The sequence below is a fragment of the Sphaerodactylus townsendi genome, unplaced genomic scaffold (genome assembly GCF_021028975.2).
Source record: "Sphaerodactylus townsendi isolate TG3544 unplaced genomic scaffold, MPM_Stown_v2.3 scaffold_18, whole genome shotgun sequence".
Lineage (NCBI taxonomy): Eukaryota > Metazoa > Chordata > Lepidosauria > Squamata > Sphaerodactylidae > Sphaerodactylus > Sphaerodactylus townsendi.
In genome coordinates, this window is record NW_025950341.1 from 3812345 (window position 1) to 3882346 (window position 70002).

The 70002-nt window shown below is 43.9% G+C and overlaps 2 protein-coding genes across 3 annotated transcripts; both read left to right on the forward strand.

Moving 5' to 3' along the window:
* The first annotated feature begins 5423 nt into the window (after positions 1-5423).
* RGS16 (regulator of G protein signaling 16) lies at positions 5424-17949 on the forward strand. Its single transcript, XM_048482513.1, has 5 exons — positions 5424-5650; positions 9958-10050; positions 10596-10657; positions 11600-11766; positions 13972-17949. The coding sequence occupies exons 1-5, from the start codon at positions 5607-5609 to the stop codon at positions 14170-14172; spliced, it is 567 nt and encodes a 188-aa protein (XP_048338470.1). The 5' UTR covers positions 5424-5606; the 3' UTR covers positions 14173-17949.
* A 6135-nt stretch (positions 17950-24084) lies between these two features.
* On the forward strand, positions 24085-42397 carry RNASEL (ribonuclease L). 2 transcript variants are annotated; one of them, XM_048482471.1, is made up of 6 exons: positions 24085-25809; positions 28056-28153; positions 31862-32064; positions 33199-33301; positions 37460-37587; positions 40366-42397. In XM_048482471.1, the coding sequence occupies exons 1-6, from the start codon at positions 24393-24395 to the stop codon at positions 40502-40504; spliced, it is 2088 nt and encodes a 695-aa protein (XP_048338428.1). In that variant the 5' UTR covers positions 24085-24392; the 3' UTR covers positions 40505-42397. The 2 variants fall into 2 exon arrangements, with proteins under 2 accessions (XP_048338428.1, XP_048338429.1); XM_048482472.1 differs by lacking the exon at positions 40366-42397 and adding an exon at positions 37680-37770.
* Positions 42398-70002: the final 27605 nt, after the last annotated feature.

The window sequence follows — 70002 nt, forward strand, 5'->3', positions numbered from 1 at the left end:
GCAATCCCAGCCAAGCAACAGAAATGTGTTTTCCGGGCTCTGAGTAGCTTACCATACAGTTGCTGGTAGGTCATATGGAGTTCAAAACTTGTGCAAGCCCCATTCCCTTGAAATGGCAAGCTTTCCTTGAGATAAATTATTGCTGAATTATGTTGTTCCATTTGTCTCTTTTAAAAATTCCTCACCTCATGGTGCATGTTGAATGGGGAATTGTGCATGGCAATGGATGTTAACAATTCTGAGAAGGATTGATAGGGTCCCTTTCTACACCACTCTGCCCTCAGGATCAAGAAGTGCAGATGAGTTGATATACCTCTGACTCAATGGTATCACTTCAGACTGCATTTAAAAGATCACATAATAGAATGCGGGGAAATATATTCCTGTACATAGAAAACTATCGTGACAGGCTACGTTTACATCCTTTTCCTTGACATGCTAGTTTTCTCCATGAAGGGCTATTCTGTGCAGGTGTGTCCTGCCATTGCAGTTTGAAGTGACAAAATCTAGATACCACAGGTTTACCATCTCATCTGTTCTTTGTGAGAACAAGGCCTCTGGTAATAGCTGAATCCATGAGCTCACACAGTAATGCTGACAATTCAGTTACTTCCCTCACTGGTATCCCTGGGAATGTGCTGGATTTAATTATTATCAAAAAGTACATGAAGTGTCCAGACAGAGAAAGGATATTAAGAAAAAGGGAAAGTAGAATAAATATGGATGGAATTTATTAAAAAATCCTTCAATGCATTTTGAGTAAATGGTCCTTCATCAGTAGGAATCAAAATAAGCATTAAAAAGATTTACAGGGTGTATCCAGCCATCTGTGAACTTTGTACAGTGGAAATTTCCTGTTTTCCACTCCAGCTGAGATCCACTGAGCCTCTGAAATTTCATTCTTAGGGGTCAGCAGGCCTTCAAAAACAGCATCAGCAATAAAGTGGTATCTGCAGTGGGAAGGGGTAAACAGTGGAAATTGCAGATGTCTCTTCTACAAAGTGCCATTAAGTCTGTGAAACTGCATGGCTAAATTCATGTCACCACTAAAAACATTTCAGTACAAAGGTAGCTCATGCAGTTAGGATGCATTGAAGCAAGCGCATTAGAAAAAGTGCTGGTAATTTAACATGATACACAGATCACAGACGACACGCCTCACTCCTAAAATATAACCCTTGCCTCAAGTGTAGATCTTACTGCAATGTGGGGCGCCAGCAGCTTAGAGAATAGCAGAGTGAGGAGCATCAGACCCAGGTGTGCTTTTGGACAGAATCCAGAAGCAGAAGATCAACTTTCAAAGAAAAGAGAGGAGATCAGGGCTAATGGTTACTTAGATAATGTCCAAACCTGGCTCTGGAGTTCTTTTTAGGCGTACCAGTTCATAGACACCCAGTGGGAAGCCTGGTGGGAAGCTAGCTTAGAAAGTCAACATAGCTATGGAGGATAATCTGCAGCCATTTCTAGTTCTGGCAGCTTCTGCTAAGACAGTAAACCAACCCATAGCAAAATGAGGTGATCTTATACGTGTAGTGTAAGGTTTATGTCAATGGTTGTCAGATCTGGGTCCAAAAAAACTGGAGGTTTGAAGGGTGGAGCCTGGGAGGGAGAAATTGGGGGGGGGGGGGGAGAACTGAGCAAATAGTTCAAGAACCCAAGAGTGGGAGGGAAAAAACCTTAAATAAACAGCCAATGGAAATGAATCATGGTCTTAGATTTCTCTGCACTAATGCACTGAGAATGGGCAATAAACAACATGAGCTTGAACACTTGACAAATATGATACAATAGGCATCACTGAAACCTGATGGGATGAGTCTCATGATTGGCATGTAATCATTGATGAGTATAACCTATTTCAGAGAAATAGACATGCCAGGAAAGGAGGAAGAACAGCATTATACCAGACTGAGGACTTGGATGATGCCTTCCTGGAACAGATGACCAAACTTTCATAAAGGAGAGAAGTAGTAGTAACAGACATTTCAATTTTCCTGATATTTGTTGGAAGTCAAACTCTGCCAAAACTATAAGGTCCAACAAATTCCTCACTTGCCTACCAGACAATTTCATGGTCCAGAAAGTAGAAGAGGTAAAAAGGGATAGGCTATTCCAGATCTGCTCCTAACCAACAATGATGACCTGGTTAATGGGGTGGAAGTGGTAGGATCCTCAGGTGGGAGTGACCATGTTCTCCTGGAGTTTGTTATACAGTGGGAGGGGGTTGCCAAACGTAATCAAACAAGCATTCTAGACTTTAAGAAATCTGATTTCAGTAAACTTAGGAAACTACTGGGGGTGATCCCATGGTTAAGAATATTAAAAGAGAAGGGGGTGCAATATGATGGAGTGACAAGCTTGGTAGAAGAAGGGAATGCTGTGGCTATCGCATACCTTGATTTTAGTAAGGCCTTTGACAAGGTGCCCCATGATATTCTTGCAAGCAAGCTAGCAAAACGTGGGCTAGACAGTGCTACTGTTAAAAGGATTTGACATTGGTTGACTGACTGAACCCAAAGGGTTCTCACCAATGGCTCATCTTCATTGTGGAGAGAATTGACTAGAGGGATGTCACAAGGTTTGGTCCTGGGCTCAATGCTATTCAATATTTTTAATCAAGGATTGGAATAGATGGAATAGATGGCATAGCACGCTAATGAAATTTGCAGATGACACCAAATTAGGAGGGGTAGCTAATGCCCCAGAGGACAGGGTCAGAATTCAAAAGGACATGGACAGATTACAGAGCTGGGCAAAAACTAACAAAATGAATTTCAACAGCGATAAATGTAAGATACTATACTTGGGCAGAAAAAACGAAATGAACAGATATAGGATAGATATAGGACAGTAATGGCAAACCTTTTCGAGACGGAGTGCCCAAACTGCAACCCAAACCTCACTTATTTATCGCAAAGTGCCAACACGACAATTTAACCAGAATACTGAGGTTTTAGTTTAGAAAAAACACCACAAACATTACCATCTTTTGTCTTAGAAGGCATTGTGCTCTGCCACACACTCGGACTGCGACGTAGGTGGTGGGGGAAGGCGCTCTCTCTGTGGATCTGACATGGTGCCCAAGCGAGCTTGGGGTTACTGGGCCTGCTGCCTGGTCTGGTAATGAGGTGGGGGAGAGGGAGTTGTTGTGGGACAACAGATGGTACTTACAGCAAATCAGGTTGACTCAAGAGGACCTCCCTGAACCTCAGCACCAGCCGACAACAGCCTCTGGTGGGATGGGGAGAGGTGGGAAGGGGGAGGCTATGAGTCTGTACTGCGGTGAAGGCACGCTTGCCCACAGAGAGGGCTCTGAGTGCCACCTCTGGCACCCGTGCCATAGGTTCGTCACCACTGATATAGGATCTGGCATGACAACAGTACAGGTGAAAACAATCTGGGAGCCTTAATCTGTCACAAACTAACCATAAGTCAGCAGTGTGATGTGTGATGCCCTACAAGGAGAGACTTAGGGAGTGAGGTATGTTTAGTCTGGAGAAGAGCAGGTTAAGGGGTGACATGATTGTCATGCTTAAATATTTGAAGGGATGTCATGTGGAAGAGGGAGCAAGCTTGTTTTCTGCTGCTCTAGAGACAAGGACAAGTAGTAATGGATTCAAGGAGCAGGAAAAGAGATTCCATCTAAACATGAGGTAGAACTTCCTGGCAGTAAGGACTGTTCGACTGTGGAATACACTGTCTTGGAGTGTAGTGGAGTCTCTTCCATTGGAGGTTTTTAAACAGAGGCTTGATGACTATCTGTCAAGAGTGCTTTGATTATGTGTTCTGCATGGCAGAGGATTGGACTGGATGACCCTTGTTGTCTCTTCCAACTCTATGATTCTATTATTAGAGTGTCAGACTAGGATCTGAGAGACCCAAGTTCAAATCCCCAGTTTGCTATGAAGCTTGAAGTCAGTTGTAGAAATACAGGCAACATCCTTTCTGTACATGAGCTGTTTTTCCTCACTGAAATGAGGGTTGTCTCTACCTATATACAGGCCACCATACATCCTCCAACATGCTTCTTCTGGTAGTGCCCACCGTCAGGCAGGTGGGGCTTCCTCTTTGAGGACAAGAGCTTTTGGACTGCAGGTCCACCCTTTGGATCATGTACCCTTGGGACTGTATTCCAAACTGCACTCTATATAAGGCCCATTTGGTTTTTGGTAACAATATATCGCTGTGCTTTCTCAGTGAGCCTCCAGAGAAACTGGAATGGCTTCAGACTGATGGTTATAATCTGAGGTTTTACATCTTTTTAAAATTTCATCTTAAAGTGATGCCTTTTTCATAATTATTCTAGTATTAGCTGCCTCAGATATGCGGAGTGGTGTAGTGAATAGAGTCTATACTACAGAATATAGTGAACATACAATCTGGAAGACCCGCATTTAAATCCCCCAACTCTGCCGTGGCAACTGGCTGGGTCTCCTTGGACTAGTCACACACTCTCAGCCTAAACTTCCTCACAAGACTGTTGTTATGAACATGAGAACATAAGAAAGAGCCTGCTGGAACAAACCAGAGTCCATCTAGTCCAGCATTCTGCTACTCACAGTGGCCCACCAAGTGCCTTTGGGAGCTCACATGCAGATGTGAAAACAATGGCCTTCTGCTGCTGCTGCTCCTGAGCACCTGGTCTGCTAAGGCATTTGCAACCTCAGATCAAGGAGGATCAAGATTGGTAGCCATAGATCGACTTCTCCTCCATAAATCTGTCCAAGCCCCTTTTAAAGAAGATCAGCAAAGAATGGAGCAAGCCACTCTAAGTCCCCATTGGGGAGGGGGGAGAGTATAAATATCTAAATGCGCATATCCTTAATTAAAAAAGGACCTGCAACCAGAACGAATGAGAATTCTTGCTCTCTTCATCCTTTTGTTTCCTTTTCATCTAACTTGTCAGCTCCTTTGCCCACAAACCTTGCATTTCATAAAGTCATGCCCATAATAACAACTGCCTCTGTGAAACCACATCTGTTTTCTTTATAATTTTTGAAAACAGAGTTTTAAATTCGAAGCCAAAAGGGAGGCAGACACATGGAGCCAGAGCACGTTTAGTCCCAAGTCAGAATTTTAAAATCAAATGCAAAATGGAGCAAGGCACTTTAGGTCCACCTGTGGCCAAAGCACGTTGAGTGAGAACATCCAGCTAAGCCTGCTTTCAAAACAAATGATGCCGCAGGCACCACCATACAACACGACCATCTGGTGGGCACTCCAGTGTCGTTTCTGTGGGCACAGGGGCCAAAGGCATTGCCGGCGCCTGGTGTTCTCCGAGTCCGTTCACCCCAAGAAGGCGCCGGGCTGCGTTGGCGCCCTTCCCTTGGAAGGGCACGGGCGGGGGTCAACCTGTCTGGGAAGCGTGATGCGTCAGTGCGATCGCCAAGCCTTCTCGGACGCGCCACCCTCTCCCACCCAGCCGCCGCCACCCCAGCTCGCGCCAAGACCCGGGCTGGTTCCATTCACACGCACGCGCCCCCTCCCACTTCCCGCGAGCTATAAAAGCGCCGCTCGCAGCATCCCGGCTCCAGCAGGCACCGGGAAACCATTGCAGGAACTAATTGCCAGCGCGAGGGAAGGGTCGCACCACTTGCAAGCTCAACATGTGTCGGGGTTTATCTGGACTCCCATCCAGCTGCTTGGAAAGGTAGGATGCTGGGGGGCGGGAGGTCTTAGGAGGCTTTTAGCAAAGCTGACAGGAGGGCACTTGTTGGCTTGGCCGTGCCCCGGAGCAACTGTGGGTTCGACAGTAACGCACATACTGGGAACCCAGCTTTTGCAAGACTGGCTGGTTGTTGTTTTTCTGCGCAAGATCTGAGAAAGAGGGGCAAGGGAGAAAAGTTGGCTGGGTTACCGGCAAGCAAATGTTACTGCCGGTGCGGAAGACCGTTACAAACCATGCGTAAAGTGCAACTTTGCGGTCCTTGTTTCTGCATTTAGTAGGGAAGCTTCAGATAAAAGACCCACTGATAAAATGCAAGATCTATTAAAATACTATCAAGCACTTTAGTCTTCGACAAAGATCGTCCCGAACTTCTGCCACTTCCCCATCCAACCCATTTTCTTTGCCGCAGTGTAAATATCGCCTCTTGCAGGGCCACCCAGGGTACAGTTCCTCCACGCTGATCGTCAGGGTGCACAGAGTGGAGTAACTCTGAAAGCCCCTTCTATTGCACTGTTAAATTTCCTGCAAACATCCAGGTGGTGAATTCATTACACTTTCTCAGTATGCCACCAAACATCAACACGATATATGCTTGTTGCATTAGCAAGGTGTTGCATTCTTCGCCTTCCAAGAAAAGCTTGTTTTTGGTACGACGCACAGAGTTGTGTTCGTGTTTTGCATTATAATTTTAAAGGGCACCTCCGCAAGCAGCAGTGTGCGCGCACGTGGGGGGAGGGGGGACACACACACCCACTTGGCGGGTCGTGGGCTAAGAATAGAAAGTGGCGCGCGCCAGCCAGACTCCGCCGCATTGTCGCAGCTATGCGCCAAGCAGGGAGGCTCCTCTGCACGGCTGCGGAAGCATCGCGGCATGCGGCTGGCGCGGCGCTCACCTAAGCGTTCATTGCGCACAGCATATTTATAACGAGTTGCAGTCGCTATAAATGAACTCGTTTTCCCTTTTGATAAATGGGAAATTAATTCGTTCATAACGATTGCAACGCGTTATAAATATGCTGTGCGGAATGAGCCAGAGAGTGTGGGCAAGCGCTGGTAGAAAATAAAATCCTCAGTAGGTCTCCGGGGAGGGAGCTGGTTCAGGGGAAGTTGAGGAGGCAACTAAGAAATGGCGGGAATTCAGCTCTGTACGCAGCTTCGAAGTACTTCGTGGGAACATTCGATTGTGGTTGATTGCTGTAGCTGAATATAAAGGAACATAAACAAAGCAAGGTTGCCTGTAGGCCTGAAGGGGGGAAAATGGCCCATCCCTTTCATAGAGTTTAAAAAATGTGGAAATGGCCCGTTAAAGCTTTTTATGGCATAGAACTAAATGACATCCCCTGGTAAATAACACCCAAATAATTGCTTTTGAAAGGAGGCGCATTTTTCTCTGGGCCTTCTGGCAACCCTACCAGTGCCCTGGGGAACTGAGAATCAGTTTCACCTCAGGGTAATGGGTGGAAAGACAGCCCCATTCAAACACACTTGAAGCTTTGTTTCAGGTGTAGAGAGTATTGTTCATTACATCTTTAGCCTGCTCTTTCCACAAGGTGTTCAGGGCAGTGTGTATGATTCCTGCTTCCCCCCCCCCATTTTTGCCTCACAACAATTCTGTGAGATGGGTTAGGATGAAAGAGTGTTTCAATTTTCATGGCAGGTAGGGATTTAGAGAGACAGCCTGGTTTAGTGGTTAGGATGAGGTGTCAGACTAGGAGTGGACAAATCCCCCTTTCAGGCCATGGTAGCTTGCTGGGTGACCTTGGGCCCATTACACATTCTCAGTCCTGACCCTGGCTAGTATTTGGAATACCAGGGTCATAACATGGAGGCAGGCAGTGGCAAAATGGATTATTATAGCCTGTGGCTGTTTTATTCGCCATCAGTGGATCTAATGCTGAGGTTTTAGTATTTTAAATTTTATATGCTTTTATCGTATTGATGTTTTAAAAATTTATATATATATATATAAAATGATTCCTGCTATATATATATATCCTTGAAAATCCTATGGGGGTGTCATTAAGTCATTAATGACTTGATGGAAAAAAGGGAAGGCTTAAGCCTGGATTTTACAGGTCTAGGCTGACACTCCAACCCAGTTGTGCCAACTTTTGTTCTACTGCTGCCTACCGGGTAATGAACATTAAATGCCCTTTTTACATTGTACATGTAAAAAAATCAGGACATAGGAACAGCACTTCAGACAATTTGTTTAGGTATGAGTGTGTGTAAATCATACATTCAATGAGGCTGTTGTGCTAGATGACTGCTTAATTATTTGGTGTGTTTTTTGTGTGTTTTGAGTTTAAGGAACATGTTGGAAAAATGTAGGCTCGGGGATAGTATAAAGCAGCTCTCCTTCACAGGCTATCAAAAGCCATTACAGGGTGGGAAATAGAATGCTTAAAATTACAAATGCCTTTGTGAGCCTCCAAAAAGGGTACAATGATCTCCAGAATCTGTAATTCACATGGGAGGTTGGGGGGGGGGGGGGCACAATAGAGACATCAGTTAAGAATTGCTGCCTTAACCACTCCACCCAGTGGCTATGTGGGGTATTTTACTGGGTGGATGCGGGCATCCAGTAAAATACCCCACATAGCCACTGGGTGAGCAATTTTGAGTGTAAAAGAAGAAGAGTTTGGATTGATACCCTGCTTTTCTCAACCATAAGGAGTCTCAAAGCTCCTTGGGGCAGAGACCTGCTTTGTTTATGCCACAATAAGCCATGAACACTAGAAACAAAATATACATAAAATAAAGAATAAACATTTAAAAAAAAGCTCAGAGTACTGGTTTCTGCCAAGACCCATTTCTTTCCCAACCTCATAATTTTCAAGGAGCAAAGGAGCAGTACCACTTGCTGCTTAAAGGACCCTCTTAAAGAGAGGGTTGAATGGGACTTGGAAGATATGCACCTCAGCTTGTGCACCTAACACTAGATCTTACCCCCCAGGCCATGCATACTTCAGGCCTCCAATGACCAAGAACTGCCTCTGCTTTGTCTGTTGGAAATGTTGTCTAATGGTCTGTGTCTGTTTGGGGAAGGAGGGAAGCAACTGTTGCTCTACTTTGTACATTTGTCAACAACAATAACAAAAAAACAGTTACAGAAGAGATGGCTCATCATTTGAGTGGGAGAACCACGCAGAGCTAGCTTGGAGTGAGACATCAGAGAGGAGGAAGTGCTCAAGGGATACCAGATGCTCCACAGTGGGGAAGAAAGAAACTGGTCTCCTAAATAGAAACAGTTAACAGATGCACAGCTTTGTGTCCTTTGCTGGTCTGTTTGCATCTGAAAAGCAGATCCCACGGTGCAGATGTTTTGCTTTTATTTTTAAAAAAGAATTACAGATTTCAAACATGAAATGACCTAATATTTAAAGCAATGAGATGTACATGTTAAAATGCAACCTCTTTAAAACTCAGGGAATAGAGCAATTTGATTTGGTTGGGTCAATTACCTTGATAGGTATTCTGTAACAATACACCTTCCCATGGGTCCTCTGGGACAGAGGCCAAGGGATCACAGCTGCCAAGGATGAAATAAGCTGGCAATTTTATTAATCAAATGGGCACAGCCATATTGTACAAATGGGGGGGGGGGGAGTGGTGAGCCAGTTCAGACATAAACAGTTACATTTCATTAAATAGATCCCCTGTCAAGATTGGAGGTGACTTGGATGAGATATGTAGTTATGGATGTACAATAAAACAATAATGGACAGATTTAAATAGAAAAGTAGGTGACTGCATTAGAAATGTTTACGTCTCTAGCTATCTTTGGAAGCTCAAGCTTTTTAAAAAAGTTGGCCAATCATTCTTAGGGGCTTCCCAGTGCAGTTCTAAGCAGAATTACACTCATCGAAGCCCATTGGTTTCAGTGGTCTTAGAATGGTGTAACTCTTCTTAGGATGTCACTGTAAGATGCTTGTACTTAAAAACCCAATCTTGTCTTATGTATATATGAGGATTAGATGCCTAAGAATTTTGTGCAACTGAGAAGCTTGCTTGTTTGCACACAGTAGAAGATCTGTTAGAAAGATATTCCTGCATTTGTTTTGTATTTCTTGTGGTCTGTGAAAGTATGAAACACTTGTCAGTCTGTTTATGATATGCACATAAAATTTGCCAAACCAGTCAGGTCAGCAGTGACGTGATACAGAGGCTAGCTATGTTTCTCAGGCTGCAGCCTGCCCTTGCTTTTCAGGATTGCACAACACTGCCCCCAAGTGGCATTTTATTTTATTTTTGGTATTCATTCCACTATTCTTTTCCTATTTTTTCAGAGCCAAGGAATTCAAAACCCGTTTAGGGATCCTGCTTCATAAACCAGATCTGGGACATAAGATTGGAAATTGGAGCCACAACACAAAACAGAGGTAAGCAAGGCATTACATCAGCCCTGAATAATGAATTTACTATACAGAGAGCATCCAGCTACAGGAGGAATGGATTAGAAGGAATACAGAGCAAGGCATGAGAAAAATTGGTTCCTAAGGAGGAGTCACAACTAAGAATTCAGATCAGTTACAGCAGAAAAATGGCATTTGTGCTGTGGCTGCTCTTCAGCCCTGAGCTGTTCACTGCTAATTCACTGTTTTAGGCTGATTTTATTGAAATAGATATATTTGATGTACACCGCCCTGAACCCTTTGGGGGAAGGCGGTCTAAAAATGTAATAAATAAATAAATAAACTGACATGCACAAACTAGAAGGAAAAACCACCCAATGAAATGGGTCTATTGAATTTCTAAGCAGTATTTATCACCCATTTTTCTGATAATCTCTTTGGTCATTTCTTAGTTCACAATTTCTGGATGTCTTCCCTGTTTTCTGCCTTTATCCTTCAACCCAAAAATACTTTGCTTATGCAACTTTCCAGTCACCCAGGAATATAATCTGAACATTTCTTCTGTTCTCCAGATATGCCTTGGAAGAAGTGCTCGGATGGAAGGAATCTTTTGACCATTTATTGAAAAGTAAACGTGAGTATGGCTTTCTTGGAGAACATAATGTTCTAGCAGAAGAATATACTGAAGAGTAGCAGAGATAGGTGAACACGTGATTGAACATCTGCAACTAAGTCCCCTCATCTTAATAATAATTAAGTGTCATCAAGTTGCAACTGCCTTACAGCAACCTCTCAAAGGATTTTCAAGGCCAGAAAGAAGAGGTTGTTTGCCACTGCCTTCCTTCACATAGCAGTGCCAGTCTTCCTCAGTGGACTCCCGTTCAAATAGTAACTATGACCAACCTTGCTTCATTTCCAAGCTCTGACAGTATCAGGCTATAGTCAAGTCTATTCAAGCTGCTCCCCTAATCTTAAAAGGTAAAGGTGATATCAACCATGAGGTGATATCACATCACAATGTTTACTAGGCAGACCATGTTTACAAGGCAGTTTGCCGTTGCCTTCCCCAGTCCTACATTTTACCCCCAGCAAGCTTTGTATTCGCATTACAAGACTGAGTCAACCTTGAACCAGATTCTGAACAAGAATTCTCCTTCTTTCTGGATTAGACCACCTTCAATGACCCTAATGGCTTTAAATGATCCCATAATGCCAGAGAATGACCTCTGCTGTGGTTTAAACAATTTCTACCGGAGTAGCTCAGTCTGTTTATGTGTTTTAAATTTGTTGACTTGAGTATATCTATGAAATAATTTAATTTTCAGAAAGGCATTCTTGCACATTCTGACATTAGTTAATATGAGGCTTTGATTTTCTCCTTTAAAATGATAGGAGATTAGGGTTTACAGTTCAGACCTGAATAGAGATATATCTTTCTAAATCCATTACATTTAGTTAGGTAAATCCGCTTAGATTCATATCAGTAGTGCATTTTCTTGGTACAAAACCAGCTTTGTGCTGTTTTTTCTCCCCACTGTCTGCTAAACAGGATATTCTCTGTCCTCTCTGTTCACAGATGGAATGGCAGCATTCCAAGGGTTCCTTAAAACAGAATTCAGTGAAGAAAATCTGGAGTTTTGGCTGGCCTGCAAGGAGTACAGGAAAATCCATTCAAAGACAAAACTGGTTGCCAGAGCTAACAGAATCTTTGAGGAGTTTGTTCAGAATGAGGCCCCTCGAGAGGTGAGTAAGTAGTCTCCTGAGTGACAGCTGTGCTAAATCAAACCCCTGGCTCATCTAGGCCAGAATTCTGTTTCACATAGTAACCAACAAGATGCCCTTGGAAGACCTACATGCAGGACCAAATGCATAGTCCTCTCTTATTCCCCTGGCATGAATATTTGGTGGTACTACGACGGAAGAAGGTTCTGTTTCTAACTGCTGTACCTGTAACCTGCTCTAAAAGTGTTCTACAGGTGTTCTAAACTATGTCCCAGCTATGACTGAATGTTCGACACAATTGTTTATGAACCCAGGTGGCAAGAGGGGCTGGTTTGCACACCTGCCTGAGTTTTAGCCCCCTAGGAGCCAGAGGGTATGATTATCCTTATCTCTCCATTCCCCTGGGCCTCTTTAAAAGCACATGTTAGTTCGGGAACTCTCTCAACATTCCTTCTTTGGACAAGACTTTGGATGCCATTTTAAGTTGGCTGTTGTCAGGGTAACCAAGATAGTGACTGGACTCTTCCAAGAGGGAGTGATCTCATCAGAGTTGTGGAAGCCACATAGAGCCTCATTCTTAAAGTGAGCTGGACCAGTGGATAGCTAAGTTACAAATCTCCTCTGGCTCTTGGGTGGGGGCAATGGCAGCAGCAAATGAGGGGTGAGCACAGAGGTAGAATGGCACAGCACTTTCAAACACCACTTTTCTCCCCTTTCCATATATGTGTATATTTAGGCACCTTAGTATTTGTGTAGCTTGCTACTGAACACCTTTTCTAGAAAGAATGCCTAAAGGAGCATGCTCATCTAAATGGCAAATTGCTACTTGTTGTCATAAAACAAATTAATTGCAGCATCATTAGAGTCATTCAGCAAATAGGAAGAAATGAAGCAAGAAAGTGGTTCCTTCAGTACTGTACATTGTAACTGGTAGAAAGGAAACCTTGATTTCTGATGCTGCTATTCACTGATCTCTCTACTGAACTGTGATGCTTATCTAAATAGGACCACTGGCTAATGGTAGGATCACATTCACATTTCCCCCCGATTTTAGCCATTATTTTGAGTGGTTCACCTTTTCAAGTTCACACTCAATGATGATCCCCCCGGGGATTGGGCGGTTTATAAATTCAAATAATAGATAGATAGATAGATAGATAGATAGATAGATAGATAGATAGATAGATAGATAGATAGATAGATAGATAGATAGATAGATAGATAGATAGATAGATAGATAGATAGATAGATAGATAGATAGATAGATAGATAGATAGATAGATAGATAGATAGATAGATAATGGCTTTTCAAGTTTGAATTATCTGGTTGACCTTGTCAATTACATACCACTACACAAAAGCTTCCAAGGCAGAAGTTGCAATGGAGAGCTCCAGCATCCTTGACCCCCTCCCCCCACTTCTCTCTAGTTCATTTATCCCCCCACCCCCACTTGAAACCTTTCCATGATCCTTTATTTCTCCTCAGAATCACCTCCAGCATACTTGGCTTTTTCTTTCCCTTCAACCATTCCTATTAATGGCAGCCATTTCTCTTACACAATGGTGTACAAATAGGTTGAGGGGCTAAGCCTGTTCACTACTCTTGACACCTTAGGCTGACCTGGGGAGGGTAAAGGCCACATCTGGATTCCTGAGAAATGTCCCTTCCACATACCTGGGAAAGGCAAGTGTGAAGAACTGGTATTTGTGGCAGTAAGAATTGACCAGCAGTCCCTTATGAGGGGAGGGAGCTGAGGTCCTGGTTTACCATCCCCGTATTCCTTTGCCATTGGTGCATCTGGCAAAACTAACTGTTGTCTAAGAGGTTTAATGTGGACAGGCAAAAATGGACTTCTGTCTTTTTAAAAAAGAACGGACATTTCCAACATAGAGAGCTTCTTATTCATATCATTTGTCTACAGTGATGAATACCCTAAACTGGAATCCCTACTTAACAAGTTCCTTCCTTGTACATCTCTGCAACTCTCATGAGACTGACAGATCATTAAGGCCCTCCTTATGTGTTTTGCATAGGTTTGATTGTTGAAATGTGTTGGCTATGGTTTCTAACAGGAATTACTCATTAAAGTCCAGTGGTAACAAGCCTTTTTCTGATACTGAGTGTTTTCCGGTCTCAAATATTGTATTGGAATGTACATGGTTGTTTTTACACTCATCACATTAGGGAATGCAAAATAATCAGACTGTTCTGTCCCTTCTTTACAGGTGAATCTGGACCATGAAACTAGAGAGGTGACCAGGAAGAATCTCACAGTGGTCACTCCTGCTTGCTTCGAAGAAGCCCAAGCCAAAACCTATACCTTGATGGAGAAGGACTCCTATGCCCGATTTTTAAAATCAGCCTACTACCGAGACCTGGTAGAACAAGCAACAAGCCACAGAACCGGCAAGGCCACTCATACCTGAGTCAGCCCAAAGTCACTACAAGGAACTGTGTCGAGGGAACAGAGACATAGAATGGAAAAGAAGAGGCAGAAACCTAAGAGGGAGGTGCTAAGAGCGTTTGAGCTGTGGAGTTTTGGCTGGGGCTGTATCCTCACCAGAATACCCAAGAGCTCAAATGCTTCTGCTTGCCCAGAAGTTGAACTGGAGAAAGAAAAAAGAACCTCCTTATCTGATAAGAAATCAGAAGTTTGTGTTTTTAAAAAACTTTGGAGAAAACTTGTGGAGGGAGGCATGTGCTGTCCAGGCAAGATAAGAAAAGTGGAGGGGGAAGTAAGAATTGCATACCGGATAACCGGAAAGGTTGAATTCCTGTTTAAAACTGTCTGCCACCTGCTGAGGACCATTATGTCTGTGCATCCATTTACCTGCACCAGCAAAAGCTGCTGTCTGCTCCTAGAAGCCCGTTTCTGCTATACCGACAAATACAGACAACAACCTGTAAATATAATGCACAAGAGCTTGCAGTTTCCACCCTGCAGACATCCCCAGAAATATCAGCCCTCTGCATGATGGTGCACCAACCAGTCTCAGACATGGGATTGGATTGCAAGGCTTAGCATCTTAACAGTGTTGGCATTCCTTGTATTTGCACTGAGATGAATTCACCCTCTGGTTTGTTCCAGTTTCATCCATACATTTCTTGTCCTCTGCCCCATGCATGTGAGTGGGCAAGGCCTCCTTCCATGAATAACTGCAGAAGGTGCGTGTTTGCAGAAGGTGCATATGATTTATGTATAGTGCCTCTATGAACTCTACATGCAACCCGGGGCTAATATGCTCTTTTAAAAATGAATTATTTTTATTTATTTATTGTTAGTATTATTGCTATTTATTCAGCCAGGGCATTCAGCGAGCACTTTAGAACTAGATTTTCCAGATGAGTCCTTTCAGCCATGATCCTAGAGTTGCACTTGGAATTTTGGCCATTACTTGTTAAAAAATGTTGACAAACAGCAGAAAGAGAGAGGTCAGCAACAAGAGGATGATAGAACAGCCTTGCAGCAGCCCACTAAAAAGTTACTAGTCTACAAACTCTTTTACTAGCCCTCTTGTGTATATAACACATGTCATTCATTTGTGACACATTTAAACAGATTGGGGAAGGTGAAGCTCTCTTCCAATGTACAAGCACTTTATTCATACCTGTAATCAGGTGAAGGGGTGTTCTAAGTCACGGGTTAGAAGCAGTCCCAAAGAAAAATGCACTGGGATGTAACTTGGAAGTTTCATAGCAAATAGCCTCTCAGAAACACTCATGATTAGTCAAGGACCATTATAGCATGAATCACTCGTAACCTGCTGCCCTAGAGAACTTTCCACAGTGAGTATCTCTAAAGCCAGCCCCCGCTGAAATTAATAGCAGTGCATTTCTCTGTGGTCATTCTTTCAACAGGGATAGGCACAAGAGAGATTTTCAATGAATGGTGATTGTAATCATTCAATTGGTTCCAAGGAAGGACATTTCGGAAAATGGGTGGGTGAAAAATGACAGAAGTGGGCAAGCATGCTTTTTATGAGGATATCTGGGTGAAGTTAGACTAGTGAGATAGACTGCACTGGGGCTTTTTTGGTGCAAATTACTTGCTTCCAAGGGGAAGGAACACGGCTGAAAAGCATAAACATTTTCTTAGGTTTTTAAATCTTAAGAGGAATCAGACACCCCTGTTGATTACGCTCAGAGTAAATTCAATTAGAGTACATTTCTACTGCAGCCATACCTACTTTAGTCCAGGAATGCCTATAATCTTGGCTATCACCTAGGCAGCCTAAGGTGGGATATTATCACAGGTACCTCTGCCCAAATGGAAGGGTGCATGTGCAGCTAATTCTTATTGCATAATTCTGTATGCATGACAGCTAATTCTTATTGCTGCCTTAAAATTATTACTGCCACTGGATGAAAGTATGGTTTTGCCTTCCGGGGGTAGTTACCATGAACACCTACAGCTGCCAGATTTTTGGTCCTAAATCAGTCTTGCCTATTCAGAGTGGCAGTAGCTCCCTACCATCCAAGGCTGAGGTCTTTCACATCACCTACTACTTGATCTTTAACTGGGGATGCTAGGGATTCACCCTGGGACCTTCTGACATCTAAGCAGAGACTCCACCTCTGAGCCACAGCCCTTCCCATGAGAATGCTTGTCACCCTTTCAATTTGGATCTTCCATAATGGATATTATCTTGGAAGTAAAGTGGGATCAGGCAGTAGGTGCAGACCCACCATCTTTACCCCTTCTATAAACACTGCCAATTTATACTTGTGTGCATTCCCATAATGTATGCCAGCTTGGATTGGTTTGGGTCTCTGGCAATAAACAGTAGTGCTGGCAATGAAGAGTGTGCCAATTATAATTGAATGATCCAACTGCAGATAGCTTGTGAATCACATCATCAGCCCATCACAAAAAGGCTACAAAATGCCAAGCAGCTTTTATAGAGCTGTTCCAGTCACCAAAAGTGAGAGGAAGGAACTATAGAACCCACCATTACAGGGTGATTTGAAGCATAGTAAGATTAAGAAAATGTTTTGTCACTCATGGATAGTAGGATCAAATGATGGGTGAATGAACCATCACAGATGACACATTTATGTTACTCAGTATGGAGGTGACTTACACCTTTGACTGAAAGCCACTCAGTAATCCTGTGGGATGAGATCATCTGCATGTGTGAACCAGCCCTTGGATTCAATTTCAAAGGGTTTCCAGCACAGAGCTGTTCTCTAGAAACATACACAGCTTTGAAACTGGGCAACGTGTAGTTCAAAGTCACAAGACCATTTGTTGCCTGTTTTCCAGCAATGGAACTGATGCAGCACTGGTATTAGGTAATGAATGTCAGGTTTGGCTTTTTATTTTTCCTGCAATGAGTTACAGAAAATAAAAGTTCCGTCTGCATGCCAGCAGCATGTATCCTGAGCCCATAGCCAAATTCCAATTTGCATGCTGCAGTGTATTTGACAAGTACCGTATCCTGACGCTCTTATTGTGTTTGGTTAACCCTTTTTTAGACAATCTTTTGGTTGCTATGCAGAGATGTCTGAAAAAAGGAGCCAGGATCCACTTACCATTCTGAAGTCAGTGGTTAAGAACCTCCCTCCATTGACTTCACAGGTGAAGGATTGCTATCTTGAGTTAAATCTTAGACTATATTCACACAACTTAAAAAAAATCTTTGCTCCTTTTCGAGCTAACGTTGAAGTTACATGTGATGCATGTATGTGTAGCTTCACTATGGCATGAAAAAAAGGATGGCTATCCTGTGATCTTTTGGAACAAGAGAGTATGAAGGAAAAGAAAAAAAATGCATGTTCTATTTCCCACAGTTTCCAGTACTATGCTTTAATGGTGGTTTTCTTGGGCTTTTCCTCAGATGAAATTTCTCCCTATTGAGCAGAAATTGATAGGATTTAACAGCAAAGCAAACTGATGAAATGAGGGCAAGGGTAATTTCAGGGGTTCCACCAGTAAACCACCATTAAAGAGACAGTGTTGGAAAGTCCAGTTTAAGACCTCAGGATTATTTGTACTATCCGCTTACTGCAGGGACCCTAGCCTAAATCCTACCGAGATACACCTTAGGCCAAAGTTGCTGTAATATTTATTTACATCTGGAGCCTGTTCCAAATGTCATTTTTTCCCCAATGTGAATGGTGCACTTCTAATACTGTGTTGTGGAGCCAAGAATGTTATAATATCACCGTTTTAATATTTGCAAAATAAAACGTTACTGAAAACAGCGCAATAGAAATTTGTCCTCTAGTCTGTTGAATTCTGTTTGTACTTCACAGCAGGCTAAAAGCTGGTCCTAAAGAGCAGAGGCGTAGATGCAGTGGGGACATCTGAGACTGCTTGCCCCAGGCGCTGTCATTGCAGTCACATGTTGGGGTGGGGCATTTTGGGGGTAGGGCATGTCAGGGGTGGGAAGGGGCATGCAGGCAGTTTATGCCCCGGGCACAGTCCCCCCTCCCTTCGTCTAAAGAGCACTGGAGTTGAATCCCCAAAGAGTACTGAGTAGCTGTCATTCTGCCGGATTTGGATGAAGAGAGGCCCTAGGCTATTCAACTTGTGAGACCCCTCCCAGTCCCCTACCCTCCCAACTAGAGGAAGATGGAAGAGTCTTTTTAAACAAAATTGAGTAAAGCTGAGGATGATGACAGATGTTTAAAACTCCACAATTCACAATCAATACAGAAATCAATGCCAGTGTCAAGTTATTGGCTTAAGATAGTATTATTCTGAAATGGAGTGCAAAGACAATTAAAAACATAAGAACAAGCCAGCTGGATCAGACCAGAGTCCATCTAGTCCAGCTCTCTGCTACTCGCAGTGGCCCACCAGGTGCCTTTGGGAGCTCACATGCAGGATGTGAAAGCAATGGCCTTCTGCGGCTGTTGCTCCCGAGCACCTGGACTGTTAAGGCATTTGCAATCTCAGATCAAAGAGGATCAAGATTGGTAGCCATAAATCGACTTCTCCTCCATAAATCTGTCCAAGCCCCTTTTAAAGTTATCCAGGTTAGTGGCCATCACCACCTCCTGTGGCAGCATATTCCAACCACCAATCACATGTTGCATGAAGAAGTGTTTCCTTCTATTAGTCCTAATTCTTCCCCCCCACCATTTTCAATGTATGCCCCCTGGTTCTAGTGTGAGAAAGAGAGAAAAATTTCTCTCTGTCAACATTTTCTATCCCATGCATAATTTTATAGACTTCAATCATATCCCCCCTCAGACATCTCCTCTCCAAACTAAAGAGTCCCACTCATAAGGAAGGTACTCCAGTCCCTCAATCATCCTCGTTGCCCCTCTCTGCACTTTTTCTATCTCTTCAATATCATTTTTGAGATGTGGCGACCAGAACTGAACAATTAATGAACTGAATTAATGAAGAGTTGTTTATTGACTACAGTGCATTACAACAGCATGTGTAAGAAAGGCCTATGACAGTGACAAAAATATTGTACACCTTGGTTGGAGGCCCCCTAGATTTTGAGACCCTAGGCTTCAGCCTGCCAAGCCTACAGGTAAATCCATCAGTGGTGTAAATAATGCTTTCTCAGCCTGTCCTACTTCACAGGATTGCTGTGTGGATAAAATGTTGGGGAAACCATGTATGCTGCCCACCAGTCTTGGGGGGGGGGGGGATGAAAATGCACAGACAACATCAAAATAATGGCTGCTGCATCTTCTCTTTGGGCCTCAGAATTTTAATAGTGTATCATCTGTGGGCAAGGACCAAGCAAGTCCTGTGTTCAAAAACTTGCTGCATTAGTGCAGGGGTCTTCAACCTTTCCTGACATGAGCTCCCAGATCATGGGACCCAATGAGCTGTAAAATGTGATCGGAATTCACATGACTTCAGAGTTCCATGCTGGAAGGAGGGGGAGTGAAATGTGTAAGGCCTCATTTGTGTAGGCTGCAGACTGAGACAACCCAGACAATGAAACGGACTGAACAGTAGGAGGGGATAAAAATCCAAGGATCAGAGCCTTGGACCAGTTTTTTTGCACTGCAGTAACTCCACTGGTAGTTGATGTCAGCTGATTTCAGTGGGCATGCCAAAGAAGGCAAGAGGCATGATGCCCTTTTGCCTTTGGAGCATGCACACTAGTAGCAAGTCATTCCAAAACAGGAAAAGTGGGGGGCAGGATCTGTAGGGCTTGAAATGTAGCAGTCAGAGCAACATGACCCTCTTGAGCAGTGATTCTCAACCTGTGGGTCAGGACCCCTTTGGGGGTCGAATGACCCTTTCACAGGGATTGCCTAAGACTTTCTGCATCTGTGTTCTCCATCTGTAAAATGGATAAATGTTAGGGTTGGGGGTCACCACAACATGAGGAACTGTATTAAAGGGTTGTGGCATTAGGAAGATTGAGAACCACTGCTCTTGAGGGTCCTGGTTCATGTGTTGAAGACTACTGCCTTAGTGCACATATGTAGACTACAAAATTCAAGAATTATTTGTACATGATACATAATATGGGTTCGGCTGTTGTGGGTTCTCTGTATTGCTGGGGGCTGGTAGTTTTTGCTCCTAATGAATCTGTTTGAAAACTGGCAACCTTATGCGCAAACGGGGACATGTGGGGACACATGTCCCTGGGCAGAGGCCATTTAGCCATGTGGGGGGTGCGGAAAATTGCCCCCACACTGCCCCACCCCTCTGCGCCCAGGGAGCAGTGGCTGCGGGGCTGTTGCTGGGCCACCGTTGGGTGAGGATGCTCTCGGTGTCCTCATGGAGAGGCATCCTTGGCCAGGGTGGAGAATTGGGGTGCTGGCCTGCCAGGCGAGGCCAAGCTGATCCTCTTGCCTCCTGACACCGACCCCAGGTGGAGCTTTCCCCGCCGCATCTCTGCTTGCTTGGGAGCCATCACACAAGTGGCCCTGTCCAGCTGTGCCCGGGGAAGCGTTGCCCCCCTTCCCCCCACTGGGGCTGTCCGGTGGCGGCCCTTTCTTTGCCAGAGAAGAAGATGCCCCCACCGCTCCTCTGGGCCCATAAAACCCACCTGTTGGCCCGGAGCAGAGTGTGACTCATGCAGGGTACCACCATGAGCCTCTTCCTGGGTGCACCTCTGCTGCTGCTGACCCTCGCCGGGTCGGGGCGCGGCACCCGCTCGCCCTTCCAAGCTCCTCTTGCCCCTCCAGCCTGAATCGGACCCCCTCCCCTCCAAGTGGGTGGCAGGTAGGTGGGCTGCGGTGGGCACTTCTGGTAACCAGCAGATACAGAGTTGATGTCTAGGGTTCAGACTGATCTCTGAGCCAAGCCTAGTAAATCCTGGCTCCTATAGTTTGAGTACATGTAAGTTTAGAGTGTAAGGGTTTCATATTGTTACACATCTCACTTAATTATTGTGATGTTAAGAGTTTATTTAGGAAAATACAGAAAATTTTGATATTTCCCTGTCAGCATCCTGTTAGAGGCAGCTACCTTCTGTAACAATATTTGTCTTTTATGGATGTGTAAGACCTCTTGTATTTTTAAGCCCTGACATTTGGAAATGGTCCCTTAAGATCTGCTTGCAAACCAGTAGTCCCCTATGTTCAATGCTTTTTCAGTACTCTTTGGGAAAATTCTAAGTATTCCTACAAATCTAAGTAATTCTACAGGAAGCTAATGCATTCCCAATAACACTTTTTTTTGCCATTCCTACAACAGGCGAGCTAATCTTGAGCTGCATTTCACACCCTCCCTCATTTATCTGGTTTATGAGTCTCAAGTAACCTCTTCCTTGTTCTAAAGGAGTGGTTTGTAGCCGTTGTGTCCCAAGGCTTTACATGTAACACAGCACTCATTATCAGAACAGGCACATTAACTAGAGAGAGGGAGGCAGCAGGGTGCATTGCAGCAGACATTCTGCTGATATCTGTGCAAAAGCAGCCCTTCTTTTAGCACAAATATCTTGATCCTTCATAACATACTATAACAGCAGCATGCTTGCTGTGTGAGGGAAAACATTTATAATCTGGCATGTCTCCCAGAAGTCTCTCAGTTGCTTCTAAACCGAAAGTACAGATTCATGCTCGGTGCCACGCCTTCCTTCAACCAAGAGGATTTCCTTCTCCACCCTTGGCTGAAACAGCGATTTTTTTGTAACAGAAAGAAAAAATATTACATTTTTCTCCCTCCCGTCCACACCCTCAGGGTTTGCCGCTTTCCCGGCTGTTGCGATGTGGAGAGCTGACTGCAGCTGACTGAAAAAACCAAAGGAAAAGAAACCCACTAGCTGGTAAGTGCAACAAATGTCAGTGATGTCTTCGGTCAGTGCAGACTGCATGGGACTATACCGGCCTGTGGGTGAGGGCACTGGTGTAATGCCCATTGGGCAAGGTGGGCAGCTGCCCAGGGCATCACCTTGTGGGGGGCATCAAAATGCTGGGTTCGTTTTTGGGTATTTTAGTGGTTTTCCATTTTTGGCCTGCAGGGGACGCAGTTTTTAGGCTAGCTGCACCAAAATTTCAGCGTATCATCAGGAGACTGTCCTTATGTTACCCCCCAAGTTTGGTGAGGTTTGGTTCAGGGAGTCCAAAGTTATGGACTCCCAAAGGGGGTGCCCCATCCCCCATTGTTTCCAATGGGAGCTAATAGGAGATGGGGGCTACAGTTTTGAGGGTCCATAACATTGCCCCCCCTGAACCAAACTGCACTAAACCTGGGGGGTATCATTAGGGCAGTCTCCTGATGAGACCCTGAAAGTTTTGAGACTGTGCCTTCAGAAATGTGCCCCCCACAGCCTGCAACACCCATTGACAGCAATGCAGAAAACTCAATGCAGAACAAAGATTCTTGGGCAAATTTCTAGGATGTTCCTGCAGGGGATGCATTTTTTGGATGTATCGGTGTAACCCCTGTATCAGAATGGGATGACCCAGAAAGGGGTGGAGTCTGAAAAGAAGCAGAATGCTGCAGAACTCATGAGGTTGGAGGAAGCAAGGCTACCAGGCTGGGACCTTGATTGATTTTATTAAGCCCTTAACACCTTGTTTAAGGTAACTGCAATGTTGTGGGGAACTAGTGGGAAGGGAGTTTATTTTTTTTGCTATATTTTAAATGTTAGAAATTATTGTTTCAGGGTTTTTGTGTATGTAAATGGTGAGAGTTTTCTGGGAACCTTCATCATCTTGAATCCCGTTCACCAAGCCTTTGAAGTCTTCAAAACCAACCACCAGCAAAGAAGAATTGGACTTGGCAATATCAGTAGACTGTAAATATAAGGACTTGAAATGCAAACCTGAACAGGACCTTGAATTGTAAATGTTAAATGTTGATGTTTAATGTTATTTGTAAAGAGAAGTAAACTGTTTTGTTTAAATTTGGTTCTTTGCAACTCCTTCCAAGTACTGCCCCACAGAACCCACAAGCTGAGGTTACATCGGCACCAGAATTTCAGGGTATCATCTGGAGATGATGGCACCCCCCCAAGTTTGGTGCAGTTTGGTTCAGGGGGGCCAAAGTTATGGACCCTCAAAACTGTAGCCCCCATCTCCTATTAGCTCCCATTGGAAACAATGGGAGACGGGGCACCCCCTTTGGGAGTCCATAACTTTGGACTCCTTAAACCAAACCTCACCAAACTTGGGGAGTAGCATAAGGACAGTCTCCCGAGGATATGCTGAAATTTTGGTGCTGATATGTCTAAAAATGCACCCCCTGCAGGCACCAATGTCTTGGTGCAAAAAAAATTTGGTCGTGGTGGAGTGGCCGCCCTTGGGGGGGGGGGCATCTAACTCAGGTTTTGCCCAGGGCTACAGTTTGCCCAGGGCTGCTTCGTTATGCCCCTGGGTGAGGGGCAGATTCAGAGAAATCCGTGGGGGCAGACAAGGAGCATAAAAGCACTTCTTTGAACCTGAGATGAGTCAAATGGCTAGCTCAGAACAGGCAGTGAGATTAGAAGGGGGAGCTCTTGTGTGGAAAGGGCCGGGGCACCAATGCTGGACTGTGCTTATGGCGTCAGTCGATCTTAATCAGGCCCTGTATGCAAGGTAGGCAAGGGGAAAGGGATATTATTACATTGGTATTATTGTTTTTCAAGATTTGATGTCTTGATCACTTTTTCTACTTTGCTCTAGGCACAGCAACACTTGAGGGCAGCTGCTTTTCCTGTGGAGGCCTGAAGTACAAGTTCAAAATCATTATACAGGAAGATCCCTGCAGAATCAAAAGGAGGGAAGTGTGAATAGCCCAGCATCCAATTTGCAATAATGACCGGCTAGCTGCCTCCTGATCTACAAGCAGGGTTCAATGTTTTCCTCTCTTTCATATTTGCAGCCTTTGATACCCAGAGGTACACTGTCTCTGAACATGGAGGTTCCATTTCATCACTTTGTCTAATAGTGGTTGGCAGACTCATTTTTTCATGAGTTTGTGGCTACAGGTTTGTGACTTTGCTAAACAGACAGACTGCATGAACACTTTTTGGTAGAGACAGCGTGACAAAGGCATTGATTTTTCTTTTTAAAAAAATGATCCAAAACATCTAGATTCAATTTGTAATGCATGTGCATCTGTGACAGCATAGCTCTATGCGGAGAGCTCTTCTGTTGATCCAAATTTCTGATGTTCATATAATTGGCACTTACACCAGACTGTTCACATATTTGCACTTACAATAGAAATATGTTCTGAATTAATCAAAAAGCCAATTCAATCTCTTAGGAGGCTTCAGAATCCTCTAGAAAAGGAATGGCAGCGGACAAAGGTGATCAGCTGTCCAAAGCTGTCCAAGAAGGCTCCATTGAGAAAGTCCAGGAGCTGTTGGAAGAAGGCATAGATATAAATTTTAAGATGAATTTCGGCTGGACAGCCCTCCTCAGTGCCGTACAGGGAGACAAGGAGGATCTGGTCCACTTTCTGCTTGACAACGGGGCTGATCCCTGCACTAAGAAGGACAATGGTGCTACCCCTTTCATTGTAGCAGGGATAACAGGCAACGTGACGCTTTTGGAGCTGTTTCTTTCAAAGGGGTCAGATATCGACGAGCATGATGATAATGGTTTCACGGCATTCATGGAAGCTGCATGGTATGGGAACGAAAGAGCCCTGAGGTTCTTGCATCACAGAGGGGCAGATGTAAATTTGAGGAGAATAGTGGATGAGGAAAAAAGGGCTTTGAATGCAGGGGGCGCAACAGCTCTGATGGATGCAGCTAAGAAAGGTCATTTCGTCATTGTCCAAGCCCTTGTGGAAGAAATGAAGGCTGATGTGAACATCTGTGATAATCAAGACAGGAATGCTTTAATTCATGCTCTGTCAGTGAGTCCAGTTCAGCCCTGGAGCGATGCCAAAGAGGCAGCAGCCCTTTTCCTCTTAAAAAAAGGGATTGATACAACCAAGAGAGATGAAGGTGGGAAGACCACTCTCATTCTGGCAGTAGAACATCAGAGCCAAGAGCTGGTTAAGGTTATACTGGAAAAAGATGAAGTGGACATCGACGATGCTGATAAAAACAGCCAAACGGCACTGATGGTAGCGGTGGAGAAAAGAAACAGCAACATAGCAAGGATGCTGTGTGAGAAAAGCGCCAGGACAGACATCGGGAATCTCATGGAGATTGCCAATAGGACTTACAACAATGACATGAGAAAACTGCTTTGCCAATATGGTGCCACAGCTAAGTTAAGCTGGTCTGGTTCAAACCAGATGCAATGGATATCTTCCAGCAGGCGATGGGGATTGAAATTCCAGGTCCTCTGTGGAATGTATCGTCCTATGATTGGGAAGCTTAAGATCTTCATGTGCAGAAATTTCAAGATTCAGAGAACCTCCCAAGGTGGTGTCTACGTTGGATTCTATGATGGAGAAGAGGTGGCTGTGAAGGTTTTCCACATAAGTGCAAAAACTGCAGATAAAGAGAGGACATGCCTTGAAAAATGTCGTAGCAGCAACCACTTGGTGAAATACTATGGGTCAGAAGAACGGAAGACCTGTCTCTATTTATGCTTCGCTCCGTACGAGGAGAACCTAGAGGAATACTTCGGGAGGGCAGGGAATATAGATGTGAAGAGCAAATACATTCTGAAAACAATATTTCAGGCAGTGCAGGAGCTACATGCATTTGGGTTTGGCCACCAAGATCTACACCCAAGCAACATTTTGATTGGTTTGTGTTCCCTTGTGTTTTGTACCCTTTCAATCGAAGTATGGTGCATGCAGTCCTTTGAAGCCCAGCTGACCTGAATGAAATAGATGAGGAACAGGAAGCTCATAAATTTTGCAGTCAACAGTGGCTTATTCACAAGAGTCAAAGTAATGCACATTTCTTACAGGACTGCTTCTCTCTGGAGACTCAGAGTAGGAGTTAACTTTGTTAACAGTTCTTTGTTCCAGTTTCCTTTTTGTTCTTGATTATTCTCATGAGTCTTCCATCTCCAGTGTCATAATTTGCATGTGTTACCTTAGCTAAGTAGGGAAATTTAAACAGCGATTTTCACTCCTTCTTGAATCAAGTTTCTCAGGCCAGGCTTTGCCCTTAATGTGCCCAGTTCTTGGCTCCTGAAATCATGTTATGTTATCAGGAGTACAACCTAATTAGTGTGGTCCAATAAATGGACTTATATTGTTTTTAAAAGTTCTTAAACACCAGCTGAAGCCACTGAATATCTGGCTGAATACAGGCAACCAAGACATTATTTACTTTGGTGTTTTTCTGGTTTTGCTATCAAGTTGTAGCTGACTCATGACCACTCTGTAGGGTTTTCAAGGCAAGAGACAGGTGTGGTTTAAAATCGCCTGCCTCAGGGTAGAACCCTGCTCAGCTTTCAAACTTGGGCTAGTCTAGGCCAGGGGTAGGGAACCTGCGGCTCTCCAGATGTTCAGGAACTACAATTCCCATCAGCCCCTACCAGCATGGCCAATTGGCCATGCTGACAGAGGCTGATGGGAATTGTAGTTCCTGAACATCTGGAGAGCCGCAGGTTCCCTACCCCTGGTCTAGGCTATCCAGTTGTGAACTTTGGTGTTCTTATAACCAATTGGAGAACTGATCATCAGCTCCAAGCTAAACTAGGCAACAGAGAGAGCTCTTGACCGCAAGTCAATTAGTTGCCCAACCTGATGGTGGTAAATTAAAAGTAATATCTGTGAATATTGGGATTGCAGTCAATCATGAGCTAAACATGTGTTGGCAGTGGAGTACAGCTGCAAAAAGGCAAGTGTGTTTTTAAAAGGTAAAGGCAGTTCCCTGTGCAAACACCATAGAGTAACATTGCATCATGATGTTTACTAGGCAGACTATGTTATAGGGAGGTTTGCCATTGCCTTCCCCAAATCCACAGATCTTTTTAAAAAACGGAATGACCACAGAATGGTGGCCAGGAATCGTTTCAAGAGGGTGAGTGCGAACAAATGGGAGGGGGGAATTGAAAACATTTTGCAAACGTTTTCAAAATGTTTTCAATGACTTGTGCGGAAATGGTCGTAGTAAATTTTGGCTGTACATTAGGATAAACGTTCTAGTGGTAAGAGCAGTTGAACAATGGAAACTAGGGAGGGTTTAGTGGAGTTTTCAAGTATTGCTTGGATGGCCGTCTGTTGAGTGCGCTCTAACACTGAGCAGGAAACTGGACTGGATGAACTATAAGGCCCTATAGGACTCTTATGTGGGGATTTTACAGAAGGCAATAGTACAGGACTGTTTCTACGGTGAATATTGTGAGCTGCAGTGGTAGTGTCCCAGCATGAATTATCTGCTGTTGCTTCCTCCAGCCCCAGTCTGTAGATAACAAGAAGCTGGTTCAAGCCTTACTGCTCACTGGTTCAAGTTTTGCTACTAATTGAACATTGCAAAAGCATGTTAACGTTTTTCTTCACTACTTCTTTAATATTACTTATGGCACCTTTAGTCTGCCCTTCTTCCAGGACGTGTAGATGGCAGTGTACATAATTCCCCTTTCTTTTGGATCTTCACAACAAGCCTGCAAGGTAGGTTAGCCTTAGAGAGGGTGACCGGCCCACCAACATCCTATTTGCTTTCTGGCTGAGGAGAGATTTGGACCTGAGCCTCCTCAGTCCAAGTGCAAAATCGAACACAAATCTAGTGTCTTGTTCCATCCATTAAATGGACATAGTAGCTTTGTGCAGCTTTGCTTTGCTTCACAGTCATGCAGGGAAGGGAAAGGGGATTTAACCATTCAGTTACCTCTTGCTTCCACTATTTTAGGTTCAAGAATTGAAATACCTGTAACCTGAAAAATTATCATGTCTTACTGATCAGGTTTTTTTTAAAGTAACAGCAAAATACCCCCTTTGAATGATGAAAACCTGTTACAATTTGCCATAATTTTCAGAACAGTTTCACCTGTATAGAAGACAAAGCTGTTTTAATTTTTGTTCACATTTCTTTGTTAGATGTTGCTGGCAAGGTTTTCCTAGCAGATTTTGATAAGAGCAAAAAATTAATTAGCAGTGATGCTGAGAAAAATCTTATAATCACAGAAGACCTGCAGGTAAATAACTGTTCTCAATTTTACCCCTCTGGTTTTTTACATCTTGGAAATATATTTTGAAATATTGTAGCAAAATATTGTGTACAATATTTGTGAAATATTATGACAGAATATCATGTAGGGGGGTTCCCCCACCCTTTTCAGTCTTTGGAACTCTGAGCCAGAATGGGTGGTTCCCTGTTCAAACATTGGGTAGGCCCACCTGCCCAATGGAGCAAATAACAGCTCTGGAATCAAGTTGGATTTGATAGGATTCAATTTGTTTTAAATTATTAATCAATAAGACTATGGTTTTCAACCAACTTTTTCTAACTGCAAAACCAAGCATCTGTGATATTACCTTCTATATAGAAAAACTGCCGAAAATAATCTTACAGAATTATTTTGTGTACGTTGTTAGTGGATTAATGGAAGTCATTTACCAAAAAGTTAAAACATTGATGAATATGCGACATAATTAAACTCTAATCTTTATTTCATGATGAATAACCCTAGGACTATAATGTATCTTAAATAAAAAACTAGATAGATTTTTCCTCAAAAAGCATTTTATTTTTTTTTTAAAAATCTGATTTAAATTTGAATAATCCTGCCAGGGATGTTTCAAGTCCAGAAAACAGTTTGGGGGGCAGGAGCCCTTTCTTTCCCCTCACTTCACAATCTCAATCTAAACTGGGCCTCTGTCTGTTGTGCTTTTACATGGAATTGCCACTGGGGACTCACAGTTGCAACATGGCTGCCGGTCACTGTTGGGAACTTGTGTGAAATGTTACATCTGACGTACCTGCCTAGGGACAGGGGGTACCCTATGTCCCTGGGTGCCCCCATTTGGTCACGTGAGGGGGCGCCAACATTTCAGGGTCGTTTGTATGTTTTAAATTTTTTTAGTGTTTTTTACGTTTCGGCCTTTTTTAAGGCTAGCGGCACCAAAATTACAGGGTACCATCCAGATACTGTCCTGATGATACCACCCAAATTTGGTGATGTTTGGTTCAGGGGCAGCAAAGTTATGGGCCCCCAAAGGGGGTGCCCCATCCCCATTATTTTCAATGGGGGCTACCCATTTGAGGGACCATAACTTTGGTCCCCGTGAACATAACTTCTTTGTTTTGCAGTGACTTTGCTCCATTGTAGCCAATGAGGAATTTCTGAGTGTGTAGGCAGACTGCACATTTTTGAAGATAGAGACACCAGACGTTCAGGGTGGCTCCAGGAGGGCCTCCTGGTAATAGCATCCAGGTTTGGAGACCTTTGCTTCTGGGGATTCAATTTTATGGGCCCCCAAAAGGCTTATGGGCCCCCAAGAGCAGCAGTGGCGTAATAGCTAAGAGCAGGTGCACTCTGATCTGGAGGAACCGGGTTTGATTCCCACCTCTGCTGCCAGAGTTGTGGAGGCTTATCTGGGGAATTCAGATTAGCCTATGCACTCCCACACATGCCAGCTGGGTGTCCTTGAGCTAGTTACAGCTTTCTGGAGCTCTCTCAGCCCCACTTACCTCACAGAGTGTTTGTTGTGAGGGGGAAAGGGCAAGGAGATTGTAAGCCCCTTTGAGTCTCCTGCAGGAGAGAAAGGGGTGATATAAATCCAAACTCTTCTTCTTATTATTATTTTGGTTCCTTGCTCCTGCACATGAAAGCCTGTGGGCTGAGTTCTCTCAGAACTCTCTCAACTCGCCCCCCCCCACTCCAGAAACAAAGCTCACCAAGCTTGGATGCTATTACTCAAGGCCTCTTGGAGCCACCTTGAAAGTCGGGCACTCTATCTTCAAAAATGTGCAGCCAGTGCTTACACACTCAGACATTCCCCATAATCTGCCAGGCTCTTCAGCAAGTTCTGTGGGGCTTAGACTTCAATGGGACTTCTGTTATGCCCAGATGGCTCTGTGGTAGAGGTTTCAACAGGAGTCACTGTGGTAGGGATCTTGCTCTGGATGGGGGCATTTCCTGTGGGGCTGCTGGTGTCAGTCTCCTGAAAGGAACCAGCCAAATTTGCTAAAATGTGTGTGGAAGAGGAAAATGCTATGGGCACCGAGTTGAAGGTAAACCTGATGCCCACGGCATTTGGCCATCAAAGGCAAACTTTAGCAAAGTTGGCTGGTTCCCTTTTTTCCCCCTCCACAGAACTCGCTGAAAAGCCTGGCAGATTCTGGGGAATTTCTGAGTGTGTAAGCAGTGACCACACATTTTTGAAGATAAGAGGCACCAGACTTTCAAGGTGGCTCCAAGAGGCCTTGAGTAATAGCATCCAAGCTTGGTGAGCTCTGCTTTTGGGGGTGGGTGGGGGTGCTGAGAAGTTCTGAGAAAACTCACCCAGCAGGCTTCATGTGCAGGAGCAGGGAAACAAAATAAGCCTTTTGGGGGCCCATAAAATTGGACCCTCAGAAGCAAAGGTCTCTAAGCCTGGATGCTATTACCAGGAGGGCTTCCTGGAGCCACCTTGAAAGTCTGGTGCCTCTATCTTCAAAAATGTGCAGCCTGCCTCAGAAATTCCTCATTGGCTACAATGGAGCAAAGTCACTGCAAAACAAAGAATCTTGGGCAAATTTCTTGGGGTTCCTGGAAGGGATGTATTTTTAAAGCTAGTGACACCAAAATTTCAGGGTATCATCTGGTAACTATTCTTATGATGCCAACCAAGTTTGGTGAAGTTAGGTTCAGGAGGACCAAAGTTATGGTTCCTCAAATGGGTAGCCCCCATCTCACGTTAGCTCCCTTTGAAAACAATGGGGATGGGGGCATTCCATTTGGGTGTCCATAACTTTTCTGCCCCTGAACCAAACATCACCAAACTTGGGTGGTATCATCAGGGCAGTCTCTGGATGATGCCCTGAAATCATGGTGCTGCTAGCTTTAAAAATGCGCTCCCTGCAGGCCAAAAAACACCAAAAAATATCCCCAAAAGCCCAAATACCTTGCATTCGCATTTGTTCATATTTGGGCAGGACATAATTGGACAATTTTTGTCTGAATTTGCCCAAATTTGCCCAGATTCCAGCCGAATCTACTATTTGTTTCATCTGAATCTCCCTCAAAAGTGATGCTGTTTCAGGGTGGGGGAGAATCCACCCCCAAACAGCATCACTTTCAATTTTGTTTTAACCGGGGACCCCAGATTCTCCCTTTAAGGTGGATTTAAAAGAAGAATCTGAGCTCCCTAGTTTAAACACCATTGAAAGTGATGGTGTTTGGGGGTGGATTCCACTGGAGGTGTTTTGTGAGTAAATTATGAGATGATGAGAGATGATGCTGACATTTGTTTGGTAAATGTTTTGCTAGGGGTAATTTGTGAGAGATTTACATGCTTAATACCGACTTGCACTGGCTTGGAGTTGTTTCTCAGGCTAACAACCTACCTCATAGGGTTGTTGTGATTAGGAAATTAGGAAAAGAGTTGGTGGGGGGAGGGCCATGTATGTTTTGCTGGGAGTGGGAGGTGTTTTGTGAGCTGGTACCAAAAAATCATTGTTTGTTCATGGTGGGGGAGGGTGGCCACCCATGCGCCAGGCGGGGGTGGTGGCGCCAAACTCAGGTTTTGTCCCCGGGCGCCAGTTTGCCTAGGTACGCCCATCTAGTTTAACCTTGAGAAGCAGATTTATAGATGAGAATTAAATCTTATTCTGTAGGATAAATGTTTGAATCAAATCTGTAATTGTTGTGGTGTGTGGCTTTGTGATCAAGATAGCTATGGGTGTTTGCTCTCACACACAGGCTCTCGAAAGGCTTGTCTTATACATTGCCATGAGGGGCCGGATGCGTTTTGAAGATTTGCCCACCAAGTGTCCAACCGATATAGCCAACCATATTGAGATTGAAGATCTCAGAGCAAGTCTGAAATCTCCTGAGGAAAAAACACCAGTGAGTGACCGTCTAGAGCACTTGATTCAGCATCCTTATTTCTGGAGCAATCAGACGTAAGTACCAGAATAGCAAATTCTCAACTGCCCATTCTTATCTAGTCTCTACAACTTCCAGTTCCTGACCTCAATCACCCCATTTTTACTGTAAATAGCCACAGGAAAGGAATGAAAATTATTTGGGCGAACAACAATTTTTGAAATGAAATGAACTTTTGAAATGTGTTGAGCTCTAGTCAGTTCTATTTTCAATAGAGCCTTCAGAACCGAACATCTGGGGAGATTTGTTTGTTTAGCAGGACAAACTGCAACACAACAGGGTTGTTGTTGCTGTCTGGATTTAGCTACAACTTACATATTTTACCAGTATTAAAGTTAATGCATTGGCTGCCTCTTTGTTCCTGGGTCCAATTCAAGGTGCTGTTATGACCTATTAAAATTCTACTTGGACCTACATCTCTTCAGGATCATCTTTTGAAATGTACTCCTGGGTGACTTATCAGACCTGAAATGTACTCCTGGCTTATCAACCAAGGCTTACCAGTCAGAAAGGCTCTCATGTTCTTAGTGTGGTGACAACAGTGTAGTTCGACAGGTAAATTATACCTGATAACACACAGTTACAATCACCATTGTACAATCGCCACAAGCCAAGAAGGACTTGATAAGGGTTGATAAGGGTTCTACAGTTGATACAGTTGTTAAGGGTTCTACAGTTGATAAGGGTTCTACAGTTTAAATCTGTGCCATCTATAATTTTAAAGTGTTGGTTTTATTCTGGTATATTATAAAAATCCCCTTGAGCCTTTTTAAGGAAAAATGTAGGCTGAAAAAAATGCCCTTAAACAAATCAACATGATGGGCAAGAGGACCCTAAAGAAGGTTAGCAAGATGCCGACAAGAAGAAAATAGGTGGTGAGCAATATCATTAAAGGACTATGGCAAATCCCTGCAGAACTGCAAAGGCAGCTTGTGAAGTTCTGAGAAGGAAAAACCAAGGCTGAATATGTCCTTCTTGGCTTGTGGCCGGCATGGTGATTGTAACTGTGTGTTATCAGGTATAATTTACTTGCCTGAATCTTTCAGGCTGACTGTTCTGTACAAGCCTCATGGCCTTGTGAGTCATCAGTGCTACTGTTGCCCTGGCAGTGGTAAGAGGAACCATTTTTACAACTGCCTTCTGTTTGGCAGGAAATACAGGTTTTTAAGAGATGTTGGGAATGACACACGCAACGCTGAACAGAATAAGGCTTTGAATGGTGACGAGACCCATTTCAAAGACTGGATGGAAAAGGTAAGATATTGACAAGGCAAGATGTAAGAGGAAAGCTTTCTTAAGGCTCAAAGAGACCTGATAGAGATCATGCAACTCAGTCCATCTGTAAAATGCAAACTGCATCTTCATGCAGCCTCAATTTGTCTCGGGCTGTGCTAGAAACCCCCTATTGAACTTTTGCCCGATTTTGTTTACTTAAGCTTCTTCTTTCTTAACAACATAGAACTACTCTCATGTCTAAGGGACTGTCTCCTCCAGTATGAGCCTATATGGCAACTCCACAAGGCTTGCGGTTTATCACTTGCAGACAGGATGGAAACTTATGCTTGTGATAATCTGCTATGCTTTCTGAATCCCAGGATCTGCTTGCCACGTGCAGAGTCAGTCTGCTTTCCAGGACAGTCATGTGCTGGAGCGTGTCTTGCTCTATGTATAGCTATCTTTCAAGATAACTCGGAAGTGTCAACTTGTTCAGAATGCTAAAGCAAAATAACTAGCTGGGGTTCACTGTGTTTGAAGCCAAAGACAGTCTTAGTGATTATGGGGCCCTGAGCAAAAGTCCAAGATGTCCCAGATCACGGCCCCTGGCCCGCCTGGGCACCCTGGGCTCAAACAAGGCAGATAGGTATGGGAGCCGGCTGCTGCCTGTGTACCAAAATGGGAAGGCTGGTGGGTGTGGCTGCCTGCTGCTTCTTCATCCTTTATAGGGAGGGAGTGAAGCCATCAATGGTTGGATTGCCAGGCTCCATACATTGCCCAACTCAGTCAGCAACTCTACTGGGCAGTCAAGTGCCCACCCACTTTGAGGCAGGAACCGCAGGTGCTCCATGACTAAAATCAGCCTTAGTTGTAATCTTCACACTAGCTGTCAATTTAAGGGGCTGGTGTTAACATTTCAAGCTGTTTATTACTGGTGACCCTCTTACCTGAGGGACTATCTCCTGCTATATAAGCCTACATTGTAGCTTCAATCATCATAATCTCTAGGTGTGTTAGTTGTTGCATTTCACAAGTCTACTGAATGGCCTCCCTGAAGACATTTAGACATTCTGAAAACTTGTTTAAGTGCACTTTTAAAATATTTATTTTTAAAAATTAATACTACAATACTATGGAGATGGTGAACCAGCCACCCTACTGGAAAGAAAATAAAGTTAAAGTATATAGATGTCAGCCTCATTCCCCCATAACTTTCCAATATCCATGCAGTGACATTTAGAGTTCAAAAGATCAGAAACAAGAGGAGGAAAGAAAAAACTAAATGGCTCCTTTCTTGCCTTCACTTCATACATGGCATTATTAACATCTGGTCATATCTGTTCTTACACCAGGTCTTATTATTTTTCTTCCCTTAAAAACTAATCGCATTATATCATTTATATCACTACCTGTCTATAAAGAACTAAACACAAACTCATTTTTCTTTGATTAACTCCACAAACTGTCTCAGCCTATTGTTTAATCTTTTCTATACCTCAATAAAATGTCAAACCTTTACTTATCTACTTATACTAATATCATTAGCCCTCACCCATCTATAGAGTCCACTCTTTCTCCCTGTGTGCCCTCTCCATCCATCCTCTCCACGCATACTCCATCAGCTTAAATGTAAACCCTTGGTGTTACATTCCTCTCTACCTAAGTGCACTTTCAATGAAGGTAGCTATGGCCCCTTCCGCTCACGCAAAATAATGCGTTTTCAAACCACTTTCACAACTGTTTGCAAGTGGATTTTGCTATTCTGCACACCTTTAAAGAGCACTGAAAGCAGTTTGAAAGTGCATTATTCTGCATGTGCGGAATGAGCCCATGTTAGTGGAGTAAATAATATGACTGTCTTGTGTATTTTATCTTTTTTAACATAAATAATTTTATTTGTGAAGCTGTTTTGACCCACAGTACAGGAGGAAAGTGAGGCAGAAATATTTTTTCACGCTTACATGTTCACTTGCTCTCAATATTTACTGGATTCAGTAAAATGCTCCTAAGCTTTTGCTCTGCATTTGGTATCTTTCTGGGAATTTCAAAAAGGAATTTTAGATAGCCTAGATCAGTGGTGGCGAACCTTTTGCACTCCAGATGTTATGAACTACAATTCCCATCAGCCCCTGCCAGCATGGCCAATTGGCCATGCTGGCAGGGGCTGATGGGAATTGTAGTCCATAACATCTGGAGTGCAAAAGGTTCGCCACCACGGGCCTAGATTAAATAAAAGGGTCCCTATTCAACTACTAGAGATCCAGCATGGAGTGGTGATTAAGAAGCATGGACTTTAATCTGTCCTTCACATGAAGCCTGCTGGGTGACCTTGGGCCAGTCATAGTTCTCTCAGAACTCTCTCAGCCAACACAGAGGCAGGCAAACCTCCAAATATCTTGCCTTGAAAACCCCACAGAGTCACCATACGTTAGCTGTGACTTGATGGTACTTTCCACCACACATTCCACTATTAAGCAAATTTTTGGTATTGTTTACCTGTTTTTTTTTAAATCATGGAGGATATAGCCATTAATGTAACAGATAGCTAATGGAATCTCTGTTCAGAAGTGGTGTATCTCTGAATACCAGATGTTGGTAAAAATCACAGACGACAGTTATCATCGTTTTGATCTTCTTGAGAGCTTGCACAATGTCTGTACAATACATTTTTTATCCTATTCCTCATCCAGGAATCTTAATGTCTGTGGCTTCCCACAACAGCCTAGTGAGGTAGATTAGATAGAGAAAACAGTGGTACAGGATACTTTGAAGATTTGAACTTTGAACTGCCACATCCTAGTGTGACACTCTAACCACTGCATCACACCAACTAGAATGCTGAACTAGGTGAACCTGAATCTTATGTAGATGGAATTGATTTGCTGAATCCATCGAAGACGGAGATCCTCTGGCTGGGGTGGGAAGGAGGGGTTGGGGATTTTCAGCCGCTGGTGTGGGAGGGGGCTACATTGGCACCAACCTCCTCCGTTTGCAGCCTGGGGGTCCACCTGGATTTGTCTCTTTCAATGGAGACCCAGGTGGCCCATGTAACCCGGGTTGCGTTCTTCCATCTTTGTCAAGCCCGGTGGCTGGCCCCTTTCCTCTCTCAAACGGACCTGGCTACTGTGATCCATGCAACGGTCACCTCCAGGCTAGACTATTGCAACTCGCTCTACGCGGGCCTTCCCTTGCATCTGATTCGGAAATTAAAACTGGTCCAGAACGTGGCGGCCCGCTTGCTCACAGGGGGTGCCACTAGAGACCACATTTTACCTGCGTTGCGCCGTCTGCGCTGGTTACCGGTTGAATTCCGAATCATTTTCAAGGTGCTGGTATTGACCTTTAAGGCCTTGCGCGGCCTGGGACCTCCGTACCTGCGGGACTGTCTTGCCCCATATGTCCCAAATCGGCTCCTGTGGTCAGCAGAGGCCAATCTGCTGGTGATCCCTGGCCCCTCAATGATGCAGCTGGCCTCCACCCGGGCCAGAGCCTTTACAGCTCTGGCCCCTGCCTGGTGGAATGCTCTACCTCCAGCTACGTGGGCCCTGCGGGATCTTAATGAATTTCGCAGGGCCTGCAAGACTGAGCTGTTCCACTGGGCCTTTGGGGAGACCGGCCGCTGATGACCCCCCTTTCTATAACATCTGTGGACCCTGCCGTCCCCCCCTTTTTCTTAGGGGATTTATTAGTAGGACGCCATCGGTATATCTGATATTAGGACGCTGCATTTTAATGGGGTTGGTTTTTAACATGTATAGAGCCACTACTTAATGATTTATTTAATTAATATTGATATTATTGATTTTATTTTGTGCTCTATCTATATGTTCTGTTCACCGCCCTGAGCCCTCCGGGGGAGGGTGGTTTATAAATATAATAAATAAATAAAACAAATAAAACACTTGCCTAGGAAATATGTTGTACTGTTGTGAGTTGGAATCTTGTCAGGTGCAAGCAGTGGCATAGCGCCCACGGGAAGGGGGGCACAACACCCTGGGTGGAGCATGGTGGAGGCATGGCCAGGCTATCGAGGGGGTGTTTTGGGCTGGGCAATGCAACAGCAGGGGGCAGGGCGCATGCACGCCTTGGGCACAGTTTCCCCTCGCTCCACCCCTGGGCGCAAGTTAGAATTCTCTTATGAAGTGTGAGTTTGAATTGAGTCCCAGATAATAACCATGATAATGATTCTTTTTTCAGATAGACAAGGAAGTTCTGGACTGTATAGTCTATCATCCCCTCAGTAAGAAAAAATATAAAAACAATGTGACCGATTTACTGAGGCTAATCAGGAACCTTGGGGAACACCTCCATGAGCAGAGTAATCAGTAAGTGAGCGCAGATTTCTTTAGCTTCATACCTACCTCGTGCCTTCTGAATAAGATTCATGCTACATTCGATGCTTTATTTGTCCCCACAGTCTCCTGTGCTAGCAAATCACAAGTCCACAGCAAGACGGGGTTCCCAGCATGGTCCCCACTGACACGTTTCCTGATGCTCACCAAGTGTTTTCAGAAAGTGGGTGTGGCCAGGTGGGGCTCCTGGCTGGCAGGACTTCTGAGTGGCCACTGGAGATCTGATTGGCAGTGCAGAGTAAAATAAAGTTGCAGCAGGAGCTGCCACCACCACAGTATTAATTCTAATCTCTCTCCTGTTTGCTAGTAAATGTATTAAAATTACTCTTCTTGCCCCCTGCATTTGGGCTTCCTCTAGGTGTATGTGTAAGTCTGCATCGCCTGTGGGGGCCATTTTATGGTTGCGCCCACCACCCCATGCCAGAATTCCACTGGCTGAAAGATGTTGGGGACCCTTGTTGCAAGACATCATCTAGGGGAGAAATAAGCTCTCTGGAAAGGCCATCCAGTAGCTAAGCTCCATGCTCGGGAGCAGCAGCAGAAGGCCATTGCTTTCCCATCCTGCATGGGAGCTCCCAAAGGTATCTGGTGGGCCACTGCCAGTAGCAGTGCTGGACTAGATGGACTCTGGTCTGATCCAGCAGGCTCTTTCTTATGTTCTTATGTAAGCTGAGATGCACTCCCCAGAACTCCAGTTCAAAGCTTACAAGCTAAACGAAGTATGATGCAGGGAAAATATGAAGTGTCTTCTGACTTCCTTTTTTATTATTTGAATGCAACTGTGGAGGAATCTGAATTTGAATGGTGCACTGGCACAGAAATGTGGATTGTTAAAAAGAGCCCTGTAGGTTCAGACCAGCAACCCATTTAGTTCCACATCCTGTTTCACACAGCAGCCAAAACAGTTGCCCTAGACGGCCAACATCGGGGCACAGAGTCCAAGCCCTCCTCTGATTCTGCCTTCTATTTCTGGCATTCATATGTTTAGTGTCTCTGAATATGGTGCTCCTTTAGTCATCTTGCTATTAACTACTGATGGACATATAATGCGTGAACCTGTCTAAACTCCTTTTGAAGCTGTCTGTGCTCATGGCCAACATACATCAATCGGCAACAAATTCCACAGTGAAGAAGTACATCTTTTCCCCCCTGAATCTATTCACATGAACTTCATTGGGTGCTTCTAAATTCTAGTACGGCGAGATAGAAAAATTCTCTCTATCCATTTTCCCCACCTCATGCATCATTTTATGAACCTCTGTCATGTTGCCCACTCGTCATCTTTTTTTCATAAACTGAAAACTTCCAGGTCTGTTATGCATGCAATGCTTACCTCGAGACTGTCTGCTCCAAATTGGAGTCTCCCTGCGTTTCTCTGTGCATACATGAGAACCCCACTGTTTGCTCCAATTCTGGCTGGCATTTTGTCTGCCCCTTCCAGACCATCCAGGTAACTAGGTTGCCCCTTCCAGGTCACTGGGTTCATTGCTGCCTTTTTTTGCCATTTAAATTTGTAAAACAGTGTCTCTGAATATGGTGCTCCTTTAGTCATCTTGCTATTAACTACTGATAGACATATAATGCGTGAACCTGTCTAAACTCCTTTTGAAACTATCTGTGCTGATGTTCTAATCACCCATGCAATAGAATGTTATGGTTAAAATTCTAAAAAAAAAAAAAAAAAAGGAAGGCTGATCGATCCCACGAAAATGCCCGCCCAGTGGGTGGGGGGAAAGGATAGGAGCAGAATCTGTGAAGAAAGGCAGTCAGATGCTGGTTTACTTCACTTTCCCTTCACAGGCAGGGAAAACATCATGGTTTGCCCACTTTCTGAAACCAGGGAAAATATTGGATCTGCACTATGGTGAATTTGGGAGTCAGGTGGGAAACATGTTTGCAACTGAAGCCCTGCCCCAAAGGGAATGTGCACTTACCGTGGGACAGAGCACAAATGCACATGTCTCTTTAACAAGGTCAGAACAAGTCGAAGCAACATGTACTGAAATGCAGGCATTTCACAAGAGTGGACAGTGGGGACATTTAGTTGAAGAAAGGAGCTGACATGGGGGAAAATGAATGCTGAGACAGCATCACACATAACATCTAAGAATAAGAGGGGACTGAGCTGATGACAAGAAGAAAGTCACCCAACTAGGGAAGTTATACAGTAAAAACTCCAAGTTAACATAGCTTTGCCAGTTCCAAGACCTGCGAGGCTCTTACACTTTTTGAGAATTGCGAAGTCTCTTTTCTTATGCTGTGTCATTACACAGAATAGCCCAGTAGGCTTTCCACTGGGCAGAATACATCTTTCTTATTCGCAACTTCCTTGCCTTCTGTTGTTAGAAAAACCTGCCAGAAGCATGCAGCAGAGATTTTGAAAAACTGGCCAGCTTCTTCTAGCATACCCTGTTTCCCCGAATATAAGACATCCCCTAAAAATAAGACGTAGTAGAGGTTTTGCTAAAGTGCGAAATATAAGGCATCCCCCAAAAGTAAGACGTAGCAAAGTTTTTGTTTGGAAGCATGCCCGACGAACAGAACACCAGGAAAAATAAGACATCCCCTGAAAATAAGGCATAGCGCATCTTTGGGAGCAAAAATTAATATAAGACACTGTCTTATTTTCGGGGAAACACGGTAGATGCTGATATAACAAATACTACAGGTGTAAGGCCTGCACACTTTTTAAAAAGGTATAACTAACTAGCCCTCTCATAGTAAAAGGATTAATATTTTCTTCCATCTCAGGGTGAAGAAGATATTGGAGAAGCCTGAAGAATATTTTCTGGACCGCTTTCCAGAATTGACCATGCATGTGTACCGGACTTTGTGCAATCTATCAGATTCCAAACATTTTCCAAACAACCAGGCTCTTTCTCACCTGTAACTGGGCCAGTGAAAAATCAGTTCCTTCAGGTGACATTCTCTCACTTGCTTCCATTTCTCAAAAGTGCCCAAACAAATCATACAGAAGGGACTAAAAAAAGAATTAAAAATCCCCACAGATGATCCAACTTCTCTAGTCCTATATCTGAGAACAAATAGATCAGATCTGTTTCAGACTGAGGGCAAAAATTCTGAAAAATAAATAATACTTGAAAAGGTGACATAGTCTAGAATTCTGGGGTTCACTCCATATAAATACACTGAATACATAGAGCTTCAGTTGCTTCTCTCCCTTAATCCTGGCGATAGGGAGTCCTAAATAAAGTTAAAAACATTCAATAAGGATGTGTCATTCTGGCAAAAAGAGCATTCTTTGGAATATGTGGATATTGGTGGTTTCAAACCAAGGTTTTCTCCATCACTCTTTCCTAGCAAACATCTTCCATTATGCTCTGATTGCTTGACTTTGGATCTTTTAAGAAATAAAAGAGTAATAGTAGCGCTTCTTGCTGGGAAGTTAGCTACATACCAGTTTCCTCTTAGCTGTAAAAGGAAACTGTTATCCTACAATAATGCATTTGAATTTCAGGCAGTATTAAAAGCAAAAGTGCAGATTCCAACGTAGGGGTTTTTAAAATGATACAGCTGCACTGGTCGCTGGGAACTCATTAGGTTATCATGATCATATCACGACAGCTCTTCCAACTTATCAAACACTTGAGAGCATCTGTCTCCATTCCTGGTGAAAATGGAGAAAAATCTGCCATATCACCCACTGAATTGTGCACAGTTTGGAAACCATTTGTATTGCCTGGGTCTTTCTGTCCATCACAATTCCCTTTCTGATAGGTCACCTTGAGCAGTTTCTTATAGAGGTGGCATAAACAAATAGGAGAGGAAGATGCTAAATTGACAGAAGTATAAAGCCCTGCATAGCAATACAGTTTGCCAGGTAAAGTGCACTCAAGATGGCCAACTTTCTGATAAAATCCCCTCCGCAACAGAGTTGTGTTCTGGCCCCAACATTTTTAACTTTTTCCTTAATGACTTGGCCCCTGCATGCAAGCAATTGGATTCCCATGGTCCTACCTTGAAGAACCAGAGTATCCCTGTTCTGCTTTATGTGGATGACACTATCTTGTTATCCCACATAAAGCTTTTTGACCAATGTGCTGAATATTGCAGTAACAGTGGCCTCAATATTGTACAAAGTCTAAAATTCTGGTATTTTCTGATTATTGGCAGCCTACTAGGTAGTCTCTTAATGGTGAATCAATTGAGCAGGTTAAGCTCTTTAAATATCTGGACCTGCATTTTCACCATAGGGCAGGTTGGTCCTCTCACAGGAATAGGGTCATTGCAACCAGAAAAATCACCATTAAGGCCATGCTACTCTTTTTCTTCAACAAGGGCCATGGATTCCTTCCTGTTGCACTGCAGGTTTTCAGCGCAAAGGCATCCATTTAACTCTTATATGGTGTCCCTCTTTGGATCCATTCCTGGAATAGGGACACTGAACGGATCCAATCTACTATCCTTTATAAAATCTTTGGCCTGCCCCATTCAGTACCCTATGCAACTCTCTGTTTGGAGGCAGGTCAACACCTCCTTGAGGCCAGAGCCAGGGCCTGGAGTATAACTTTCAAATACTGGGTAAAACTTTGCTTTAGACATGATGATAAGAGCTTTATCTTGCTTTCTTTATCCACCAATCATCTATTCTAGTTAGAAACTATTTTGCCTTATATGGAGCAACCAATCAGTTTTAGCCTCAGCTTTCTAGATGGTAGAGAAAAATGTATGGAATGTCTTTGTTCTTTCTCTCTTGGGACACACAATGTTTATTTGGGTGTCTCTGCTTATTATTGCAATAAAAGCTACTTTATGAGACCAATTGTCTGTCTGGAAAAGCCTTTTATTTGTCTAACATTACAACAGGCAGATACAGTGAGGAGATATTTTCTTCCACCTTTGTGCAACAGCTATAACTGGGAGATGTATAAATTAGTTCCTTATGGATGTGACAGAATATCCTATTTTATTCTGAATAAAGTTTGACTAGAAGCCATTTTCCTCACTGGGGTTGCCCACTCTAGCTTGGGCAATTCCTGAAGATCTGGGGGTGGAGCCAGTGGTGGGATCCAAAAATTTTAGTAACAGGTTCCCATGGTGGTGGGATTCAAACAGTGGCGTAGCGCCAATGGGACTGGGCGGGGCACGACGGGGGCATGGACGGGCATTCCGGGGGTGGGGCATTAATAATTTCTCTGTTACTGTAAAAAACTCTTACTGTAAAAAAAGTTCCTAATTTTTAGCTGGTATCTTTCTGTCCATAATTTAAACTCATTATAGCAAGTCCTATCGTCTACTGCCAACAGAAACAACTACTTCTCCTCTAACTGACTGCCTGTCAAATACTTAATACTTTCAAATACTTAATTTTGTTTCTAGAAATCAAAAGAAGGAGACTTTCCTTAAACAAGGAACTTTACCATATTTCTAAAACATGTTTTTAAAACAGCCCAACAGGGAGAATTATCCCGTTTTCTACCTTCGCTAACCAGCCACATAGGAAACAACAGGACTTTATGATTTTTGGACCTAATGGAATTTGTAACGGAAAAGCAGACCCAATTAGTAACCCCCTCTTGGCACACACAAATAATTAGTAACCTACTCTCGGGAACTGGTGAGAACCTGCTGGATCCCCCCTCTGGGTGGAGCTTGGCCTTAGACCTAGTGGCAACCATGGTAACACTGGAATTCTACCAGGTTGTGTCAGTCTCAAACATCAAACTGGCCACTTGATGGATTTGACCTTTGTGGCAGGATGGATGTTACTATGGTCTCGATTGGTTGCTGTGATTGGTCTGTTTTGCCCTGAAGGCCTGTATAACTCCCTGCCACCATAGACAAAGTGCAGATTTATGCGTGCCCATGGTTTCAAGAATGCTCTGCAGTATACATTACCCTTGTTGATTAATTAGATTTGCTGATAGAAGACTGTCATCACTGTCTTTCTGAGGCTATCACCCCTTTTTCAAATTGGCCCATTATACCTTGGAGCGAAGAGAAAAGAAACAGGAGTTTAGACTGACAGATTGAGCTCAGTGGCGTACTTGTGACAAAGCTGCAAGAACGCTTTATGAAACAGTTATGAAATCCTATGAGATGAACCTATGTGCCTGGTGGAACTCTCTGTCAGCCGACACCAGGGCCACGCAAAACCTTAGTCAGTTCTTCAGGCCCTGTAAGACAGAGCTGCTCCCCTGGGAAAGTGGAGAGAGAGAATTATGAGGCTTGGGGGTCTTTAATTGGTGGCCATCTGTACTGGTTTTAAATAGTATCTGTAAGTGCTAGATTTGTATTGATTGTAGCATTTTACTTGTAATTTTATTGTTGTATTATTGTTCCCCTAACTTGTAAGCCATCCTGAGCCCGACTTCAGTAGGGAGTTGGGTGGGTTAGAAATATAAATAAGTAAATAAAATGGCAGTGAAGGTCACAAAGAAATCTTATCATTCAACCTTTGTTACATCTGCTAGCTAGCATCCAGCACGATTATTTATGGTAGTTAAGTCACCTATGTCCCTTCCAGGGAATGCTCAAATTGTTAGAGATTCAATCCTTGGCTATGAGGCTTTAGTGAGCTATTTTGCTGATAAAGTCTTGTTGTTACTCCCCAACCTCCCTGCCAACTTTGAGACAGTTAATGAACTAAAGGTCCTGTAGCCATTTTTGGGTCTTATGTTGGATCATTTCAGCAAACTCATGGGGATTAATGTCAACAGGATCCTGCCTATTGTGAAACTAACCACTTGTCTCCTGGACCTATAGCAACATAAAACAGGAGTCCAGTGGCTGATAGTTGTGAGTTTTCTGTGCTGTGTGGCCATGGTCTGGTAGTTTTAGTTTCTAACGTTTCAGCCGCATCCATGGCTGACATCTTCAGAGGCATGAGATATGTTTCTCTTTGTGGCAAATCTCACTGGGATATTCCTGACGACAGTCACACAACCTGGAAAATCCACAACAGGCAGTTGATTCCAGTTGCAAAAGCCTGCAACAATTCAAGTTCAGTGGCTTCTAAGAAAGTAGCAAAATTTATGCCACTGTAAACTTTCACAAGTCAGAGCACATTTCATCTGATGCAGATTTAAACACATTCACCAATCTTGTTATGAATGCACACTTTGTCCATATGGTGACTATGGAAAGCTTATTCTGTAATAAACTTCATTTGTCTTTCAGGCAGCAATATAAATATGTCCAAAATTACAAAACATTTTAAAAACACTTAAAAGACATTCAAACTTTTATTATTATTATTATTATTATTATTATTATTATTATTATTATTATTATTATTATTATTATTATTATTATTATTATACACATAACACAGCACAAGTGTCTGGAATTCATCTCTGAATATCGAGTCCTTCCCAAGGACCTAGGAGAGAGGAATTGGACTTTATATAATACCAGCAATATAAATATGTCCAAAATTACAAAACATTTTAAAAATACTTAAAAGACATTCAAACTTTTATTATTATTATTATTATTATTATTATTATTATTATTATTATTATTATTGAAAGAAGCGACATAAAAATGTCCAAAATTACAAAACATTTTAAAAATACTTAAGAGACATTCAAATTTTATTTTTATTATTGAAAGCAGTGATATGAAAATGTCCTAAATTTGAAAAACAGGGATCTTCCAGGATTCCTTGAGGAACCCTGTTTTCAAACAGTTTTGTGTGCCACTGGTACACCAGAGAGCATGTGTCGCATGATGTTTTGTCAGACATGTGACTAAGTTCTTGAGCTGTGATGTGATGGTGGTTTGGGGGTGACTTGGTGCAGAAATCATGAGAATCCTTGGGGATCCTTGTTTTCAAACAGGGTTTTGCACCACTGCTACGACAGAGAGCATGTGCCGCGTGATGTTTTGTCAGACATGTGGCTGAGGGCTTGAGGTGTGATGTGATGGTGGTTTGGGGGTGACTTGGTGCAGTTTGGGGGTGACTTGGTGCAGAAATCATGAGAATCCTTGAGGATCCTTATCGTGGCGCGATGAGCGGCGGGCAGGGAGAGGCCTGCCCCTCCTGGTCCCCTCCCCCAAATGGCCAAAGCCAGAAACAAGGCCATGAACAGCGGCAAGGAGCGGCAGGCGGTGCAAGGCCTGCTCCGCTGGGCCCCTTCCCCCCAACCGACCGAAGCCAGAAAAAGGCCGCGTGCAGCGGCAAGGAGCAGCGGGCGGCGTGAGGCCTGCCCTGCTGGGCCCCTACCCGCCAACCGGCCGAAGCCGAAAAACAAGGCCGCGCGTAGTGGCGAGGAGCGGCTGGCAGCGCGACGCCTGCCCTGCCGGGCTCCCTCACCCAAACCGGCCAGAGCCGGAAATGAAGCAATGCACGGCGAGTGTGAAGGGAGGTAAGCCCGTTCCCCCACTTACCTTCCAGGAGATGCGCTCTAAACTTGCGTGCTCCAGCAGAAGGCGAAGGAGGCTAGGCCGGGCCATATTATAACATGTTATAACAACCCATCATCTCCTGCCAGCATCATGCATCATAACCCCGTTACAACACCGTTATAATGCCATATTAACGCCATAATAACGTTGTAATAACGCCGTGAAATCACGTCATGATATAATATCACATGATGGTGTTATAACATCACATCATGTTATAACATCACGTCATGATGTTACAACATCAGGTCATGATGTTATAATATCACGTCATGATGTTATAACATTACATGTTATAACAACCCATCATCCCCTGCCAGCATCATGCATCATAACGCCGTTACAATGCTGTTATAACGCCGTATTAATGCCATAATAACGCCGTAATAACGCCATAAAATCACGTCATGATGTTATAACATCAGGTCATGGTGTTATAACACCACATGATGGTGTTATAATATCACGTCATGATGATGGCAGTTTACACACAATGGCAGTTTACTCATAGTTTACAAATTAGAGCTAATTTTTCCCATAATTTTTCTCAGTTTTGAAGCAATCCCCTTCGGGCATTTTAACTTGTTCATGCATTGGTGTTTTTTTTTGGAACAGTGGTTCGCACACAATTAGCATTGGTTTGCATTGTAAACTGAGTGTAAAATAACTGTAATAGCCGTAAATGTAAACTGAGTGTAAAATAGCTTCCTATTCCACCATGGGAATACTTTTCATTCATTACCTTAGCAGACCTAGCAGCGATCATGTAAATTTACCTCATGTTTGCTGATCATTCGCACACAACACAACCCATCTTTATTACCCTGGAAACACACCTGCCTCATGTTAATAATAGGAAAAAAATTATAATCTTGCCCAAAAAACAACCGAACTTTCCGAACTTGTGTTTCTTTTCCCCCTTTTGAGACCTGTCAGATATTCCAACCATTGGGGCAACAGCCAAAAAAATTATAATTTTGCCCACAAAACAACCACAATCTTCTTTCCCGACTTGTGTTTCTTTTCCCCCTTTTGAGACCTGTCGGATATTCCAAGCATTGGGGCAACAGCCAAAGGACCAGTGAACAGGTCAGTTGAAATGTCTTTGGGGTGGAAAGAGAATTAGTAGTTTTCGGTGTTGGGGGACAGGGTAATGCTAAGCAATGGGACCCAGAGTTCAGCAATTAAATGCAGGTAGGTCAGTGATGCTTTTCATAAAACCCAGATGTGATTTCGGTTCAGGTTGATTTCCCATGGAAGGAGTAACTACCAGTTCTGGAATCCATCAAGACCCCAAGCTGAGCCTGGCTCAGGCCATTGGAAGAAGGAAATGCAAAAGAGAGTCATTAAAAACACATTAGAGTGAAACATGTCCAAAAACCAGAATCAGAAACGATGGAAGTCCAATTGGCAAGCTTAGCTGGAGCAAAACCCAAACAAGAGTGAGATATTATAAACATATTTCAAATGCTGCTTTCCTCATTTTCCTGCATCTGGTATTTTCTTCTCTCTTCAGAGAGGAGTCCCATCTTTTGCTCTCTCTCATCTCTGTTTTTCCCCTTTCTGGGCCAAAAATAAAACAAGAATTAAAGAGCATTATGGGGACATAACTCTAACGGCTACGTTCAGATGTCATACTAAGCAGGAATAAAATTCTGGCATGGGCAAGCATGTGGCTTGTTCTCTGTGTTCCCAAGTTCTCCTTAGCACTTATTCTTCTTTCACTCCTTTCAAAGGCGGGACAAACTCTAGCTGAAAACAAGTTGCAGTTACCTGTGATGTCTAAATGCAAGCACCTGAGGAAAAGTAGAGTTTGCTTTCCCCTCACAATCTGCCATTCTGAAGCATTTCCAACTTAGAATCTGAATTGGGGGGGTGGGGCAGCAAACTTTGGCTCATTCCGCACATGCAGAATAATGCAATTTCAAACTGCTTTCAGTGCTCTTTGAAGCTGTGCAGAATAGCAAAATCCACTTGCAAACAGTTGTGAAAGTGGTTTGAAAACGCATTATTTTGTGTGTGCGGAAGGGGCCTGTATTTTAGCCTGGAGCTTGCTCTTGGACATTACAGGAAAGTGGAGCTTGTTTCTACCTGGAGTTTGCTTTTGTGTTGTGCATGAGAAGGAAGAGGACAAGCAAGCACTTGGTTTCAACGAACAAGCTTTGTTCACATCTTTTTCTGGAAAATTTGGGCTTCCAGCTTATGGTAACAGCTCAGTGCTACCTTAATTAATGGCAGAATTGCTGTTGGGACTCTTTGGTTCTTTTCCCAAGGAGGTTAGGAATTCCTTGAGTTTTCAAAAGGTTATTGGAAAGCAACTGGTTATTATTATTTTTTCAATGCTGCTGCTTTTAAAAATGCCGTAGACACTTTGCTGCAATTCTTCTAACAAATCCCTACCCAGCTAGCCAAGCTTTTTCTGTGATGTGCTTGTCCTTTTTTTTTTTTAACACTGTAGATCTTTGGATGAGATGGGCCTTAAATATATATACTAAATTAATGGATAAATTGTATCTCCTGTCTGTCAAACCCTAATTGTGATAACCAAATAATTCCTGTAGCAGGTGAGGAAAGTGCCATTTCAATTTAAGACATGGCTAACATAATCAATGGTATTAAAGAATTCAAATTAGGTGATTTTTTGCATTTTGTTTGAAGACCCTTCTCTGCAGTATAATGACTTTTGGGTAGCAGCAGAATCTCTTTGTAGATTCAACTCTTCCCTTCCCCCCCACCTGCTAACTGAAGGCATACTTGATGCATCTGATGGAAAGGGCCTTCACAAAAGCTTATGCTATAAATTCTTTCAGTCTTTAAGACCCCCACTTCTTTTTGTTTTCACGTCCCTGAACGCGTCAATCAAAAACAGAACCAAATGTACTCTGCTGCCACTCCCTTGCTTGCCACCAGGTGGCACAATTTTTTTAGGCTTCTCTACAGTTTCACATGCAAACATCTCAACAGTTACCTTTTCATTTAGGAGTCAGTTACTCTGGGGATCCTTTCCTGTGTGTTGATATGCATGCTTTGACTCCCACAGTGCTTGCATAGGCAGGAAGTATTATATCAAATCTTTCCTTCCCTTAGCTATTATGCATATGTTGAGATTTTGTTATAGCCTGCTCTCAAATCAACATTTTTGAGTTTTGCAGTTTTCACCAAGTAGAAAGGATAATGATAAAACCATACTGATACATGTTTGGAAGCTATGGGAGGAATGAGGAAGGGGTCAGAGGCGTGGGACAGAGAGGCTTGCAGAGACTCCATACTTCTCTGAATTCTGAAGTGTTTGCACAAATGATCCCTGTGTTTTTCTTCTCTGTCATAAGGGATTGTCTGGGGAGGTGTGGGTATGGAAGCTTATGTTTTTAGGAGTTCAGATTCTACACAAGATATTGGGAAAACAAAACACAAAAACAACCTTATGATTTCCAAATACTGCAGAGAGTTCCTGGTGCTATAGAATAGGGATGCCATAAACCTTGCATCTTAGTTGAATATAACGTGCAATAATCAGAGATGAACTGATCCTCCTGGCTATTTGGCTCACTCAAATGCCTGCAAGTTTGCACGGATACTTTTAAAAATGAAACCTGGGAATTAGGAGATTATGACAGTACAAGCTCAGAATGTGTGTAGTTTTGCAATCTCAATTCCCAAGTTCTTTTTTAAGGCTTTCAGGCAAAGCAGAGGGAAATGCACGCTCACTATTTTGGACGCAGCTACAAGACAGCTACAAATCCATCAATTGTATACAAATGTGTTTTTAAACCATCATGCCATTAGCGTTTGTCTAAAATGGACTTAGCAATGTGAATTGCTGTCAAACTGTGTGGATTAGAAATATTGTAATGCTTTTTTAAAAAAAGTCTCTAATTCTTTTCATAGCAGAGTTACAAGGTAAAATGTGTCTCACCTTCCCCCCCTAATAAGTTTGCAAGGAACAGAGCTAGATACTTACTTTTAAAAAGCAAGCAAGCACACTGGGGATTCCGAGATCATGGCAACTGATTGGTAGAATGTTGGTGCTCACGTACGTGTTCAATAGCAATGACTTTTTAAAAAAGTTTTTCAAAATTCTTCTGATGATAGTCCATGGAAAATAGTGGCCGTAGCTTCAGAGGAAGCTGACTGCTCTGCTGAGAAAGAATAGAGGGGAGCAACCTGATGAACAGTCATAAACAGGCAGGTGAACATTCAAACTGATCGGTGATCATTTAAAAAATCAATTCTGTTTTCGACCAATGAACAGAATATGAGCTGAATTGATGGGTGTTCGAGCATCTCTAATCATGCTAAGAAAATGCACTACATGGTCAAATTCGCTTCTCTGCCCCCTTTGCTTTTTGGACTACCCCAAAATATTCAAAAGTCAGGCACACTGTTCTGATTGAACTCCTTGAAAGAAGGATCAGATAAAACTACTTTATAATAAACAAAGTATGAATTCTAACATGGAAAAGGCTATAGAGGCTTTCTTGAGGCTGCTGAATAGAAACTGCTTGAAAAAAAATGCAAACCCCTTCTGTTACTGCAAACATCAACAGGCTACGGCTGTACCTCCACTTGCAACTTTTCTGGGATGTGACAGACACACCTCCTAAAATAGCATCACTGTCTAATAGCAAAGCTGTTCGTCTGTGTCTGGATGATAAAAACAGCGTAACAGAGTTGTCCAAAGACAAGGTAGAAGCTCTGTACTTTCTCAGGTGAATTCCCCCTGTGGACAGAAAAATATGACTTTGTAAGTGAATCCAGAGAAAAAGAAAACGTTAAAAAAAAACACAGCCTGTGGTGCATCAGACAAAGTAGAAAAAAGGGGAAGAAGAATTCTATTTTGTGTCCCTGAAAATTCAGCAAAACCTGGAGGGGCTGGTTTGGAAGGGTGGATGGGATTTCCAAATTGGTCCTCCCTTCCAGACTATTTTATGGTCCTCCAGGTTGACTAAAAGGGGAGCAGTTTTTCACTCTGGTTTTCAGGATGGAAGGAAGCACAACTGGAATAATGTGTGGGTCAGGAGCTGGTAAGATTGGAGAATTCCAGCAATTGTTCCAAAGGGTTTGTTCAAAGAAATGGACAACTTCTTCCGTTGCTTCCGGAGAGTTGGGACACTATCACTTCAGAGATCTTGTGCACAACCCCTATTAAAAAGAACAAATAGTTGTGTTATTCCACATCTAGTTGTATGATACTTTTTGCAGCAGAATTTGATCAGCTGGAGACAATGAATATCTGATCAAGTGAAAATTCATTAAAATGCAAACATCTGGAGCAACTCCCTTGAATTATAAAGATCTCAAGAGATATCGTGAATTAGGGGATACTGCCTGTCATCTGAACGCAACTGTTGTCATTAATTGGTACATATGATAATAATACTTATACTTTATGTTGCTCTTTTGGAGTGTTTCAAACACTCTGCTTAAGTTATTTCATAACAGTTCTTTCAACAAGCTTGTAAAGTAGGCCTGGGAAATGAAAAAAGATTGAGTGACTTATGAATTCATGGAGAAGGGGTGATTCAAGTCAGAGACTCCTGATAAACAGCATAGTCTATTATGCTATATGTACAAGCAGCTGCTGGCAACATAGTATGGTGTAGTGGTTAGAATGCAAAAGCAGGGTCTGGGAGACTAGGGTCTGAATCCCCACTCTGCCGTGGAAGTTCTTTGGGTGACCTTGAGCCATTTGTTTTCTCTTTCTCTTAGCCTATATTACTTCACAAGATTACTGGGAGGATAAAATGGAAGCGGAAGAGGAGAGAATGACATTGTAAGCTTTCAGACCCCACCGAGGTGAAATGTGAGGGATACATATCTAAATAAATAAATATTTGTTGAGAATTGATGACATTCACCAAATTTCATGCCTCTGGCATAATGGCCTCATGGCAGCAGAGGTCACCAATGGAATTTTGAGGGAGAAGGAATTGGAGCTAAAAGCAAACTCATCTTTTCCTACTTTGCAGCCATAGAAAATGTTTCATTTGAATCAGGGGATCCAGTAAGAAGCCCTGTCTTACAACCGCACTGTCCACTTTCTGAAAAGTTCATTGGGCTCCAAGGGGATTACTGGCGGGCACTCCATGTTGGGGAACATGAGGAGCCTGGGAGAGCTTTCTCTGGTTTCTTGGGGTCTCCCTCGGGAGATTCACCTCTCATTTTCCAGATTATCCTCCAAATTAACAAGGATTCAAGTGTGAATTAACTCCAGCCATTCAGTAGTAACAAAGCAGGAGCTGTGGAAAGAGATCCCCCCCCTCCCCAGTCACTGCAACTGTTTTTATTTCCCACCTGCAGAATTTTGCCATTTATTGGGAAAGAGAGAGTGACTTCACTTTTACCACCCCCTCCTCCCCCACAGATGTGGCTTTGTGGAAGAATTAATTACAGATGAAGGCAGGGGAGAGAAGGAGGAAGGGAGACAAGAGAAGTGAAACAAAAGGATCGTGAAAACCACAAGAGTTCTCAGGTTCCTTTTCTATTTCTGCAGTGTCAAGGATGAATGGAACAACCTGGGGATCCTGGCAGATCAAAAACCCATTACAGATGTGCGGTTGGAAGGGGGGGAAGGCAAGGGGGGATAGTTGGAAAGTTGTAAATTTAATGTGGGAGATTTAATGGGCTGCTTAGCAACAAAAATCTAAACAGGAAATAAGGAGCTCCTCAAGAGAAATGTTTCTGAATCTCTACTCAGAAGGAAAGGAGGAATGGAAGGCTGTATTAGCTGCAGTTTATATTCACAAAAGAAAGAAAGAAAGAAAGAAAGAAAGAAAGAAAGAAAGAAAGAAAGAAAGAAAGAAAGAAAGAAAGAAAGAAAGAAAGAAAGAAAGAAAGAAAGCTCCCTGCACACACAAAACCAGCACATCAAGGTGAAAGAAAGGCTGACTGGAAGTAGGGGTGGGTGGCCAAGTTTGTGGATGATACCAAATTATGTAGGGTGGTGAGAACCACAAAGGATTGCAAAGAGCTCCAAGCGGACCTTTATAAATTAGGTGAGTGGGCTAAGAAATGGCAAATGCAGTTCAATGTAGCAAAATGCAAAGTGATGAACATAGGGGCAAAAATTCCAAACTTCACATTCACGCTACAGGGGTCAGTTCTATCAGTCAAAGACCAGGAAAGGGATTTGGGCATCTTAGTTGATAGTTCCATGGAAGTGTCAACTCAATATAGGGCAGCTGTGAAAAAGGCAAACTCTATGCTGGGGATAATTAGGAAAGGAATGGATAATAAACCTGCAAAGATTGTCATGCCCTTATATAAAGCAGTGGTGCGACCGCACTTGGAGTACTGTGTTCAGTTCTGGTCGCCACATCTCAAAAAGGATATTGAATAGAAAAAGTGCAGAGAAGGGCAATGAGGATGATTGAGGGACTGGAGCACCTTCCTTACGAGGAGAAGCTACAGCGTTTGGGACACTTTAGTTTGGACAGGGGATGTCTGATGATTGAAGTCTATAAAATTATGCATGGGATAGAAAATGTTAACAAAGAGAAATTTTTATCTCTTTCTCACATTAGGACTAATAAAAGGAAAGATTTATTCACACAATGCGTGATTGGTGTTTGGAATATGCCGCCACAGAAGGTGGTGATGGCCACTAACCTGGATAGCTTTAAAAGGGGCTTGGACAGATTTATGGAGGAGAAGTCGATTTATGGCTACCAATCTTGATCCTCCTTGATCTCAGATTGCAAATGCCTTAGCAGACCAGGTGCTCAGGAGCAACAGCAGCAGATGGCCATTGCTTTCACCTCCTGATGTGAGCTCCCAAAGTTATCTGGTGGGCCACTGCAAATAGCAGAGTGCTGGACTAGATGGACTCTGATCTGATCCAGCAGGCTCTTTCTTATGTTCTTATGTTCCTCTTGCAATGTCAGAAATGTCCCTAGTGTGCAATTTCCTGCTTATATGCAAACACATGTATGTGGCCAAGTCCATACACTATTACATTTAAAGGACTGCATTCAGGAAAGTGGGAAGGAGCCAACAACTTGGGAGTGTGTCGGAGAGGGGAAAGGCATGGACGGCAGTGCAAGGGAATAGGAAAACTGGCTGTGAGCAAAGGGAATATGTCTGGGGCAAAGCTGTGCTCACTGGTAAATCTGTCTGCTCTGGCAGCGAAGCAAATTAAAAATCATGCTAGAAGTGGTGTCGCTTGCAGAGAGAATAGAAAGTGAAAGCAGGGCTCTGGAAAATAGATCTGTACAAGAAATCTTTCCATGACAGACATTCACCCCCATCATGCACCAGATACCTTGGGCATAATACAGTGGCCCATTATCTTGTAATTTTCCAAAAACTCCTTTTCCAAAAAGACTACAAAAAAATCCTTAAGGCTCTTTTTTGCTCTGCTATGTAAGAACTGGCTCTCCAGGGTAGAGACTCTGGTCTGTTGCTCCGCTCTGGTCTCAATACTTTCTATTGAAAGGGGTTTTTTTTGGAAAATTACAAGATAATGGGCCACTGTGAAGGTTTCATGAAGTCATTCAACAACCAGGGAATGACAGCCCTTGTGCATATTGAGGTGCTGTGTGGTTTCTGGGCTGTATGGCCGTGTTCTAGCAGCATTCTCTCCTGATGTTTCGCCTGTATCTGTGGGTGGCATCTTCAGCGGATCTGATAGTGATCCTCTGAAGGATCCTATCAGATCCTCTGAAGATGCCAGTCACAGATGTAGGCGAAACATCAGGAGAGAATGGTGCTAGAACAGGGGTAGGGAACCTGCGGCTCTCCAGATGTTCAGGAACTACAATTCCCATCAGCCTCTGTCAGCATGGCCAATTGGCCATGCTGGTAGGGGCTGATGGGAACTGTAGTTCCTGAACATCTGGAGAGCCGCAGGTTCCCTACCCCTGTGCTAGAACATGGCCATATAGCCCGGAAACCACACAGCACCTCAGTGATTGTGGCCGTGAAAGCCTTCGACATGTGCATATTATTCATGTTAATTTGTTGTCATGAGCCCTTTATAGGGGAACTATTTGGTCTAGGTATCTTTGTGTAAATTATCACACAATAAGCCTGTGTATATATTGTTTATATTGTTCAGTTTGACACAGTATAAAAGCTTATTTATAATTGTTATTGAATATTAGAGACCCTGGTACAATAATACCATTAGCCATACAGGTGCTTGCTTGGACTTGTTAACCTTTGGGCAACCTACCCTACTTTCGTTATGGTTGAGCCACCTAGAGGTTGGCATTGCAACCTTGCACAGGTAACAAGCATGTGTGTGGACAGCTCTCTTGGAAGCTTTACTTATTGGAGTAGTTCTGACAAGCTGCTTTGGCAATCAGAACTATTGCAGTGAAAACTTCAAAGACACTCCAGATGCATACTTGTGCGTGAGTATTTAGCTTTTGCCATATCGCACTTTTGCAACGCATTTTGAGAAGAGTGAACTGTAAAAATCTGAGGAAAAGACAGATAACTGAGAGACAGATAGAAAGCAAAAAATCTGGGAAAAGGTTAACCTGTCAGCAGATCCGGAAGGGAGTGTTTGACATCTGAATAGGCCTGGTCAGATTTTTCCTGTTTTTATTGAACGTACGAAGAACTTTGCCACTCAAAAAGCCCAGTGTCTGAAGAAAGCCAGAAACTCTTCTATTTCCCTCGCTTCTGTTCTCAATTAAAGCGATGCTATCACATTTATTTCTATCGCCATTGCCAAGGTTCCAGTCTTCGGAGGCGGGGGAGAGGCTTCCCCAAAGGCAAAAACAGAAACAAAATAGCCCCTCCCCAACAACAACAAATATCTGCACCCTTTGTAAATAAAGAGGCTCAAAGGAGAATTCATTAGAGAATCTATTAAGGATGGATTTGTACTGCCAAGTTCCCTGACTTTTGCATAACAAGGTTTGCAACCACTTGATCCCAGGACAACTGACAACCCAATCCTTCACATGTGAATGTGAAAATTCTACCATAGCATACAAGCTACTTAGGCTAGGCCTTTTGGAAGTGGTGGCTGAGAAGCAAACCCACAGCTTCCGGGAGAGGGGGTGGGAGACAGAGAGTATGAGAACGTGGAGTATGCCCACTTGGAGCCCAAGGAAAGCAATGGGAGTCAAAGAAGCAGAGCCATTCAAGGCAGAGAACTGACAGTCAAAAGACTGGTTAGCCCCTGCACCTGTCCCCGTCCCCATGCAGGGTCACAGTAGAGACCAGGAGTGTCTGTGGGATTGTTTGGGGCCCAGAGACAGGGACAAGAAAGAATATCCTGACCCCCCTCCTTGACTATGGATTAAGGGATGCAGTGGAACTTCCTGCCAGGAAGGGAAGTCCACCTGGCACTGAGGCCACCTCAAAGCCAGAACTCCCTACCAAGATCTCCTGCCCCACCAGCACTGCCCAATAAAAGACTGTCTTCCATTGAGGCAGCCCACCTATCACTACACCAGTTAGGCACCCTATAACCATGTCCCGTTGTATTTAATGGGGCATACTCCCAAGTATCTATTTATTTATGTAATTTATTTATATCTTGTCTTTCTCCCTAGTGGGATCCCAAAGTGAGTTACATCATTCTATTCTCTTCCATTTTGTCCTTTGAACAACCCTGCGAGGTAGGTTAGACTGATAGAGTGTGACTGGCCCAAGGACACCCAGTGAGCTTCCTGGGCACAAGTGGGGATTTGGACCTCTGCCATTCAGATACTAGTCTGATACTTTTAACTAAGATGCCACACTGACCTCTCAGTGCATAAAACTGCATAGAACTGTCGTGATACAATGCTAACCTAAGCAGGTCTTTCAAAGTCAATAGGTTTAGGAGGGTATAACTGTGTTTAGGATTGCATGGAGAATTGATAGCTCCTCAGATACACTCACTGTTTCATGTATAGCCATGGCTCCCCGGAACAGCATTCAGGGATTCCTACTGCCCTGGCAAAAAAAGCCACCTGTGCCCAACATGTCTGAGAGCCAGTGTGGTGTAGTGGTTAAGAGCAGGTGGATTCTAATCTGGAGAACCGGGTTTGATTCCCCACTCCTCCACCTGAGTGGCAGAGGCTTATCTGGTGAACCCACTGGCGTAATGCCAATTGGGCAAGGTAGGCAGCTGCCCAGGGCACTACCTTGTGAGGGGCATCAAAATGCTGGGTTCGTTTTTGGGTATTTTAGTGGTTTTCCATTTTTGGCCTGCAGGGGGTTTTTAGGCCTGCAGGGGTTTTTAGGCTAGTGGCACAAAAAGTTCAGCGTATCATCAGGGGACTGTCCTTATGCTACCCTCCAAGTTTGGTGAGGTTTGCTTCAGGGAGTCCAAAGTTATGGACTCCCAAAGGGAGTGCCCCTATCCCCCATTGTTTCCAATGGGAGCTAATAGGAGATGGGGGCTACAGTTTTGAGGGTCCATAACTTTGGCCCCCCTGAACCAAACTGCACTAAACTTGGGGGGTATCATTAGGGCAGTCTCCTGATGAGACCCTGAAAGCTTTGAGACTGTGTCTTCAGAAATGTGCCCCCCACAGCCTGCAATCCCCATTGACAGCAATGCAGAAAACTCAATGCAGAACAAAGATTCTTGGGCAAATTTCTAGGATGTTCCTGCAGGGGGTGCATTTATGGATGTATCAGCACCAAAATTTCACGGTGCCATCTGGAGATGATGGCACCCCCCAAGTTTGGTGCAGTTTGGTTCAGGGGGGCCAAAGTTATGGACCCTCAAAACTGTAGCCCCCATCTCCTATTAGCTCCCATTGGAAACAATGGGGGATGGGGCACCCCCTTTGGGAGTCCATAACTTTGGACTCCTTGAACCAAACCTCACCAAACATGGGGAGTAGCATAAGGACAGTCACCTGATGATATGCTAAAATTTTGGTGCTGATATGTCTAAAAATGAACCCCCTGCAGGCACCAATGTCCTGGTGCAAAAAAAATTTGGTCGTGGTGGAGTGGCCGCCCATGTGGGGGGGGGGCATCCAACTCAGGTTTTGCCCAGGGCTACAGTTTGCCCAGGGCTGTCTCGTTACGCCCCTGGGTGAACCAGATGTGTTTCCACACCAACATTCTGGCTGGTTGACCTTGGGCTAGTCACAGTTCTTCGGAGCTCTCTCAGCCCCACCAACTTCACAAGGTGTCTGTTGTGGGGAAAGGAAGGGAAAGGAGCTTGTAAGCCACCTTGAATATCTTTACAGGAGAGAAAGGTGGGATATAAATCCAAACTACTCCTCCTCCTCCTCCTCCTCCTCCTCCGCTGCTGCTGCTGCTGCTGCTGCTGCTGCTACCAAGGTACGTGCCTCCCATGACCCCATCAACCTCTACTCTACTCCCAGCTCCCCATATTGCAGGCCTCAAGAGATGTGCATGTTCAAACCATCCTTTTGAGGGTCATCCCATGCCTTTGGGAAGGTTTGTGTGATTGCATTTGAGATTCCCCAGAGCAGCTTTCCTATGCAAAGTTACATCAGGATAAGCCCAATGAAAAACACACACATACTTTCATTTGCTGTAATCCTTGAGCATGGAAAGAAATCCAAGAATTTTCTGGAGGAAAATTGAACTTTTAAAGCCCAAGTTTCTGATGTAAAAAAAAAAAGTAGTAGTCCCATTTCCCCCCCCAGCTGCAAAACCAAAGGGGGAAAAATAGGGCTTTGTTAGAGATCAAAGAGAATCTCAGAGCATTACCCTGCCGCCCCCCCGGCAGAAAATCATTTTTCCCCCTCTACCAGCTGCTTTTAATTTCAGAAAGGCAAATTGTTTGCCTGTGACGGCATAGTGAAAGAATGTGGCTTATAAGAGAACAGGGTGGAAAACATTACTACCTCAGGTATTTTTGTACAATTAATATTGCTCTGAACCAATCCACCCAACTGAGAAGTCACTCACCGGGCCCAGAGGTGGCAGCCCCTTCTTTTCTCTCTTGTGCCTCTTTGAGATTCATACTGACCACAAGAGGTGGACCTGAACTGATTCAGACTGCTGGTCGGTCAAGCTCAGTTTTGTCTGCTCTGGCTGTCAGCAGGCCAAGGCCTGTCTCAATTTCCTCATTGAGGAACTAGAAGGATTGAAATCTGGATCTCCTCAGTGTAAAACATGTGCTCGGTCACTGCGCTATCACTGCGCCAGCTTGCCTGTGAACATGTGAGGTGAGCAGAGGCGTAGCTCCAAGAGCGTGGGGGTGTGGTGGGGTGTTCTGGCATGGGGTGGGGGCGTTCTGGGGTGGGACGGGGGCTGAGGGCGCACCGGTGCGCTGAGCACCTTCCCCCCTTACTACGCCTTTGGAGGTATGTTGTATAGAAGATGCTCACCCCTGCTTGATCGGCCACACATAGAAAAAAAAGTTGGGGTGCTGTGTGGTTTCCAGGCGGTATGGCCGTGTTCTAGCAGCATTCTCTCCTGACGTTTCGCCTGCATCTGTGGCTGGAAACAGCACCCCAGTGATTCCGGCCGTGAAAGCCTTCGACAATACAAAAAAAAAGTTGTTTTTTACACCCCACTTTTCTCTACCTTTAAGGAGTCTTAATGCAGCTCATAATCACTCCCCCCCAACAACAGACACCTTGTGAGGTAAGTGGGGTTGAGAGAGTTCTGAGAGAACCGTGGCTTGGCCAAGGTTTCATGTGAAGGAGAAGGGAATCAAACCCACTACTCTTAACCACTACACCACACTGGCTGTCTCACATGAGCACTCATGAAACAGCCAGATAATTAATCGGACTGTCTGGCCATCAATGCCAGAGCTGTCTACTCAGACTGGCAGTTGCTATCCCGGTTCTTCTCAGGCAGAGGTCTTTCACGTCACCGATTGCTGAGTTCTTTTCAACCGGAGATGCTGAGGATTGAACATGCAACCTTCTGAATGCAAAGCAGAGGCTCATCCTTGGAGCCACAGCCTCTTCTCTCACATTCTCTGGCTGTTCCAGATAGAAAGGGTGTGCCTTTGGATGGCAGGAGGTCATGGAGCCATGCTGCGCATGAGAAGATCATGCATCCGTATGAGAAGCATGGAGATACACCAGTAAGTGAAACAAGGAGCAAATTCCTCTTTGTTACTATGATCGAAATCTTCCAGGAGCATCTCGGGACCAGCAGATCAAGTTGCTCTTGGAACCATCTGCAGTCCTGAGCTGCCAGCTGGCCCTCCTTCCTCTAGCAGGAATGGGGAGAAGGCAGGAAGGACTGTTTGGGAGTGAGAATTGAACCCCAGGCACATGTCCAGTTGACTGGGCCACCGTCCAGGCGTGGCAGGTCCTCAGCTCATGTGCAGGTGAACTGATATACATTTTCACCTTGTAAGAAGGCACCCCAGCAATTCACTGTCCGGTACTGATCTGTTAACCTAGGCCCCCAGAGCTCATGCCCACAGCTGGGAATGGCTCTCGACTCGAGTCAAGCTGGCTGATGGTGTGGAAACTGACATCTCATCAGATATTCCACTGGCGGAAAGTTAAACAGGAGCAGACGCTTCCCCGAGTGCGTGCCAGCAGTGCTGCTCCTGGAGAGAAAGAGAAAAGAAGTCCTGGAGAATGATCTGGCTTGTAAAAACCTCCCCCCTCCCCTATTCCTGGGGCTGCTGAATGAACTCCTCTGCTGGAAAGGAAAACTGGATTTCCTCCAAGGTCTAAGCTGCAAGTGGTCACGAGCCTGGGGGAGAGAAGCAGCCGCTTCTTTAAATATCCTGATCTTATCCCTACAGGGAAGGGGTACAGGACAGGAATCGCTTCCAGCTAGGGGTTGTGTTTCCTCACTTGTGTTGCTTAAATAAAAAACGGCAGGATAGTTCTTGCAAGTGTTAAAACTAGAGGAGCGTCCACAACAATCTCTCTCTGGTAATAAAAATTATAAAGATATCACTGTGATTTCATAAGGACTTGTGGATCACCCGTGCAATTCTCCCAGGGACAGGATGACTTCCTGTACTGGGCTAGGCTTGAAGGAAACGGTCACAGGGTTTTGGCTCAGCTGTGTCATGACCAGCAGCTGAATTACGGCCCAACTCAAGTTTGTCACTCAAAAGTTTATTAATGTACGTTAACCATGGAAGCGGCAGGCAGCTGCGATGCAAGTAAATGTCCCTGGGAAACTTCAGCAGACAGCACAGAAAATCTCTAAAGCAGCAGAAAATGGTGGATGGTGACCAGTGGAGAAAATGAAAGTGAGAGATTCAAAATCAGGCAGGAGAAATAAAACATTTCCTGCTCTCCACACAGCAAGCAGGAAATATTTTCAAAACATTTTGGCAAAAAAGATTGCTAGTTTAGCGTTTCCAAATAAAACATTTTGAGGAGGAAATATAGCCTTTTCCAGACATGGGGTGGGGGAGGGGGGAGCTGTATAGAACTCCTCCACAAAACACGTTTATTTCTGTCCTGAAGACTTTTTATTTTGTGTGCGGAATGGACCATTGATACTTTTGAAATTAATTGGACCAACAAAAGTTCACACATGAATTTCTCATCACTTTGAAAAGAAATCAGAAACATTGTCCCAAAATGACAGATTTTTAACCCCTTTCTGTTTTTCTAAACTTTTGATGTGGGTTTTGGAGACCTCTCGAAGTCCAAAAACACAAATTTAATTTTTATTGCAATTTCTTTGAGGAATGTGTATAAAATGACTCACCTAAAAATGAAAGGCATTCAATGACATTAATTTAAATTGTAAAAAAAAGAGTGTACTTTTGCTCAGGGTACAACATTTATCCATTAATGTATCACTAGAGGAAAAACAGCTTTTTAAAAGAATCAGGCAAACCTACAGCGAAGGGGTCTATTACCGGTAATAGTTGTTAGCCCTGATATTTCAGTGGAACTTCTAGCTACAGAGTCAGGGTACCTCTGAAGACCAGATTCTAAGAATTAGTATTGTCAGTTGATTTTTCTTTTTTCCATTCAGCTAACATAAGGCTCTGACATTCGATTCCAAATGCCAAGTTTTATAAGCATAAATTCCAGAGGAACTCTGTCTTCATCCACCTCAGGATCAGGTGTCAAATTTCAATATCGAGATCAAGGTTTGCCCTTTAAATAACGCCGGAAACCATGTTCAGGACAGTCAGACTGAGGAGATGGTCTTGTTGCTCTCAGGGTAGCATCAGCAGCTGGGGCCCATTTGGAGTCCAAGCACATGGTGGTATAAATTTAAAAAAATGAGGAAGGAAAGTTATAAAAAAGAGATCTCTGCCAGAGAGAAATGTCCTATAGTCCACAAATGACACTGGGCTTACAGTTGTCAAGCCTTCAGTCTTCCACTGTTCCTTACAGCTGAATGAGACTAAATGAAGGCAACGTTTTTCCCCTCTGCTCAAATAATTTGAATTTTGTTCATGACTTTTCCCACTGGTGACAGATGATAATTTTTAAGGGAGTATGGCAACAGTATGGGGCGCACACCCACAATTTCTTTTGTCACAATTTTGTGACCAGTCAAACGGGTTCTTGAAACACTACCAAAAAAATTAATGCATGTTTAGTAGAAGCAAGAAGTTACTGAGAAGGGGGGTGAGGTTGCAAGGGGTTATGAGAAGGGGGATTGATTTGGAAATTCCACTCCAGTTGCATAAATCTTCCCTTCCCACCCCCTGAGCAGGTTAGCCCCTCCCCCATATGCCTTTTCCTTTATCTAACACAGCAGGTTTCTCAGTCACCTCTTAAGCATATTCATTCCCCCATGTTATTTTTTGCTTTTGATTTATTTATGATATAATATTTTCCTGAATGCCTAGGGCAGTGGTGGTGAACCTTTGGCACTCCAGATGTTGGCCATGCTGGCAGGGGCTGATGGGAATTGTAGTCCATAACATCTGGAGTGCCAAAGGTTTGCCACCACGGGCCTAGGGGGTCCCCTATCTCGCCTGTGGGTGGATGGGTTTTCCTGCTTTCATGATAGACTTGGGGACATGAACACATAAAGCCACCTTAACCTGCGTCTGATTCTTGGTCTATAAATGTCATTACTGTCTACTTTGATTAACAGTGGCTTTTTAACGTCTCAGGCAGAGGACTTTCACATTCCCTACTTTTTCTTTTTTGCCATCAAATTGCAGCCAACGTATAATGACCCCATAAGGTTTTCAACTTCAAGGCAAGAAATATGTAGAGGTGGTTTGCCATTGCTTTCCTCTGGTATTCTTAGTGGTTTCAAAACAACCTATAAAGAACTAAACTGTGCCTAGACTATTATAATCAATACAACAAGCTGCACCTGTTAAATAAATGCCTGTAGAGAAGGTCCACACTTTATTTACAAAACCACACTTATAAATCCAAGGTGATACAAAAAGCACAGTAAAGTATATTCTCAATGTTCATTGACACACAGTTCATGAGACCTGAACACCTGTAAACATTTCACGGAATTCCAGTTCATTCCATAGTCAGACAGTAGTGAATGTCTGATAAGCAGCTGTATTGTTCTGGAGCCAGCGGCTGTTGTTAACATGGAATCTTGCTATTCCTCAAATGTTTCATGCACACCACTGCAGGTCATCAGAACCTTCAAAACTTTCACTTTGCTCCTTAAGCAGCTATGTAGGCGACTGATTCTGCCTGGCTCTGGTATTCTTGGTCTACCATCCAAACAGTGACCAGAGCCAACCCTGCTTAACTCCTGAGATCTGATATTGGGCTGCCCTGGACTATCCAGGTCGCAGCCTGTTACTTATTACCTGGTCCTTTTAGCTGGAAATGCTGGGGACTGAGCCTGGGAACTTCTGCATTCAAAAGCTCTGATATGGAGCCATGCCCCCAGTTCTCAAACATCCACTTGACTATTATGCTTAATGAGAATGTGATGGCTGCACATACCACAGGTGACAGTGTCATTGCCATACCACCATCCACACAGTTCCCCCAGGTTTTTGCACAAAACAGAAATCATTGGTTGGAAACTTCATCCAGATCGTGGTCTATTTCCATGAAAGGGAGTGACTGGTCAAATTGCCATTTAAATTCCCTGGGAAAGCTCCTGGATTTGAGCCACCTGGACTCTATAGAGGGGCCAGCCTGGCAGGAGTCATTTGATACAGCTTGTTCAGAACAGTTTGAGTACCCCAGTCTTCCTCTGCATATCTCCCTAATTATATGCAGGTGTCTGAATGATATCCTGATGAAGTAGGTGAGTATGGAATGCATATGGAATGCATGGATATGGGAAGCTATTTAAGGGCTGGTTCTAGAACTAGAGTTGTGGGAAGAAGTCATGCACCTCTAGGAAGCCTAAATGGTGGTGTCATAAACCTTATATGGAAAACACCTACCTAAAAGAATTGTGGCGCACAGAGAAGATTGCTGATGCATTATTCTACCTAAGCACTATTGTGGTCAGCCAAACCTATTAAGGGGTTTTTTATTCTAGAGAAAACATAATTCTGAATCATATTCTCATCCCTTGAACACTTGACTCCACAGTTTATGCTGGAGGAAACAGTTGTCTACATTGTTCTCAAAAGCAAAGCATTTCCACTCTCTGAAGTTGCAGTGCCCCCCCTCCCCCCATGATATGGATTGGGCCCATGTTAAGAAGGAAATGGGCAAGAGTTCTTCCACTTGGCATTTTCCTGACTGCAGTCACCTAGCCCCTCCAAGTAATCTGTTCTTTTTAAAAAAGGCAAGTGGGGATATCATTAATGAACAATGTCCTGCCTACTTGGACCTCAGCTGAGAACCTGCTAGTACAAATTGTCTCCTCCTTGAGAACTGTCCAAGGTGCTGCAGTGCTTGTCATTAATTACTTGGTTCCAAGGAAGGGAAGTGTCTTAGGACAGAGCCTTGGATTCCCTTGGCACAACCTTCACTACAGCTGTTAAGGGTGGACAAGTCCAAGAAGCATCATCATGCCCAGGGAGCAAAATAGCTCCTTAGATTGTATGAGCAAGGAGAGAACCAGGAAGCAACATTAACTGGGCTAGTTTGACTTGGCTGATCTGGCCATCTGGATCCATGCCATGATAACATCAACACTAAACTACCTGAAGATGTGGACTCTAGCCCATGAAAACTTGTACAGCAATACAATTATGATAGTCTTTGAGGTGCCACAATACTCCTGCTTATTTATTATTATTTTATTATTATTATTTATTTGATTTAGTATACCGCCCTATCCCTGAAGGGCTCTGGGCGGTGTACAACATAAAACATCATACATAAAATCATCATAAAAACACAATTATCACTGGAGGAGCTAATAAATAACTAGTTAATAAATAAGCCTATGGTTGATATCCAAGCTCCATATCTATAAAATTAATCCCATTATACAGCAGTAATTTCATAATATTGGCATCCCACGGAAAACCCTTACTTACCCTCCCAAAAAAGGAGGGGGGGAACGGTACAGAGGGGAGGGGGCACACTCAGCGACTGGTCTCTCCAAAGGCCCGGTGGAACAACTCAGTCTTACAAGCCCTGTGGAAATCGCCAATGTCCTGCAGGGCCCAGACAGCTGGAGGGAGAGTGTTCCACCAGGCCGGAGCCAGAGCCGTAAAGGCCCTGGCCCGAGTGGAGGCCAGCCGCGTCATTGAAGGGTCAGGGATCTCCAGCAAATTGGCCTCTGCCGAATGCAAAGGTTGGACAGGGACATATGAGGTAATGCGGTCCCGAAGGTACAAGGGTCCCAGGATGCGTAAGGCCTTAAAGGTTAGCACCCACACCTTGAAGATGATTCGGAACTCGACCGGAAGCCAATGCAGGCGGCCGAACACAGGCTGAATATGATCTCGAAAGGCGCCCCCTGTGAGCAAGCTAGCCGCTGCGTGCTGGACCAGTTTCAGTTTCCAGATCAAACGCAAGGGAAGGCCCACGTAGAGCGAGTTACAATAGTCTAGCCTGGAGGTGACCGTTGCATGAATCACAGTGGCTAGGTCCGTGTTGGAGAGGAAGGGAGCCAACTGCCGGGCCTGACGGTGATGGAAAAATGCAACCCGGGTTATATGGGCCACCTGGGTCTCCATTGAAAGAGATGAATCCAGGTGGACCCCCAGACTGTGACCGGAGGAAGTTGGCGCCAATGAAATCCCCTCCCACACTGGTGACTGGAAATTCCCAACCTCCCCCTCATGACCAAGCCAGAGGATCTCCGTCTTCGATGGATTAAGTTTTAACCTGCTCTGCTGTAACCAACCAGCAACCACCTCCAAACGATGCTGTAGAGCCGCAGGGGCGGCAACAGCTCCCCCCTCCATCAACAGAATGAGCTGAGTGTCATCAGCATACTGATGACAGATCAGCCCAAAGCTCCGTACCAACTGAGCAAGGGGTCGCATATAGATGTTAAACAACAGCGGGGACAACAGCGCCCCCTGAGGCACACCGCAATGAAGCGGGCACTTCCGGGAGGCTTGGTCCCCACACCACACTTGCTGACTCTGCCCCCGAAGAAATGAGACAATCCACTGAAGGACACTGCCCTGGATCCTGGAAGCAACCAGGTGGTGGGCCAAAAGATCGTGGTCGACCACATCAAATGCTGCGGTAAGATCTAATAATACCAGCAGTGCCAATCCACCTCGGTCAAGTTGCATACGGAGCGTATCTGTGACAGCAACGAGAACTGTCTCCGTCCCATGCCCAGCACAGAAGCTGGACTGGAAGGAATCAAAAGCCGATGTGTCATCCAGGAAGCTGTGAAGCTGCTCCAACACCACTCTCTCAATTACCTTCCCCAGAAACGAAAGATTCGAGACGGGGCGGTAATTGGCCAGATCTCCAGGATCTAATGATGGTCTTTTCAAGAGTGGGTGGACCACTGCCTCCTTCAATCCACCCAGAAAGACTCCTTGCTCAAGAGAGTCATTTATGATGTTCAACAGGTGGGGTCGTAGCTCCTCCTAGCAGGTTTTAATGAGCCAGGAAGGGCACGGATCCAGAAGACAAGTAGTAGGTCTAACAGCAGCCAAGGCTCTGTCAACAGAAGCTTTGGAGAGCAGGGAGAACTGGGCCAAACAAGGGCCACAAGACAAGGCAAGGGAGCTTCCAGTTCACTAATTGTAGTCAAAGTGGCGGAAAGGTCCTGGCGGAGCAATGCGACTTTATCTGCAAAAAAGCTCATAAATGCCTCACAGCTAGTGGCCAATTGATAATTTATAGAACCCTCTGATAAAGAGGTCAAAGACCGAATTATACGAAACAATTGTGCTGGGTGGGAGTTAGCAGATGCAAGAGAGGAGGAGAAGAAAACTCTCTTCGCTTCCTTCGGCGCCATCTCATAGGCTTTCATAAACGTCCTATAGGATGTTCGCGTAGCTTCATCACGAGATTTCCTCCACACTCGCTCTAGACGTCTGAGCACCCGTTTCATATGGCACAGTTCCTCCGTGTACCACGGAGCCCGCCGAGAATGGGGGCACAGAGGATGCCGAGAACAGGGGTGCAGAGGACTATAATCTAGAGCCATGGTGGCGAACCTATGACACTCCAGATGTTCATGGACTACAATTCCCATCAACCCCTGCCAACATGGCCAAATTACAGTTTGTATTTATGATTATTTACCTCCAGGCATGTCCTGGAGATCTCCTGGGATTACAATTCATCTCCAAATGACAGAGAGCAATTTCCTTGGAGAAAATGGCAGCTTTGGCAAGTGGATTTTGTGGTATTACCTCTGAGCTCACTCCCTTCCCCAAAAGGTACCCTAACCAAGCTCTACTTCAAAAAATCTCTAGGTATCATCCAACCTAGAGTTTGCAACCCTAACCCAAGGGGCCCACACACTCTGCAGCTTTACTTCCTTCAAAGAAGTAAAATCACCTCATGTTACCTCATAACTTAGCACATGTATGAAACATAAAACAACGCAGAGAAAGCATGGCCATTGTGCAAGGATGACAATAGTAAACTCCTCATACAGAGTATTATTTATAGTAAACTCCTCATACAGAGTATTATTTATAGTCTTATATGTATTTCATTCCTTAGCACATGGGAGTTCAGCTGCTTCTCCATACACACTCTCTAAGTTGTGCTGGAAATCATGTGAATGAGACTCACCAAGCTCCTTCAATCATACATCATAATACTTAGCACTTGAAACACACTTAAGTGCTTCACATATAACAAAGAGAGACAATTACAATTACAATTGATGGGTTGGAGAAGAGAAAACAGAGGCTTGCCTAAGGCCGTTGAAGTCAGTAGGTTTTCTCTAGAGTAACTCTGCATAGAATTGATCTGTTAAATTTCACTAGTTTTGAATGGTGAACTTGCTGTTTTACAGCCACTAAGCTGTGGCAGCTCTCAGGGCAGCTGAAATTAAAAACATAAAGCCTGAATCTCATTCTTGTACTGCAACTTGATGTCTGCAAACAATAGAGTCAAGTTTAAATAACCCACAATAAATCATCTTAAACATGTAACCTGCAGATGTCATCATTCCAAAAGAGATTTAAATGAAAAGCAGGGCAGAAGGAATAGGAGGGAGCAGAGATACAGTTGGTTTGGGTAATTTATTTGGGGAGAAAATAGAAGCAAATGAACTTCTATCAATCTTCCTTGGCTAGCACGTGCATATATTTCATCTGTTACAGCTGCTTTAAATTTGGTTTCAACTGACCTCTCATCTAGTAACTATTAAAAATCCAGAGAATTGTAAGCACTTCGTTGCACAAAGTAGGATGCAATTGGCTTGGGGCTCTCTCTGTTGTGCTTCCCAGCTAACATTACAGAGCCAAACAAACAACAACTAAGATTATACACACAAAAACCCCTCTTTTATAAGGGGAAAAGGAAGAGCTTCTGGTTTCTTCTGCACCAAATACAAACACAATTAAAAATTTATCACTTGCTCCCTAGCTATAATGATGGGTGTTGTTGGGGGATATTATTACTAATTAAATAGAATTCATACTTTTCTCCTAGTCCTCAAATCCACAAGTCAATTCATTTTTTCCCCTGCTTTAAGCAAAAAGCCTGTCAGGAGTTTCCAGACCAATAAACTTAGATAAATTGTTTCTCTAATCAAAGAATTACAGCCCCATCCAAAGGGGGGGGGGGGCTCGAATTCACCTGTTGCAGTAATGCAGTGCCGGGGGATTTGTCATTTTTGGGGCACTTGCCCTGGCAAAGGGGTGGTTGCACTGGTATGCGGCCACAGCTGGGACACAGTGCCAGATGGCACACCAGTATCCCAGTGCCCCTGCTGCCACCACTGGTGTAGTGTGGGCAGACCAGAGGTGTGACCAGGAGAAGAGTCAACATTAGTTGGCTTCCTCCTGGCCATTAGCCTCATTACACTGGCAGCCAGGGCTTTAGACTTATGCCACTAAAACATGGCATAAGTCTATTATGCCCAATTCTTGGTGGCAAAGAGGCAGTTTTGCTTTTCAAGGCTCCCATGCTGCTGGGAACCCTCTATGGGTGTGGTGGGTATGGTATCTTTTCAGGATAACAGTTTTTTTCTGGGGATATGTCCAAAGTGTTTTTCCCCCAGTTGTAGCTATATTAACTTCCAGACTCCAACAACTGAATTGAGATGTAAATAGTTTTATGGTTGGTTTACATTCCAGTAATCACCATAGCAGCACAGCTTCAGAGCCAAATCTTTGTTCTTAAGCTTCCAGTTGCCTTTTACACCACATGAAATAAACCCTTCAAGTATATCCATCTTGATTCTTACAAGGAGCCAATTTCTTCCAAAAGCACTTTAATCAAAAATAGAAAAAAATAAGTAACAGATCTTCCTTTTCTTTCTTTACTCTACATAAGAAGGGAGGGGGAGAGGGGGGAGAGAGAGAGAGAATCCCAAAAAGATTCTTTTCTGAATTTTCCCTTTAATCTACGTTTTGCCAAATTTTCTTATTAAATTTTTAAAGATTTCATTTTATTTTTATAGCTTCCCAGAGAAAATGAGTATCTCACTGCCAGGCTGCTTATCTCTGGCATAGACAGATCTATCTGTAAGAATAATTATCCTTCAGCAGTGCTTGGTGTCCAAGGTTAGCTTCATTGTAGCCATGAGCAATTGATCACATTCCTGTGTTCTGGTTCTCAACTCTGAGGGACTTCCAGTGAGGGATTTGTGGTGTGCTGATGCCTCTGTGCAAGCTGAAAAGGCCTTTTAGAAAGTAAT

Excerpts from the sequence above, each read along its gene's own strand:
- RNASEL (XM_048482471.1), top strand. The coding sequence starts at position 24,393 with ATGGCAGCGGACAAAGGTGATCAGCTGTCCAAAGCTGTCCAAGAAGGC. Across the intron at positions 33,302-37,459 it reads TCAAAGACTGGATGGAAAAG|ATAGACAAGGAAGTTCTGGA; the intron begins GTAAGATATTGA and ends TTCTTTTTTCAG. Across the intron at positions 37,588-40,365 it reads CTCCATGAGCAGAGTAATCA|GGTGAAGAAGATATTGGAGA; the intron begins GTAAGTGAGCGC and ends CTTCCATCTCAG.
- RGS16 (XM_048482513.1), top strand. The coding sequence starts at position 5,607 with ATGTGTCGGGGTTTATCTGGACTCCCATCCAGCTGCTTGGAAAG. Across the intron at positions 5,651-9,957 it reads CCATCCAGCTGCTTGGAAAG|AGCCAAGGAATTCAAAACCC; the intron begins GTAGGATGCTGG and ends CTATTTTTTCAG. Across the intron at positions 10,658-11,599 it reads CCATTTATTGAAAAGTAAAC|ATGGAATGGCAGCATTCCAA; the intron begins GTGAGTATGGCT and ends CTCTGTTCACAG.